The sequence below is a fragment of the Poecilia mexicana genome, unplaced genomic scaffold (genome assembly GCF_051168715.1).
Source record: "Poecilia mexicana isolate PSO_F unplaced genomic scaffold, ASM5116871v1 scaffold_5, whole genome shotgun sequence".
NCBI lineage: Eukaryota > Metazoa > Chordata > Actinopteri > Cyprinodontiformes > Poeciliidae > Poecilia > Poecilia mexicana.
The window spans coordinates 188,125-260,213 of record NW_028263374.1 but is presented as its reverse complement, the minus strand read 5'-3'; the positions used below and the strand labels follow the sequence as shown (position 1 = coordinate 260,213).

The 72,089-nt window shown below is 38.3% G+C and overlaps 1 protein-coding gene across 1 annotated transcript; it reads left to right on the top strand.

Moving 5' to 3' along the window:
• Positions 1-35,956: 35,956 nt before the first annotated feature.
• LOC106909145 (contactin-3-like) lies at positions 35,957-68,997 on the top strand. Its single transcript, XM_088005958.1, has 6 exons — positions 35,957-36,066; positions 38,992-39,167; positions 44,791-44,889; positions 51,592-51,795; positions 66,716-66,818; positions 68,742-68,997. The coding sequence occupies exons 1-6, from the start codon at positions 35,957-35,959 to the stop codon at positions 68,977-68,979; spliced, it is 930 nt and encodes a 309-aa protein (XP_087862084.1). The 3' UTR covers positions 68,980-68,997.
• Positions 68,998-72,089: the final 3,092 nt, after the last annotated feature.

Here is a 72,089-nt window from a genome sequence, read left to right as displayed (position 1 = left end):
ATACTTTGACTTACTGCAAATAAATGTTCACTAAATAGTGTGAAATTTGTGAAAAATGTCTGCAAGCATTAGGAGGTGCCTTTTGTTGAGCGCTTAACTTTAGCTTTCAACTGTTCTTGTTGTTAGATGGTCTTGAACTGATAATTAATGATAACACCTTTATTATGTTATGCCAATCAGTTGGCTGATTGGCATAATCAGCAATCTCACAGAAGCCAGCTCTGCGAGACTCATTAGACTCATCTCTTAGACACCTCAGCTAAGTAAACATTACAGATAACATAATAAAGCATAAGTGACATGTGCTGCTAGAGCAGGGTGTCAAACGTAAGGCCCGCGGGCTGGAACCGGCCCGCCGAACGATTTAGTCTGGGCCGGGGGCTAAATGCATTATCATTATTCATGAAAAAACATATACTTCATTTAATTAAAATCTGCAGTTCCTATACTGTCCACGAGGGGCGCTGTGTTTTATTCACAGCACACAACATGATGCAACACTGCAGCGGAACTAACAGCAGATGGCAGCACTGAGCTTCAGGTTCCGTAAACAAGTTCGAATCTATGCTTTACCAGCTTTTTATTTTGGCCCTGGCAACCTCATATTTCTCGTGCATGCTAACATACATACATGTTATGTATGCATGTTTTTCTATATGTATGCATTTTATGCATCAACAAATGTACTTAATCAAATGTCTGTTTAAAACAGCTGACATTTAAGATTTCAAATGTGTGAAGCCAGATAATTTGTTCAAATTGCTTCCCAGATGTTGAAAATTGATTTTAAATCTTTTCTTATTTTTTGTCTGTTGTATTTTGTGATGCAGGACAGTGTTTTTAAGTTCCAAAAACTGTGAATAAATATTTTGCAACATTGTGCAATCACTGAGATCAGTTCTTATGCATAATGCACCTAAATAAATGCTTAACTGAGTAAAAGTATTGTTGAAATTGCAGATACCTTTCTTAAAAACTGAGATTATTCATAATATATTTTGTAAAAGTGAAATTCGTTTAATATAAAAATCAACAACAAGTCCACTTTTATTGGTTCTATTTAATCTTGCAATGAGTTTACTTGTGTGGACCCCTGCAGATCAGATTAAACTGTATGCGGCCCCTAAACCAAAATGAGTTTGACACCCCTGTGCTAGAGGTTCTGCAGGTGTCTGTTAGAAGAGGAAGATGACTTGCACTACAGAAAATATGAAATCTTATCAAGTAATTTTGGTCTAATTTCCATAGTAAATATGATACACTTGTAATAAGACAAAACTAGCATCCAAGTAACTTTTCAGCAAGATATAGGAGCTTGTATTAAGTAAATAATTAGTTCCGCTGACAGATTATTTTACTTATGGGAAAAAATGTCTTGTTATAAGTGAAATAATCTGCCAGTTGAACTAGTACTTTTTCATCAATATAAGAAATTTATCAAAAACAAGCTGCTATCTCTTGCTGAAAAGTTATTTGTACATTTGCTTCATTTTCAAGAGAACTAAAACATTTGCACTGCAAACTAGGCTAAATAAACTTGGTAAGATTTAGTGTTTTTGCAATGTAAGCCATAAACATAAATTAAATGCATGTCTGTTAAGCGTTTTTCTTCTACGAAGTGTCTATGTAGCAGTCGCCCAAGCATTTATCTGTCACACAAAACAGTGAGTTTTACCTGATATGTTTTTCATATTAACAATTTACAACTTAATTGCAAGAAGCTAATGCTAAGTAATGTAGCAGAAATTACAGAAATTCACTTCAAATCAATTCAAGAATACTTTATTTGTCCTGAAGGGAAAATAAATGTTGTAACTCAAATTCTAAAGATTTCTTTAAAGAGCTGTTGTAGATACTGATGGCTGTGAGCAGGATCTCCTGTAGCAGTCTGTATTACAGCAGATCTGAAGTTTGCTCTGAAGACTCTTCTCATGTAGAAGATACTCAGGGTTGTCCATAATGTTTTTCATTTCAGGAAGAATTGTTCTTTGCAAGAAAAAGCAAAGAATAAATTTAAAAACAGGAAAAAAATATGACTCTTTTCAGTGTATTTTGCAAATTGCAATAGAAACCTTATTTTGCATTACATGAGTCACATGATCAACAACCAAATGTTAGTACTAGCAAAGAAAACTGAAGACAATGACGGAGTAGTTGGAGGATGATGTTTTTAATGACTAAACGCATAAAGAAACTTTTTCACGTGTGATTTTTATTACATTTCTTGTTTAATGGAAACAATTGCAAAATGTAGTTTTTTCTTTCACTCAGGTGAGCCATGCTTCCCAACTCACTCCCTGAAGACAGGAATTAGAAAGATTGTTTCTGAGACTCACAAGTCTTTGTTCAAGTCAACTCTGAACTTTTTGTTGCTGTGACTTAAATTATATTCAAATCTCCCTTACCGTCTTTGCAGATTTTATGAGTTACAAAAAGTCAAATGTAAAATCAGCAGGTTAACTACATATTATATATTGTGAAAGCAATATTGAACTTTTAAATATATTATTGAAAATGCTGATAAAAAATCTGTTGAAATTTAAGTGCATCTTTCAAACAAGAAAGAAATACTTCCTGGCTCTATTTTCAAGAGGTAGTGCCATTTAAAAACCTTAGTATTTGAGGTATGAAAATCTAGAAAGCTAATGCATTAGACATTTGCAACGTGTAGAACCTTATAAATAATTTCCAAACTGGCATTTTTATTGAATTTTGTCCAAATCCAGGCATTCCTAGTGATTGTCTAACTTAACAGCTTCACTCTTTTCTCTGTGAGTGCATGTTTGCATTATCTTTTAATGCCTGGTAATGGTGAGAGGGATTTACTGAGCTTGCTGCAAGATAAACAAACGTATACAAGCAACAACGCAACACGCAGCGGGAGGATGGCTTCCTGCTGGATTCTCTACACATCTTTGCAAAGAACACTTTTTTTTTTTAGAAAGAAAGAGACAGAGAGAGAGAGACAGAGTCAGAGAGAGAGACGTACTGTATACAGCACTCTGAAAAAGAATCCCAGATTGAATGATTGTTTTTCTGAAACATAACTTCTTAGTTCTGACATTGTGTGTTTTTCTAGCACTTTCTCCTTCAGGGTCAAAGAGACAGATTTTCTGGCTTGTACAAGTAAAATACTTTTCTTTTCTCTGCAGCCTATACAGAGGATGTCATATTTCAAGGGCCAAGATGGAGGATGGAGCCTGGTGACCTCATTTTGCCGATCAACTCCCGGGACCACCAGGCGACTATCGCCTGTGAGGCGGAGGGGAGCCCCCGGCCTCAGTACAGGTATGCCACCACTGCTGCTGCCTCTCCATCGCCACGGCTAACTCTCCACTGCTGCGTCATGCAGAGGGGAACTCAGTTTCCATTTTAATTGCTTCAATGCCTCCGGTTGCTTCTCTCTGTCTCCATTGGAAAATCAAAGACGACTCTAGAAGTTGCTTGTTAATGACTTCTTCAGAAAAAATATTTTCTGCTACAGAGAAAGAGATAAAGGATGAAGCTTGACAGGCTTCAAAGAAAGAATGGCTTAATTGACCGTCCATCTCTAATTGAAAAAAAAGAATGCTGATCTATTTGGGGCTTGTGATATGATTGCCACAGTCCACTGTGGTTGATGAATATACCCACAACTAAAGATGAACAAGGTTGACTTTGATTACGAAAAAAATTTAAACCACCACTTGCATTGAAGAGGGCTTGAGAAATCATTAGATGAAAACAGGAAATCCCTATGACTCATTTCCACCACAGATCCTTTGATATGACTCTGGCTCTTCTCTGGCAGTGCATCGTGAATGAAAATGGCAGCTGTCTGTGGGCTTTTTTTTTGTGGTGGATTGTGTTTTGGAGCTTGGTCAGCAGCATGTAGATGCACAGCAAGCAGAGTAGAGAGCCAGTAACCTTGTGAGTGACATTCGGTTAAATGCCTACATTTAATATAATGTGCCGGAGCTGAAAACATGGTGGAGGCGCTGCGGCGGGGGGCGGCCGCAGTGCCGGGGGGAGTGGGAGAGTATCATTATACCTGTTGTGCTACCTGAGCCTTCCCGGCGATAAAGGAAGCTGTCACTTGCTTTATTTCGCCTACAGCTTAATGACTGCTGAAGCTCACTTGTGTTGTTGCAGAGCTTTTTTTATTTTGATGGTTTACAGGGATCATTCAAAATTGTCAAATTGAGGTTCTGTTTAAAGTTTATAAGCAGTTTCTAATAGCTCATTTGAAAGCTTAATATTCAGAGTTCAGTCTTAAAGGCATAAAGGTAAAAATAGTCCAAAAACCTGCAAATGTAATTTATGTTCCCTTCCAGTTGAGGACACTGCTAACTAATTAGCTTTGCTAACCCCAGAAGCACCAATCACTAATGCTAGCGCTATGCCATCATGGTATTTAGCAGAAGCTGATGCTAAAAGGTAAAGATAATGGTAATTTTATGTATATAGCACATTTTCAGCAACAAGGCTATACAATATGCTTTACAGGAATTAAAAGGAAATACAAACAAAATAGCAAACCGAAGGAAAGAGCAAAAGAAGAAAAAGCTAATAATGTTGATCCAAAGTAAATAAACTAGATACTCCTATTTGGGGTTGGTAGATAAGCATAAGTATCCTCTGGTCTAATTTCTTTTCTGGGTTGGAAGAATAGGAGTCTAAAAAGTAGTTGCTAAGGTAGTTTTTCTGGGTTCCAAGTTCTAATCCCTGTTCTGTGTTGTTAAATAAGTGTAAGTAAGTAAGTAAGTAAGTAGCCTCTGGACTTCTGGGAAAGTATAAGTATTATATGTACTTTCTAAGTGTGCTCTAAATTTGTAAAAGCAATGACTATTCCTCAGTTTCTAAAATATAAGCTAAAGCACTAAATTCGTCCATACCAACCATGAGTCAAAAACAGAAAGTGAGGAGCCTCTCAAAACAATCCACATATGTGAATTCACACAGTGGTGCAGTTGGTAGCACCGTTGCCTTGCAGCAAGAAGGTTCTGGGTTTAATTGGGGTCTTTCTGCATGGAGTTTGCATGTCCTCCCTGTGCATGCATGGGTTCTCTCTGGGTACTCCAGCTTCCTCCCACAGTCCAAAAACATGACTGTCAGGTTAATTGGGTTCTCTAAATTGTCTCTAGGTGGGAGTGTGTGTGTGTGTGCATGGTTGTTAGTCCCGTCTGTCTCTGTGTTGCCCTGAGACAGATTGGCGACCTGTCCAGGGTGTACCCCACCTCTCGCCTGGAATGTTAGCGACCCTCCTGACCCCACTAGGGACAAGGGTGTATAGAAAATGTGAATTCTTTTAATGTATTTATTGAATTAACGCTCCTGGATAATTGTTCATAAGTGAACAAATTGCTCAATAAGATTTCTTGAAAGAAAATGGAGAAGAGGAAACAGAGCTGATGCATAAACAGTCTACTTTACATTAACATTAATTTAAATGTTGAACAACTTGAAATCTTAACAGTCAATAACATAAACTTAAACATAGATGTTGAACTTTATTCACCTGAAGGTCGAATAAACACCTAAGTAAAATGAATGTTTTAGAAGTTAAGATTACTTTAGGAAAATCTGTGTACACTAAACATTTTTGGAGTTAGCAAAAAAGCTAAACGCTAATTGATAACTTAGTTTTTCAATTAGCACAGTAGCAGACTAGCAGTCCAGCAGATTAGCAGCCATGTGCACACCACTCCTTTCCAAGGAGTTAGCAACTGTTCCTAAAAATTAAGAAAAGGAGATACTTGTAATCGGAATATTTAAAGCAACTGCAGTCCAAGCAGGATGAACAGTCCTGGTTCCGACTCAGTCAGCCCCAGCTTCTTGTTCTGAAGACATTTTTTGGATCTCTGTGTGTCTTTTTCAACACACGGCTGTATGCATAAATGTCCATTGAAGAGGATGTTCAGGGTTATTTGTAATTTTCTTGATTTCATGAAGAATCCTTCTGTCATGATGTGAGTAGGAGTGGACCCAATGACAGCAGGCAGTGAACATAGTAATGTGGATATTTTAATTTAATGAAGAAAACCAACTAACAAAAATCCAAAATCCAGGGGAACAGGGAAATTCAAATACAAGGAAACAGAAGACATGAGGATAACAAAGGTAGTTACTAACAATGTGGAGAGCATAGCAACAAGCAGGGTAACAAAACATACTGGAAAGCTGTGACTGAGATAGAGGAGCTTAAATACTGGGAGGTTGCAACTGGAACAATGGGCCTAATGAGATGAGATAACGGATTGCAGGTGTGAGTATTTGGCACAGCAGCTTAGCTGAGCGGTGGGGAGAAGGCGGCACAGGGAAGCTAAGGAGATATACTGGAGAAAACAGGGAGGAAACACCAGGGAGCTGAAAATATTTCTAAAACTAAAGATAATACTAAAGAAAACCTGATAAACTAGAAGAAAAAGACATGAAGGAAAAACTTAAATAGAAACAAGGCTGCTCTAACAACAAAAAGAACTAAGGAACATAGACCTAGAGTAACTAGAAGATCTAAACAAAGAAATAACCCAACTAGAATGGCTAAAGAAAGCTGGACATAGATTCAGACAACTAGACTAGCTAAAGCAAAAGTGACAAAATAAGAAAACTAGAAACATTGTGGGGGGAAGCTAGAAGGAATAAATACTTAACTGGAACTACTAAAGAAAGGTATACCTAAACTCAGACATGTACAAATAACTGAATCTGGGGTGATGAAATAAGAAATAAACATTACTAGAATCACTAAAGAAAGCTCGACATGGCAGTGTCGAGCCAGAACCTAACCTAGTTAGGTTCTGTTATTCAACAATAACAGAACCTAAGGTAAGTAAAAAATGAACCTAACTAGAAATACTATGAAAGATTGAAAATAAGGAAAGCAATAATAAGACAATACTAATAACACTAAATACCTCAAATAATCAAATCAAAAGGACCATGAAGGGCTAACCTAAAGAGAACATAATGATAAATAAGATCAAAACCAAACCCAAAAACCCAGAGTCCTGACAACTTCTTTGCACAGTAATCTCCAGATGTTCCACAGTCGTCCCCCAAACAGAACCAGCCTTCTTCAACAGGTTGCTTAACATTTTTAATGACTGAACAAGTCTTTTAAAATGAAAAATCAAGCTAGTGTCAGGTCACAGAAAAACAGAAAAATGGCTCCCAATGAGTGTATAACTCAATGTGTTTGGGTGTAAATTACAGAAAACTGGAGAACTTGTGATTTAAAAGCTCATGTCCGTCACCAATTTTCCATTTGTTTTTACTCGGCTTTGGTTTGTGGAGCTGCAGAAAAAACAACATAACTCAGATTGGCAGTCTTCTTCTAGGTCAGCAGCTCCGACGCTTGGAGTCACTGCCCTCAATTATGAATATGAATACAATGTGAGACCAGGTTTAAAAAGGACAAATTGATGTTAGAGTCGGCAAGCTCTCGTCACGTCAGATTGACATTTCTGGTAATGCTTTTAAAGACACTAGATTTTTTCAGCCTGTATTTTAACTTTAAGGAATGAGTCTTTCTTTTTTTGTCCTTATTTTGGTTGCATCACTTTTTTGACACTGATTGTCCTTGATGTGCTTTCCTTCAGGCAAGGAGAGGACTTCTTTTCCCTTCATCTTTTTTGCTCAAATGCAAAAATAGAAAGCACCAAACTTCCTGCAATTTATTTTACTGATGATTAAATTAAAAGTTCAAGATGTCCCAAACATACTGAAAGAAATGCCTTGAGGAAGTGGACAAACTGTGACTAGTAATAGAGTAGAAAGACTATTGAGATGAAAGCAAAAAGATTCAGCAGCTTCAAAAGCAGAACAACCAGATTCTACAACAGCTTCATTCCTCATGCCATAAGACTACTAAACTGCTATTAGTTTAATCTTTTATTATTATTATATTACATTAATACTTTTATTATAATTTATTTGTTTATTTATTATTGGAGCCTTGCAACAACATTTCTTGCAAAAGAAATAACAAGCGAGCTACGAGCTAATTTAAAAGTACAATTGAATGACAATAAACTTTGTCTATATCTTTGTCTAAAAAAGTAGAGAATAGATTGTACATTTAAATGTCATTTCCCTACATTTTATTATTGTTATTTTTCTTACAAGTATTGCTTAGCAAATACAATATATTATGAACTTTAAATGACAGAAAATATATGGCATATAGGGGCCAAATTTATTTAAACATGAATTTACAAAATTGAGAACTTGATATGCATTATTTTAAGCTATACTGAAATATATTTGAACTTTAATAAATGGCATTCTTGCTAGCCAGTGTAATACTTGAACCCCTTTCAGTTTGTGCTGGTTTTTACATTTCATTGCCAATATGTCAAAGCCTTTTGTGGAAAAATCTAAATGGGATTATGTCAAGCAAAGAAAAGTCCTTTATAAACTAACTTAAACCAATGAGTGTAACATTTTCCATTAGCTGGGAAACATTGCTTAGGTACCTTTTTCATATTAGATTAAGGACTTAATCTAAATTATGGTTAAAACTGTGAAGTAGAAATTTTACATTGTCATCAAATTCTCCCTAGTTTCACCTGAATAACAATAAGAAAATATTACAATATATATAATAATTTACTGTAATTCCAATTCAGTTTATTTAGCCAGTTCTAAAGTCATCTCCAGATGACTTTAGAACTGGAGATGAATCTCCAGATAAGTCATCTGGAGATTCTAAAGTCATCTCCAGATGACTTTAGAATTTAGAAGTTGGTCCAAGTTTGACATAAAGACTGACTTATCCCATTATGTGCTCATCTTTAAAAAAATTAAGTTGCTGCAGTGGACATACTAGTCATGTTTGCAAGTTGATTATAACTTCATTTTAGCACAAGTTCCGTTTTATAATATAAATTCACATAATTCCACCTTAGTATTGACCCTTCAGAACTATGTCACTAAATGATTCGAGGCGCCATGATGGATGTCGGAAGTGAGGGACGGGAGTGTTGAACAGAGCGACTGAAATTGTTTTTCCAAGTTGTTTTTGGAAGTTTGTTCATAGCTTCTACTTGTTCAAGTCGAGCTAATTTGTCTGTGAAGGTAACATACCTGGTTGGGTCTTAGACTGCTGTATTTACAAAAGCTGGAAACAGCTAGCTTACAAACCGACCCGTACCTCCTCCCTCCTGACGTGTTGATCAAATTACTGACTTTGCCTGAATTCACACCACATGATTTATATCACTGTCATAAATGACTTTTCCTTTTACACTGGAGCAGAATTAAAAATGTACAAAAGACGAGACGCTAACCAATTTTTTCCATACACGCGGCATTATCTCCATGGTTACTAATGCTTAGACGCGTACCATCTCCAAAAAGCAATATTTGCTGTCTTTCTAATCAGATTTACTAATACAGTTTATGAACGTTAATTTTCTTGCCTTTTAAAAAGTGTTAAAAAGTGTTAAAAAGGGCACCAAGTTTCAAAATAAAATGACAAATTTGGTTTCTCTCCTTGTCTGTTTGTGCAGCCGACTGTGCAGCATCCTGTGTTCACTTTTAAAGGGAAATCAACTAAAAAGAAGCGATTTTAGCCTACCAGATGTCTGTGTTTTGACAGGCTTTAAGGTTATGTTGACGTCCGTCATGGCAGAGTGGGCGGAGTTCTGGAGAGTGTGACATCACGTGCAAAGGGTTGATAAAATCTGTTTTAGTACAAATTCAGTTTTAACATGCCTTCTGTTTTCCCATAATTTCCGTTGCAGCACAATTTCAGTTTTAGCATAATTTGGCTTCACAATAATATCTATTTCAACACAACTTACCGTATTTTCTGCACTATAAGGCGCCCCGGATTATAAGGTGCACCTTCAATGAATGGCCTATTGTTACGGTCTGCACAGGACACACAACATAAGGAGTCCAGACCAAATTACATAAAACAAAAGGTTTTATTCAATCCGAGGCTGGACATAGAGATACTGGGGAATCTTTGCAAAATAAACAAAAGTGTGGGAGCATTCACGAACCAGCCAGCAGTTGACCGTCGGATTCGGGCCGCTCCCCTCACCCTGCCTCTCCGGATCACTCACCCTACAACCAAAAACCGGAAAACCTCGGCTTGGCTAACGATCCCCAGACCTAACAACACAAGAGGGAGGCTAGCAAACAAAAAATAACATCAATGGAGTGGGAGCGAGGCTTGGAGACACGCCACCAACCAGGAGCTCTTCCAAACTTCCTCGCTCCTCTGGTGGGTGGGGCTTGATCCTTTTAAACTCTCCCCAGCCAATCAACTGCAAGAAGAAAACAACAATTAAACAGGGATTCATTCACAACAGTGACAAGAGCCCGTGCCACCTCCACCACTAAATGCTGCATAGGAATTTCAATACACCATGCAGCATCAGTAGTAGGAACGGGACAAAGTGTCAGCCAAGATGTTATCTTTACCCTTTATGTGCTTTACTTCCAAACAGAAGGACTGAAGATAAAGGGCCGACCTCATCAGCTGCCGGTTGGTATTACGCATTTGCTGAATAAAGACAAGCGGGTTACGATCGGTGTAAACCACAATCGGGCCACTAGAGGAGCCCACATAGACCTTGAAGTGTTTCAAAGCCATAATCACCGCCAGTGCCTCCTTCTCTATCGTAGAGTACACCTTTTGGTGTCTATTAAATTTCTTTGAGAAATAGCACATGAGGTGTTCTATCCCATCTGAACTGTCCTGCAAAAGAACCGCACCAGCTCCTGTATCACTGGCGTCCACCGCCAGTTTAAAGGGCACCGTGTACACTGGTGCGGCAAGAACCGGTGCACTACTCAAGAGCGCTTTAACGCACTCAAACGCATGTTGGCACTCCAGTGACCAATTGAATGGAACCTTTGGACTCGTCAAGTCAGTGAGAGGAGAAGCGATGGCGGAAAAGTTCTTACAGAAACTCCTTTAATAGCCAGCCATTCCAAGAAAGCGCTGTAACTCACGTCGTGAGGAAGGAATGGGAAAAGATGAAATAGCCTCTATTTTTGAACCCACTGGTCTAACGTGTCCATTACCCACCATTTTAACCAAATAAACCACAGCAGCACAACCAAACTCACATTTTGCAAGATTAACCGTCAGGTGGGCCTCATTTAATTTAATTTCTGAAACACAGTTTTCACCTGTTCTAGATGTTCCTCCCAAGAGTCTGAATAAATGAGAATGTCATCTAAATAAGCTTCACACCCACAAAGTTGGTTAATGAAGACATGCTACGAGTGTGGAGGATGATAATAAGGACCAGCCACCAGAGAAAGAAGTTCCTATTTGACCAAAGAGAAAGAAGCAGATGAAATATTCCCCAAGAAAATTAGGTAAGTCGTTTTTGTGTTAATATTTTCACCATGTGAAGTGGGGTGGGACAGCCAGGTAAGTGGGGAATGGGGAGCAGGAATCAACATTCACCAGCTGAGTTAGGTTACGTTTTAGACAACTAAAACTGATGTTAAATTTATTTATTTATTAATAAGCTTCTTGCAAACAACCCTAAGTTAGAGTATCTGGTTAGAAATAATTTAGAATGCTCATTAAGTAAAAAGATGCAACTATATGCATTCGAATAACAGTGGCAGTCTGTCTGAACTTCTGCCAGACAAATATTTGATCAGAATAATTTTGTTCAGCTCCAGTTATTATTCCACTTGTATTAAGAAGTAATTGTATTGCACTTTATAACAACCAGTCATGTTAACTAGGCATTTGTCTGCCAGTCTACCATTCTGACAGTGTGCAGCAAGGGACATTTTTGAAATGGTATTTAAATAAATGCTGGAATATGATGACATTGTTTTTTGTTTTTGTTCTTTTTTTAAGTGATTGAGTCATCACCGACTGTGAGGATGTCCAGAAGAGATTCACCAAGTTTGAATTCATGAAAAAAGGCTTTCACCATGATTAACTATTGCAAGAACAGCTGTAATTTCTGAGCATTTCTGGACACCTTCAAAGAGCTGCTTCCAGGAAATGAAGACAAGAAGAAGATCTCCTGTTTTCAGAGAATTACAGGAAGACTATTACGAAGGAGATGGCTGACATAATCACAGCAACAAGTGTTACTGTTGAAAGGACCTATTTTCTTAAGTTAAAGAATAAGTAATTCTGTTTTAGTTTTTCAATCAGCATTTCAGAGTAACAATATACTGACCAGACGTTAAACCCTCTGTTATCTTAGAACAAGTTCTTTTGTTTTATTCCAATGTACAAAGGGTTTGTTCTACAGTTATGATGGTAGTTATAAGTAGTCCAGTGTGTTTCACTTCATTTGTGGTAAGACTTAATATCAATAACTCTGTTAGCGTTGCATTTGACACTGCAATACTAAATTACATCTTTAGAATTGTTGCTACTAGTTTTAATTTTCTTGAGGTAAAAGTTAATATTGACACTGTAATGACACTTAATGACTTTGTCATAACTGTTGTAACTTGTTTCACTTTACTTGAGGTAATAGTTAATATTCAGGACACTGTAATGACACTTAATGGCTTTGTCATAACTGTTACTTGTTTCACTTTACTTGAGGTAATAGTTAATATTAATGACAATGTAATGACACTTAATGACGTCTTCATAACTGTTACTTGTTTCACTTTACTTGAGGTAACAGTTAATATTAAGGACACTGTAATAACACTTAATGACTTTGTCATAACTGTTGTTACTTGTTTCACTTCACTTGAGGTAATAGTTAATATTAATGACAATGTAATGACACTTAATGACGTCTTCATAACTGTTACTTGTTTCACTTTACTTGAGGTAACAGTTAATATTAAGGACACTGTAATGACACTTAATGACTTTGTCATAACTGTTGTTACTTGTTTCACTTCACTTGAGGTAATAGTTAATATTAATGACAATGTAATGACACTTAATGACGTCTTCATAACTGTTACTTGTTTCACTTTACTTGAGGTAACAGTTAATATTAAGGACACTGTAATAACACTTAATGACATATGATGTAAAAAAAATTGTTAATGAGTATATTATGAAATCATTTGACCGTGTAATAAAGCTTAGTGAAATCTTTATTGCTTGTCCTACTTGTTTTGCTTTATTTCAGGGAGTGGAAAAATTAATCATTGTTTTGTTAAAGCTTTTGCTAGTGTAATAATTAAATCATTATGACTACTATTATGACAAATTTATGTTAGATAATGATTTCTTGGTTAATGACAAGTTGTCATAACGGAGACAATTTTGTCTAGGTTAATGACAAGTTGTCATAACAAAGACATTTTTGGCGAGGTTAATAACAAAGACATTTTTGGCGAGGTTAATGACAAGTTGTCATAACGAAGACATTTTGTCTAGAATAATGTCAAGCTGTCATAACGTAGACATTTTGAATAATGTCAACTTTGTATTAAAAGTGTCATTATTTACCGAATGACGCTTTATGAAAATAGTCATAACTATTCATGAAGACTTATTGATGTTCATGACAGGTGTTATGTCATGTTTATGACAGTGTCATGACAGTCTTATTCAACCCCCTTCAAATAAAGTGTTACTGGTTTTTGTGACACAAGCGGCTGCGGCACACATGGTCAGGAGTAGAAATTATGTAATCTGTGTCACTCACTTTACGTATAACCATGTACGGTCCGCTGTAGCGCGCCTACAGACTAGCACCTTCAACAGGCAAAAACACCAAGACTTTATCTCCCAGTTGAAATTGCCTGTTACTAGCCTTAATGTCAAACCAGCCCTTCATTTTGCTCTGAGCGGCTTGAAGATTTTCTAGCCAATTCACACGCCTGATGAAGATGAAAGCGAAACGCACTGACGTAGTCAAGAAGGTTCTGTGAATCACTGCCCATCCATTTTTCTTTTAACAATTTCAGTTGGCCACGAACAGAATGGGAAAAATCAAGATCTGCTGGGCTAAAGCCGAGTGATTCCTGCACCACCTGTCGTGCTGCAAAAAGCAGCAGATGGACTCCTTCATCCCAGTCTCTGTCAAACTCCAGGCAGTATGCATGGAGCATGCTTTTTAAGGTCTGATGAAACCACTCCAGCGCGCCCTGGCTCTCCGGGTGATAAGCGCTGGAACGGCAATGTGTGATGTCAAGCTGTTTCAAAACTTGCTTAAAGATGCGTGACATAAAGTTGGATCCTTGATCAGTCTGAATTACTCTTAGCAAACCAAACCAAAATTTCACCAAGGCAGACACAACCGACGGCGCAGTTATTTTGCGCAATGGTATACCTTCCAGAAACCGGGTTGATGCACACATCACCATTAGCAAAAACCTATGACCAGATTTGGTTCTTGGAAAGGGACCAACACAGTCCACCAAAACACGGTCAAAAGGTGCATCCACAGCAGGAATAGGATGTAAAGGATGAGGTGCAATTGTTTGATTACGTTTCCCGGAAATTTGGCACACCCCGCAAGTTTTACAATATTTCCTCACATCTTTTTTTAATCCCGGCCAAAAAAATTGCCGCAAAATGCGGTCATACGTTTTGGTCACCCCCATGTGACCAGCCATGGGATTGTCATGAGCAAGACTTAAAATGGCAAGATGAAATTTCTGTGATACCACAATTTGATTAACTGCCTGCCAGTCATCCTCTGCAGTGGCCTGTGATGGTGTCCATTTACGCACCAACAGGAACATCTACACAAAAATATCCCTCGTGGATTTTCTCAGTTTCTTCATTTGACACAACACGGTTGAACAAAGGGACAAGAGAGGAATCACGACTTTGTTCCAGAATAAGATTTTCCCTCGACATGTTGTCGTAAAGAGCCTCCTCCTGGTCCACATCATATGAAGGTGCCACAGGTGTAGAAGACACCGACGTACCTACAAGATCCAAGTTACCTTCCCCATTCAAAGGGTCATCTGATAAGGCGCTTTTCTCCAGGTCGATCACATCACCGATGTCCAGTTCCATGTTTTTCCGGGCCATAGCGCGAGTAACCGCACACACGGGGAACACCTTTGGATATTTTCTCTGCAACTCATCTGGGGCATCAGATATCACTTGAACTGTCGTGACTTCCGGATTAATCAAAATTCTACCACCAGCCAAAGTGTTTCCCAGAAGAAAATAAACCCCTTTTATTGGGAAAACTGGATTTGCAGCCACCACCACCTCACCAGAAACCAACTTCGAATTCAAACAGATGCAATGAAGAGGGATGCTTAAAAAATTAATTCCAAGACCTTGCACCAATTCGTGTGAATTTAAAAAGGTCTAATCATTTAACGGCAGAACACTATCAAGAATAATGGGTCTAGATTGTTACAGGTACTCTTTCTCCGCCCGCTATGGAGACACTCCCTATCATAAGGAAAGGTGCATAAATTCCCAACTCTATGTTCCCCGCCTCGCAGGAGACTAATACTGGGGGTGGCTTAGCTGCCGTGGCCGCTGTAGCTGACAAGGGTTTTTTGTTAAGCAAAAAACAGTTGGCCATAATATGACCACGGTTATTGCAATGAGCGCAAACTGGCCTCGTACCGACTCCACCCTCAAAGCGATGTTCCACCTTGACGTTGGGCTTTGCAGGAGACAGGGCACTACGCTGCGGCACATAGGGCTGCCTATCAAATACATTTTTATGAGTCAAAACATACCCATTTCATTGTGTCATAATTCAAACTGATGTCAGATGGAAGTGAAGCATAGACCTCTTGAGCTTTTCCCGTAAATACGCACTGCAATAATAATGGCCAAAATTGTTTTGGCCATTGTAATGATGTAGCCACTCTCTCAAATAGGACAAAATACATGTCAATCCCCAGACCTAACAACACAAGAGGGAGGTTAGCAAACAAAAAAATAACATCAATGGAGCGGGAGTGAGGCTCGGAGACACTCCACCAGGAGCTTTTCCAAACTTCCTCGCTCCTCTGGTGGATGGGGTTGATCCTTTTAAACTCTCCCCAGCCAATCAACTGCAAGAAGATAACAACAATTAAACAGGGATTCATTCACAACAGTGACAGGAGTCCGTCACACCTATTTTAAAACTTTTTTCATATATAAGGCGCACCGCATTATAAGGCGCATAGAATAGATGCTACAGTAGAGGCTGGAGTTACGTTATGCATCCACTAGATGGAGCTGCACTTAAGGGAATGTCAACAAAACAGTCCGACTCCGGTCAGTGAGGAGAGCCTTCCGCAACTGGGCCGGGGCGTGGCTGGATTGATGGTCACCCTTCTCTGTTCGCGCACAGCATGTTCGTGGAGAACGTGGTGCTAAATGACCTGCAGATGACCTGATTCTAGACGGTAGGTAGGTAGATAGGTCAGTCAAACTTTATTAATAGATTACAAACCAGCGTTCTGACAACTATCCCAGCATGAACCGCGCGCTTCTTCTTCTACGGGCGAAAATGAAATCGGCGGCTGCTTACCTTAGTTGCTAGACCTGTTGTGGCTCAATATTGGTCCATATATAAGGCGCACCAGATTATAAGGCGCAGTGTCGGCTTTTGAGGAAATTGAAGGTTTTTAGGTGCGCCTTATAGTGCAGAAAATACGGTATATTTCAGACTAACTTTCGTTTTAACACAAAATTTGCTTTAGCAAAACTTTCATTTTAGCATGTCTGTTTAAGCATAAATTCTATTTCAGTATAACTTCTGTTGCAGTATGAAATCTGTTTTAGCACAACTTCCATTATAGCATAGCTTACATTGTGACTTTTGTTGTAGTGTTGTAGCTTTTGCATTTTGTTGACCTTTCTGGATCTCTGTAAGTTAGTGGATCAGAATTAATTTTTACCATGAAAGATTTTTGTAAATTCATCACAGAGAATAATATAGTCCCTATTTAGATACATTTGTAAAATCTCTAAATCTTACAGTACAATTAACTGTAAATAACAGAATGAAAAATAAATTGATGCTTCTGATGCATCTACAAACTGTGAAACAAAACAATCCTTTTTGTCAATCTTTAATCTTTGTTTTCCAAAACACAAAAATTAACAGAATCTGTTAAATGTGTCTCCCAGTATAGACCTGGTTATTACCACTGAGGATATAAATATTTAAAATTGATTATTTTATTTCAAAAAAGGCTTGTGTAATTTCCTGAAGAGGAGAAAGAGTTCTGGGGGGACCATTTGAGTAGGACTAAATGCTGTATGAGTTGGGCCAGTATTTCCGCAGCAAATAAATCCACATCTAAGTATTTACAGCAGGAAGCAGCATGTTCAATCAATACAAAATAAAACAGAGTCCATATTGTAATACCTTTCAAAATGACCCACAAACCTTTAGACTTCCTCATATTTTTCATTTTACAGCTACAAAGCATTTTAGTGGGGTTTTATGTAATAGACCCACACAAAGTAGTGTGGAAGTGGATGGAAAAAAAATACATGTTTTCTAATTCTTGGGATGAGGATGATGTAGACTGAAACTGAATGCTTTCTCCCTTAACGACAGGATTATAGGATGCTGATGCAGAAATGTCCTGATGAACAAGAGCGAAACCCAGCACAGTTCATCTAAATAAATGTACAAATACCACAGATATGATAAAGTGGTCCTAATCACGGTTCTTTTGACTCGCTTGTTGGCTCCGTCCCACTGAACTTGTTCCGTCTCTCCCCCCACTCCTCATTCCTCTCCCACTCAGTGACAGTGCAAACGCGCTAACAGGGGAAAACCCTGACAGTTCTTCATTTGACAAATAGTCCGCTGCAGCGGTGGAGCACACCGTGGGGCTCTCAACGCTGCTTTATGAATACACCTGTCACTGTGTTTACTATGAATCTGCTGTAACACAGGATCAAGGGCAAGGCGGTGATTGGAAAGTGGGAATAAAAAAAGTGCTCTGCCTGGTGTCTGCCGTAGCGTAGTTAGACTTCATGACTCTACCATAGTTTAAACTTTAAAGGTTTCTGCTGAGGAACACAAACAGAAGGAGGGAAGAAGTGGTTTCAAATATGTTTGTGTGTTTGCTGGTGATTTCATTTTAGCACACAACCAAATAACATCTCCAAAGCAGTTTTCAAATGGAATTGATTTTTATATTCTGGATGGTAAATTGCCTTTTTACGCAACAAGAAAATCCGTAGGCTTGTTAAGATGAACTGTTGAAACCACATAGGTGCTGATTCAACTATATTCTGCATTTAGGAATTGTGAGAAGCAGATACACTCTCTCTCACTCTCTTGGCATTTACTAGGCATCCATCTTTTCTCTTATGTTTTAATTTCAGTAAAAGCATTCTTTTTCTGAAACAAAAACAATGTAATTATAGTTGGTAATATCCTGGCTGCTGTGTTCACTTGTGATGTTCATCTGCCAATATTTCACTAATTCCACAGGATTTATGAGATGATGCGCATTCCCAAACACGCACCCACGACAATGAAGAGCGGGTTTGGGAATTTCCATTGTGTTACACTTGGCTCGAAAGCAAAATGAACATCAATTTATGTGAACTCTGCAACGATAACCTACTAAATATAATTGTAGAGAGCGCCCTGGCCAGCAATTGAATTTCCATTAACAGCTCTAAAGCTCTGTGTGTGTGTGTGTGCATGTCCATGTGTGTATGGCTGAGGGTATGTGTGCATGTATATGTGTATGTTTACTGTCTCTGTGGGCATCTGGCTTGGAAAAAAACCAGGTGAGCCACTGCTACTGCTGCAGAACAATTCCTGCTCCATTTGATGAGGAGAACTCATGCAAAATTGATGGGAGCCTCCAGGTCACCAGGAGTTCATTCCCAGACCAGCCCACATGCATACAGGACATTTCAGCTGGACTGCGTTTACTCTAAGGCTGTGTGATTAATTACTTTTGCAAATTAGTTTTAACATTAGCTCCAAACAATTGATTACATAGTCAAATACATTATGCTTACTGTGACTGAAGACTTGAAAGTTTAAGCTCCTAACTAGCTTAAAGACTCCTTGCTACTAGGAGCACATAAATGCACTTGCAGCAAGTGAGATATATTTGGAAAAAAGGAAACACTGTTTTCTTACATTTATATGTTTAAATATGGTAAAACAAACAAAATGTAATTCCCATGTCACACTTTTTTGCCTTTCAGTTCAATTTTGTCACCAGGGCGTCAAAACATATTGCTCCTTTCTGTTGCTCTGCCCACATTCTGATCACCAGTTAAGCCATGTTGTCATGGAAGTTTTGGGGATATTTTGAAACTCGAAACTTATCCCAAAAAAGTTTCAAGTTTCACTTTTCAGCAAAGGGGCACTCTAAAGTAGAGCCCCTTTCAGCAAATGAGTACCATAACTCTCACAGTCAAAACCAATAGTGAAAACTTAAAATCTCCAATCTGCATGATTTATTGATTGTCATATTACGTTATCTGTAGAGAGCATACAAGGCTGTCCAATCAAATTCACTCAACAGCAGAACAACTGCCCTCTAGTTCTTCTGCCATCAACCACATGGGGCACCAATGCTCCCAAAACCAAAGCAACTGTGATGCAAATATTGCAGCATTGACCAAGTATTAACATTATTTTGTCTCATACTTCACTATGCAGACACTTGACTTACTTACACATATTACAATTGGCTTACTTTTTGATGTACTTGGCTAATAATTATCTGACCATGTGCGATTTCATTCCCATGTAGTCAGTTTTTTTTTTAATATCAATAAAATTAATAAAACAAGCCAGTGATTTATCAACAAAACTAACAGACCTCATTCTGTAGTAGCAGACCACTGTGAATTCCACATTCTTGATCCCAATACACACGCACTATTCAAAACAGGAGGAGATCCGTAAGCACTTCAGTGTTTACAGAACTTGATATTGCCACACATTACGACACAGCTTACTAGGGTTGTTGTAAACAAATATTTTAGTAATCGAATAATCTATCAATTATTCTTACGATTAATCGGGTAATCGGATTAAAAAAAAGATAAAATAAAACATTGGTAAATCTAACATAACAGCAGTATTACTATCGCATATCAATATGAGTCCAATGTTTCACATTTGAGCTTCCCTAAAAATTACTTTTATGTAATTTAGAACATTAACTTGTAACAATAATAGCTCACTTTCTAAGTCAGCCTGAAGAAAAGTTATACAAAAATCTGAAATTATATTCAATGTAATAATTAAAAGGTAGGCTCACGAATAGCCTGCCTATTTGTGAGCAGGCTATTATAAAAAAATGTCTATTCTCCAGCTTTTGGTTTATGTATTCATATTCAGTCAGTTTAATTGATGACCTCTCACCTTGCCCAGCCATTTATATCGTTTGTGTTCAGGATTTGACTCCTTTGTTTGTCACACACAGAAACACATCTACGAGGTATGTAACGTCACGATGCTCTTCGCCACCCATTTGTTTTGACCGGGATGATATGAAATTTATTTTCCGGTATTTTCAGTAAAGCTACGCAGCACAGCCGCCCATAGTGGTCGGTCTATCCGCTCACCTGTATAAATAATCCCGCTGTTCGCTCTGAACCAGCAGCTCCGGGGGGAGAAAAGCTGCCGTACGCCAAGCATAGCTCCTGTCATTTTAAGGATGTTTATTGGTCCCCCGAAAAATGACAAAAACCCGGACGTTATCATGAATCAGTAAAATCCTCCCAGGCCGAACTTGAAAATTAGACGTTATGCTGCTAAGACTTAGCTTTCACAACAACTCAGGCGGAAGTGAGAGCGTGGTGGAACGCAAACGACCTGGTCGGAACACAGTGCGTTAAATAATACAACATAATTTAACGAGGCTTCGAGGCAGATAAATTTTCCTCGAGGAATTTTAATAATCGAGGTACTCGAATCACTCAAGGAATCGCTTCAGCCCTACAGTTAATGTTAGTTTCTTTTTTAAAAAGTTATTAGCATGTATGATACGATGGAAAACAGAGCAACACCTGCTTAAAGGCTCTCCTATACTTTATTCGTAGTGTTGACATCATCTCTCAAAGTTGTGCAACAAAAAATTGTCATTGTTCGCAGGGAGGCATCCTCCCCTCTCGACATCAGGCCTGGGTCACACGGTTTCAGACAGAGCTCTGCACAATGTGTTTTGTTATTGGTCAGAAGTTTCTGGGTGTGGTTCGTGCCAAAATGTGCCATGTAGATACACTCCTGATCAAAATCTTAAGACCAGTCAAAAAATTGCAAGAATTTGCATTTTGCACTATTGGATCTTAAGAAGGTTCTAAGTACAGCTTCACAATGTTAAAAGAAGAAATCAGCGTAAGAGACAAAAACTTTTGAGCGGGGAATTAATTGAAAACTGCATTTACACTCAAACATGATTTTTTCAGCTGATCAAAAGTTTAAAACCATAGCTCAAAAAAACCCCAAAACCCCCCAAAACAGAAATCAAAGTGTCAAAAAAAGGATCCAGTTATGAGTAGCTCCACCATTCTTGTTGATGACTTCAAACAATCGTTTAGAGATGCTTGATGCCAGTGTTTCCAGGAGGCTAGTGGTTTTGTGTCTGGAACATTTTCACTGTTCCAGACAGTGAAAATGTTCCACTGTCTGGAACATTTTTGTAAACTTCCCTTGCCATCCATCCCCAAATGTTCTCAATTGGGTTTAGATCCGGGGAATATGCAGGATGGTCCAAAAGAGTGATGTTATTCTCTTGGAAGAACTCCTTTGTCAGGCAGGCATTGTGAACTGCAGCATTGTCCTGTTGAAAAACCCAAACATTACCACACAGACGAGGGCCCTCAGTCATGAGGGATGCCCGCTGCAACATCTCCACATAACCAGCTGCTGTTTGACGCCCCTGCACAACCTGAAGCTCCATTGTTCCATTGATGGAAAACGCACCCCAAATCATGATGGCGCCCCCACCACTGTGTCGTGTAGAAAACATCTCAGGTGGGATCTCCTTGTCATGCCAGTAACGATGGAAGCCATCAAGACCATCAAGGTTAAATTTTTTCTCATCAGGGAAGACAACTTTCTTCCACTTTTCAATGTCCCATGTTTGGTGTACCCTTGCAAAGTCCAAATGGGCAATTTTGTGGTGTTGAAGAAGACGTGGCCTTTGAAGACGTTTTTTGTTTCTGAAGCCCTTCTCTCGCAGATGCCCTCTGATGGTTATTGGGCTGCAGTCAGCACCAGTAATGGCCTTAATTTGGGTAGAGGATCGTCCCGTATCTTGACGGACAGCCAATTGAATCCTGCGGCTCAGAGCTGGTGAAATTTTTTTGGGTCTACGACTTGACTTTTTTGTTCCATAACCCTCAGGATCATTTAAAAAATGCAAAATGACTCTCTTACTGTGTCCAACCTCAGCAGCGATGGCACGTTGTGAGAGGCCTTGCTTATGCAGCTCAACAATCCTACCACGTTCAAAGTCAGTGAGCTTTTTTGCTTTTGCCATCAGGAGGTCTTGACAGTGTAAAGACTTGACAGAAAATGACATGGAATCCAGATTTTTGCACAGCTTTTGGCTTTTAAAGACTATGGTCTTAAACTTTTGATCAGCTGAAAAAATCATGTTTGAGTGTAAATGCAGTTTTCAGAAAATTCCCTGCTCAAAAGGTCTTGTCTCTTGCACTGATTTTTTCCTTTAACATTGTGAAGCTCTACTTAGAACCTTCTTAAGATCCAATAGTGCAAAATGCAAATTCTTGCAATTTTTTGACTGGTCTTAAGATTTTGATCAGGAGTGTATTTTGCTTCAACTGGTCCACTTCCACTATCTGTTTTTTTGTATCTGCAGGCGACATAATTTATTATCAGACATGTACATTACGTACATTTGTATGATTCTTCACAAAATTCCTACAAAGATTGTTAAATGGTGTTGAGAACGAGAATCTCAATCGATGAATCATAATTTGTATTGACACACGGAGCATAAAATCAGCCAAGAAAAGCATTCAGACTTTACTTATTTTATTAACTTTCAGCGCTGAAAGGAGACGCTTTACCATTACATCCAAGAAGAGTTTCTAAAAAAGTCTGTGCAGCGTCTGAGGAGAAAGAGGAGGGCAGCTGATTATATGGACGGAAGACACTCCCTGAAATCACACCATGTCTCTGTGGCCTGATAAGTTTCTGTTTCTCGTGAGAAATTGACCTTGGTGTCTAACAGAATCAAAAAATGTAACTCTTTACTATGGGCCCTTTGTCTAACAGCGTGTGACTCTTTCTCGGCCTTGGTAAAGCATCTCAACATTCCCTGTTGGGCTCTAAAAGAGCCCAAAAAGGAGAAGACAAACCCTAGAGTAGACACTGTCCCTTCCGGAAAACATCCCCCGAGGCTTTTACAGATCTTGACATACATATCATCATTTCAGTCATTGATGTTGTCTTTCATTCATGTCATTTCATCTCATTTCATTTCATTTCAATTTTGGGGGTAAAAACGGACAGGGCACCCCTATGCCTCTTAGGCGGTGGATCGAAACCACAATGTCCCTCTTACAATCTAATGAAGAACATGTAAGGAAATAAAATTGTTAAAGGATGTTAGAGTTAAAATTAGGAAAAGGAAATTCAACCATCCATGGCATGACTTTTTTTTTTTTGTTTTTTTGTAGAAGAAAATATTTTTGCAGTTTTGTCAGAGCTTCATCATCTGTAATTACACATCAATCATAAAGTCGGACCATTACATTTTCTGGAACCAAATATTATTATTACCTTTATGTTGCTTATTTATTTATTATTTCTTTTTGTTACCTCAGGTCAACGCCATGGCATAGAAGGGTAATGAACTATTAAAGAACAAAGTCTGAAATTTTTAAAAAGAATAAATGTGAAATTTTATGAAAATATAAAATGGGTGAAGTATTAGGAGGATCTAATTGTCATCTTTAAAGTAAAAAAGTATTAAACATATATTCACCAAGTTGTTAGAGTTAAATTGAATAGAATGTTAGGATGATATTTCAAACTTAATAAAATGCAAAAATGAATAAAGTGTTAGGTTAATATTTAAAATGAATAGAATGTAAAATGAATAAAAGGTAGATATTACTTAAAACTTAAAAAAGTAAAATTAGAAATGTTAAGGTACTATCCTTTAAAGTCAATGAAGCGATAATGAGTAATGAGTAAAACAATGTGTTAGTTTTAAAAACCAAACTTATTGAAATTTCACTGTAATATTTAAAGGTTAATGAACTACAGAAAGGATGCAATGTTAAACGAAATGAAATGGTAAGAAAAGCTTAAAAGTCAGTATTGAAAGGCACAGAACAATGAACACATTCATAAAACAGCAAACCAATGCAATAAATCAGGATCAAGGGCAGCACAGTCAAAATATACTGATATGAATTAATTGTGATGAGGAAACAAGTAAAACTGGTCTCTAAGGAAAATGCAATAGTAGTAATAAAATCTAATCATATCAGTCTCTCTATAGCGAGACCTATCTACGTCAAATCAGATGTAGAGCCGGCGCAGCTCGATAGGAAACCCCGACAGTGCCCAGGAGGCTTCAGTGGCGTTTCAGCTTTAACTCGGTCCACCAATCGTGGAAGGCGCCCACAGTCTCACACCCCGGCACACCCAGAAAGGATTGGACTTCATTCTGCAACAGAAAAAACACAACAAAAGGCGAAATCAATGGATTATATAAAGAACATTAAAGTGAATGAAAAAATTTTGTTTTGTCACTAGATACTAGTACTGCCCTTATACTATAGAAAGCTGGAGGTCCACGGTTGTCTTTCGGTTCTGGGATACCATCTGATAGGCAGGTGTGGTTCTATTGGTACCGCTGCCCTTCTCTGTGTTGGAAGTGATGCACTGAACAGCCGAGGACCTCAGGCAGGGAACAGCAGCATCCATAGGTGATGAGGAGAGCAAGGAAGGTTCTTTAAGATTCTGCATCATCTAATTAGTAAATATAATGTTATATATTTTTTATTTTAAGGCTTCTCCTTGAAGCTGAAGATCAAGTTAGTTCTTTTTGTGTTTTTCTCATACTAAGCCAATAGAGCATCAATATATCAGTAACATTTATTATTTCAGTTCTCCTCTTAATAATAGCAAAAGAAATGTTTAAATTAAGTAACACATTTCAACCTTCAAGAATAACATTGTTTGTTTTAGGTGTTGGCATATTCAGAGGATCAGACAAAATCAGAAACCAAACAAAAAATCATGTAAAAGATCAGATTATGAAATAAATGTGCAAAACTGCCCACAGTTCTGTTTTATCAAAGAAATATCATTTGAAATGTATATAATATTTATCCCTAATAGAAACTTTACCAGAAATCTTAAACCATATATAAATCTTTTTGCTTTTGTTATTTTAATTAACTTCAATCAAATAGTCCTCATTTAACAAGAAGTAACCCTCTACACTAAAGGCTTGTAAAATATCATCAATAGTGTGAAAAGTTTATGATACGTGTTGAATTAAGATCCCTTGTACTATTTTGCATTCATGTAAGAAAAGACAACCTTATTTTGTCTCAGACCAAAAACTGTAAATTATGATTATGAGAAATGTTTAGGCATTGGATCAACAATTACACATAGAACTAGATTCTTTTTTTATTCTGTCAATCCTTTTGACCCCCTTTAATCAGTTCCATAATTGCTAATTTGTAAATCCCAATTTAGACCAATTTTATGTGAATCCTCATATTTTCTTCCCATTTTAAGCATCATATAATGATTACCCTGTTTTTTTTTACAAGAATAAAGTTAACCCTGTCACTCCATATTTAACTGACTTATTTTATTCCCATCATGATTTTAAATCCCATAAGTTCAACAATTTTAACCTTTGAACAATTTGTTCTCTTGAAACCCTTCTATAAAATATTTGTTTAACTGAATTACACTCCTTTGTAGTGTTGATCATATTTATCAATGTTTTTGGCAGTTTTGGGGAGAAATTTGATACAACTAGATTTATTAAATGATATAATGTTCAGGTTAGACCTTTCTGCATGACTTGGTTAAACAAATTATTTTGAATTATAGCATGAGAGAAGCAGCAAACAATTTAAACTCTATTTTGTAGAAATCTGTTTGACACATGACATTGTTAATTTGAATGTATTCAATTCAGAATATTCAGTATTACTTTAGAAACTCATTCGAGTAATGAAAACATTTGTGAATTTTGATTTAACCTGTTTTATATTTTGCTGAAGCCCAAAACTGAACAATTTCTCAATATATTAGATTAACTCAGAATTTGCTTGAATAGAGTAATTCCATGCATCTCCCCCTGTTTCTGTATTGAGACACTGTTTAATGTTTCGGTACAGAAACTCTTAAGAAACCCACGAAAATCATTTAGCCCAAATTTTCTTTCATTGCTAATTATAACAGTTGGATGTAATTTAACCAGGGTGTTTACACCTCAGTGAAAGAAGTTAATAGTTGATCGAGAAAATGTGCAGTAAACCCTTAATTTTGTTGAGTAATTTTCCGAAGAGTAGATTTTTCTAAGATTTGAAATGGATTCCAAATAAACTTAAATCATAACTTGAAATAATAGTCCTTATATTTGTAGCCACTGTAATTTTAGCCAACTAGAACTTAAACTATCCTCTTTTGTATTTGAATTGTGGTCGGATGTGTTTTTGTAAATCAGGAAATTAACAATTTTACCGTACTTTTATCCTGTTTCAATTGTTATCCTGGTGGAGGAGAGAAACACATTAGCCAGATGTTGGACAATCAGAGTTATAATCATTCAGGCAAACAATATTTCTACAAACTGCAGAGAGTTCTAACACCCTGCTGCACCGTTAAACTTATTCTGGGGATCAAATAGCAGAGGTCAGAGTGCAAAGGCAGTAGATAATGAATTTGCTGTAAATAAACTTAAGGTGAGAAAAAATGGCATCACATAATTCGAAAATTCTAGAAAAACCATTAAGAGCTACAAGGTTTTGTTGGCAGCCATTTTGTCTCCAACCTGTAGACTGAGGGAAATCCCAGGACCAACCATGGCAACAAACAGGACCGCCTCTGAGTCTCAGTCCAACTTTACATGTGATGTTCCATTTGCCCCATCAGAATCTGTCCAGGGCAGCACTGAGTCCCGCTGTGCAGAAAAATCTGGACAAAGTATGTGGCCCCCCTTGTGTGGGAGAGACGGAGAGATACAGCAGATGAATCATTGTTTTCAAACCTCCGTCTCACGTCGGGCAGAAACTGTTGGTCTTTTCTGCCATAGGAGACCCTCAGAAATGACGCCTGGGTCTCGTCCTTTAACCAGGTGTTTCCTCAGAGATCACAGTCAAACATCCAATGCGAGTTCCTGTAAGCTGCAATCTGCCTTCAGGTGACAACAGGAAAAATCAATCCAACCTCACTGACCTCTGTAGAAGGTGTAAGAATCGTCCAGTAGGTCTTTGCTCTCAGACAGCAGTCCAGCAGAAGATGGCATAATTCATGTGTAGAAAGTGCAAATGTCCAAGTCAGCGTGGCTTAAGAACAGCGGAGGCCCCTACAAAAACCCGGCCCCTACAGTCCGTCAGACCACAGGAAGCAGAACTGCTAGAGTAAAACACAAAGTAAATTAAGAAAATAAAAGTGTATGCCACCTTTTGCTCACATAATTATAAATTAAATGTCTTTTCTGTAGCTTGTGATGTAGATGAAGAGTTGGCTCTTTATTTTGTTTCCCTTTTTTTGTTTCAGCCAGGCTCAGGGTCACTGGAGCTGCTCAGATAAGATCCACTGCCTCAGTCTCTGAGCTCCAAAGAGAAATAGAAATGTGTTAAGATGATTTACCCTCAGATGTTTCAGAATTACCCGATTATGGAATCAACTCCTCTCAAAAATTAAACTCTAAGAAATTATTAAATGTAAACAAAATGTAGTATTTCAGCTACATACACTTTTCAGAAATTGGTTATTCAAATACATATGTAAAATAATTAAGTTAATAGTGTCCAATTCTACACAAAAGCATTCTTGTGAAATTGCCACGCTTTAAGACAACTAGTTAAATTTCCTTAATAATTTAGGTCAAAAAGAAAACTGTAATCAAATATTCTTTATACCATTAATGAAAATATTACCATTATCCTGATATTTTCAAAACAGCTGAGTGTTGTATTTATGTATAGTTTTCTTTTTAGAATTTAAAAAGTTATTTGCATTTTATATGAATTTTTCCATGTCCCCTCAGGGGCTCTGTAGAATTTTATAGTACTTTTAACCAAAATTTTAACAATTACATCCAACTGTAACTTTATACAATTAAAATTAGAGGTGATGCAGGAAATTCATGAATATTTAAATAAACATGGCATAGATAATGATTGAAGCTATTCAGTTTTACATTACCAATTTTAATTTAGTAAGATCTTCTATATGACTCTGTATTTCAGTCATGCAGGAAGGCACTGTAAGAGCTCATTAAATAATCTCACAATATACCAATGTCAAATGAATAAATTCATAATTAACCATATCTATAAATCGACTAGGAATTAGAGTCTATTTCTTCTCCACCCCTGTTGATATAATTTTAAAATTTGAAAGCAATTTTGCATGTTACTATTCTCCAAAACTAAAATATTCCAGGGTGTGTCACAAGTTTTCCAAATCTTCTAATGTTTATAATTTATCATTTCCCCCTTTTGTTTTCTTATGCAAATAGAAAACAAACAAAATATTGTTCAGATTCTCTTTTTTTGTACATATGTCTAAAATGTCCAACTGAAACTGTACTGCAAAGGCCAAAAGTTTTATTATTTTAACGAGTTCAGATCAGAAGTTGGATTGCTTTCCTAAAAAGCAGTGTCATTGTTCTGTGTGAACCGACAAAAGAAAAATTGATCAATTTAGGCAGAGGAGCAAAAAATGTAGACAAAAATTATGCAGTACTGTAAGATGTCTTTGCGTTTCAAATCAAATGTTTTGTTGGACTTGGATTCATGTATCAATTCAATCAAAATTTAAGGCACACAAATGTTGTGAGCCAGTTGTTGTCCAATCAGTTTGTTTTTACATAATCAATTATTATCATATCCACTTTAAATGTTTCATCATGCAAAAATTTCTAGAATTTCAACACATTAGATGTCACTTTATTGTGTTTACAATTTTACCTGTTATGTAATTTCATTCATCCTTCATACAGTTAATTTTACCACATGTGAATTTAGTGAATTGTGCAGGATTAATTTAGTTTCAATAAGTTTTCCCTTACCATCATTTATTCCTTCCAGCCAATATTTTCCCAAAGGCTGTCTGTTTAACAGGTCGCCTCCTTTCTTCTGCACCAGGTATTCTAGCCCCCTTTTCTTGCTTTTCTCTTTTCCCCCTTATTTTGATATTCGTCAAATAAGTTATTAATGCTTCTATTTGCTCACCGAGCGCAATCCATGGCCCGATGCCCCACTTTGGATAGCATTTTTCCTTTTCAAGTTCACCCTCCATTTGTTTAGGTTCAAAATTTAGGTTCAAAAATCACCTCTTCTCTCTTTTCTCCTTTTTTTCTCTTTTTTTTTAGCAGTTTTGCTCGCACGGCGGCGAGGAAATCAAACACAGCAGACAAAGTCAAAAACCTCCCACAGATTATAATTTCCCAATCTTGACCATGGTTTTAAAACACATTGCAATAAACATAAAATAGTACATTTAAACACATAACGTCTGCTCAGCGGCAGAAGCTTACACACACAGCTTTCAGATACACAGAAATGGATCCACGCTTTTCAGCTCCTATTTTTGTCCTCTTTTTAACACTTATTACACTACAGAGGATCAGATCGCGATCAACCTTCATCTTATTCTCTTATCTTTTTTCCTATGGTGGACCCCTCTCAACACTTTTGTGTTTCTTGAGCAAGTCACAGATTGGCTAACGCGTTCTTTTTAGGGGGCAGAACTCCCCAAGGATAAAACCGACAAAACCTCGCCTTTACCTTCCCCGCGTCCGGGAAAAGCCGGGGACAGCGACCTCCCTCTGCAGTGCCAATCGACCTTTACACCTAATTCTTCGCACTTAAAAACTACCTTTTCTTCACACCTAAAAACTACTGTTTCTTTACACCTAAAAACTACTTTTTCTTCACTTATTCCTATGAACAGTTAAACATGTAGACAGGCCAGTGAAACACAATTTGAACAGAAATGTAAAAGGAATATGAAATTTATACAGACCTGAGAAACAGTACAGTGGTGTATATTAAGGAACAAGTGTCCTTACCTTTTATTTGGGCCCTACACCAGAGTACTGTTCCGGAAAGTCTGCGCCTAAACGGCCAGTCCAATCTCTGCTCATGTGTCAACACAAAACCATCCTCTGCTACCATCTATTGAGAACGAGAATCTCAATCGAGGAATCATAATTTGTATTGACACACGGAGCATAAAATCAGCCAAGAAAAGCATTCAGACTTTACTTATTTTATTAACTTTCAGCGCTGAAAGGAGACGCTTTACCATTACATCCAAGAAGAGTTTCTAAAAAAGTCTGTGCAGCGTCTGAGGAGAAAGAGGAGGGCAGCTGATTATATGGACGGAAGACACTCCCTGAAATCACACCATGTCTCTGTGGCCTGATAAGTTTCTGTTTCTCGTGAGAAATTGACCTTGGTGTCTAACAGAATCAAAAAATGTAACTCTTTACTATGGGCCCTTTGTCTAACAGCGTGTGACTCTTTCTCGGCCTTGGTAAAGCATCTCAACAATGGCTAAAAACTCATTGATGGGGTGGTGGTCTCCCCATGGCCTGGATTCATATGCTTAGGGTGTGACGTAGAAGCAGAAGGGGGGTCTTGAGGTGGGCTCTGCCGCTATGTTTAAACAATTTTCAATTGCTACTAAGAGACCCAAATTGGGCCTTTAAAACTTCCCCAACACTATTACACCAACGCTCCTAACCTGGTCTGTTGATAAAAGACAGAATGGATCCCTGCTTTCTTGTCCTTCAGTGAAATTTAAACCCTACCCTCATAATGTCATGGCTAAAATCAAAACCCATGAGGCTAGGCAACATTATTCTAATCTTTGGTCGTACAATTTTGTTCATCCCGTGCAAAATTGTAGCGTGAGTGTTCAGTTCTCTGACAGGTGTGGCATCTTGTGGTCTTCTGCAGCTGTATCACATTTTCTATAAGATTTGGCATATTTTGTTTCAAACTTGTTGCCTTTCTTTCATCTTGAAATCATTGCAATAGGTTAAACCATCTGGACAAAGCCTGCTGTTTTTATGTTGCAGTGTTCATGTTTACACTGGCATATTGAATAATGTATCCTTTATCCATGAGACATACTATGTGTTTATTGGGAGTCAGTCACTTTTGCTGATCTCAAGATCGTGTTTTTTTTCTACTGAAATTGATGATCACCTGATCATCTGTGGATGAAAGTTTTCTTTTGTCAGCAAGCATTGTCAGCTGGAGCTGCTTCACTGCAAAAACACTATATCTTACCAAGTTTTTTTTTCTTTTGTTTCTAGTGCAATTATATTAATACATTGAAAATAAGACAAAACTAACTTACAAGTAACTTTTCAGCAAGATAAAGAAGCTTGTGTTAAGTCAATTTCTTAACATTGATGAAAAGTACTAATTGCACTGGCATATTATTTCATTTATAGTAAGATGTTAAGATGTTTAGGGTAGGTACTTCCTCTCTCCAAAATAAATCATAAATCAGCAAAAGCTGAATGGCTTCCTTTAAGCGTCCTGAGAAACAATCACCTAATGATCCTGATTCATAAATCTCTACTCGGCTTGGCTCCAGCATCCTTAAACTTTCTTTTACATAGATCTGTTAATTCCCATTCTTTACATTTTAACAATATTTTTCTTTTGCATGTCCTACGTTTCCAAACTGAAAAAAGGAAGCAAGCTTTAGTGTGATGGCTCCTACAGCCTGGAATCAGCTCTGAAATAAAGATGTCAAAACTGGTTCCACTGGACTTATTTCAAGCGATTCTTAAAAACAGACGAGATTCTTTTAAACAGTGTCACTGTTTTTAAATTCTTTTCTACTGTTTTACACTTCTGCATATGTATTAATTAATTTTATTTTGTAACCAGGTTGCTGTGTGTTGCAGACTTCTACCCAGGTCCCTCTTGAAAATAAGATAAGATGTGTATCTCAACGGGGTTTACCTGATAAAATAAAAGAAATAAAATAAAAAATAAAATAATAATATTTCTCAAATATTGGTCAAAGATTTTAATATTTGTCGACAAACAAGGAGCAAAGAAGAGACACCTCTCCTTTACCATATAGGTGACTTACAATAATGTCTTCTAATAAAGACAAAGAGGGTAGATAAAGATTATTGTGTTGCTTTGATAAAATAAAACTGAACTTGAAGATAGTTATAGAAATATTTTGTAGGAATATCATGTTTGTTTTTAATTTCTTCAAGTTACATAAATACCTTCCCTGGAAAAAGATCAGACACTTTAGCTATATCCTTAGCAGTTTAAATCCTGCTCTACATGGATGAACATTACATCTGATAGTTGTTGCATTTCTCCCAAATAATCAAGTGTTTTTGCCAGATCATCATTGTATTTTTCAGAAATGGTTTTTTTTGTTTGCTTAATTAACCTTTTCCTGCCTGATGAGTACATGTACAAGTCCATAGCAATAGAGATCCAGTGGGACACAATAGTAACCCATGCTGGGGGCTGTCTGGCAGTAAAGTAAAACATTGCTGCCCTGATCTGGGTTGAAATAACATAATAGGTTTGATAATTGTTAACACCCTCTGTCATATGGCAGATATAAGAGAGGCAGTTTCATTCTCGGGCGTTTACCATTTAAGTGAAGTTGGAAAAAGTTATATTTAGCTCCTTAAAGAAGAAGGGGAGTGAGGAAATTGAAACTGATTGGAAAACATATAAGAATTTTGGCAATATTGTAATTTTTATAATATTGATGTGACCAATTAAGGAAATGGGTAGCATCTTTAACTATTAAACTTTTAAAGCTAACATACTTAGACACTTCCGACCTGGAATAGATTATTCATCTCTGATGCCATGTTGCATCACTATAAATCGGAATCTGAAAAGTTGTTGGCATTATTATCCCAGCTGATGGATCCTTGTAAGCCACACACAAAAAGGCAGGTGCTCTAGGACAAAAAAGTGAAAGAAAACAGAAGGTTAAAATAATAACAAATATTGTAAATGTGATAGGAGTTTATTTCTAATGCATTCCAGATGCAAAAATATTTTTTAAATCTCTCATTATTGAGGTTTCAATTCAGATAAAGATTTCACAAATCACAAACTAGGTTTGAAATATTCTGCCATTAGCGTAGATTAGAATAATCTACTCCAGATTTGAAGTGTCGATGTATGTTCGTTTTTAAAGTAGAACAAATGATTTCTTAACATTTATATGTTAAATATAATTTCCATGATTAGTTACTTATTTACAGTCATATGTCAAGTCATATGTTAAGTATAATTTACATGATTATTATTATTCACCGAATTCAACTTGATTGTACACAATTCCAAAAGGTGACATGAAAAATAATTAAATTCAAAGCTTTATGTATGATTTATTTTGGAGAGAGGAAGTCTTTTATTTTGAAGAATGCTTAACAGGATCTAGTTTTGTCTTTTGCCACTATCGAGCCTTCTGTTGATTTCGGTTGCTTGGTTACGAACAGCCTTTGCCGTTGTTCAGCAAGTGTACTATTAAAAAATATCTGAACAGAAACTGTTCAGCAAATACGTCTGAGCCTCCGTTATAATCTCCCTTTAGCCATTTCCCAAATCAGAAGCTAGAATCGGAAGCCAACTTGAGCTTCGATCCAGACAGTCAGGAACGCCGCTACAGCTAGAGGACCGGACTGACGTTTCCTTCTGTGCAGTCCCGTTCTGTTTAGGATCCTGCTCAGAGTACGCATGCTATTAATGGTTTTAACCACAGTGCAAAGCACTGTAGACCAAACACATGTAGACCAAACATGTGTTTGGTCTACATGTTGTAGACCAAACATGAAAGGAAACCTGACCAATTCATGTTAGCCACTGTACTAGCCTAGCATAATACCGCCACTTCCTGGACATAAAATTATCATGTTTTAACAAGATACATAGCACGTTTTAACAAGATAAATATCACGTTTTAACAAGATACATAACACGTTTTAACGAGATACGTATCACGTTTTAACGAGATAACTATCACGTTATAACGAGATGTATCACGTTTTAACGAGATACGTATCACGTTATAACGTGATAGCGCTCGAAATTTTTTTTTTCCTGCGTGATAGCAATGCGCTTCCGTAGCATTGACCCCCAGTGCAGAAGACTGTTGAGAAGAGCCTGTGCAAGAACCGGATCCAAACAGGGCAAAGCATTACCTGGGCAGAGCAGAGCCTCATCCAGCAGAATAGTTAGGGGAGGCTGTGGAAAAAAATCCCAACAAAGACTCTCTTTGCTGCAGCTCAGAGCTACAATCTAAGATGCCTGTGGCTAAGGATTAGCGATGCCTGGTGTGGAGGTGTAAAGATGCACGTCTCCCTTTATGTGGCAAATGTATTGAGCAGAGACTGTCTGCACATTTATGTTTCCCACTGGAATGAATCGACCCGCTGCTGGGATCTTAAAGAAGTGTGTCAGTTGGATAAAATAAACCATTATCAGTTTGTTTCTGAATATAGCATCCAAAGATGGAAAAGTGGAAGATGGCATATAGATCTCTGTTTTTAATTGATCAAAATAAAAAAAATAAGCTTATCTATGTTAAGTACTGGATATTTAAAGCATCATTTGGATGTGGAAACTCTTGTTTTAAAAGTCTGAAGACAATGTGACAAAAATATCTAACAGCAAAAAACCAGTGGTGGTTACCAACTAAAAAGTTAGCTCACCTTAAAGCAATAACCATAAACATTTGTTCCACTAACACTATGGAGAGCCATTTCTATGGAGAGCCAAGGTAGAGTTTAGCAAAAGCTAATGTTAAAGTCCATAATTCAACCACGTTGATAGCCACCATTAGTCATTGACGTGTGACAGCAAAATATATTGGATAGAAATTGTTACTGGCCCCCTACATGTACTTCTGGTGCTTTCACAAATAAACCCTTCACTCATGGTTTTAGTTTTATTCCTGCTTTTTGCTTGTTTTTGCCTAGTTGACCACAGAAAAGAACACAGGACATCAGTATATTTTAAACTGTTTACAGTGGAACAGTGATGCATTCTGGTTACAAAAAAAAAAAGATTAGTGCACTGGAGTAGCAACAGAATCGCTACACTAACATTATTCACTCACTTCAGCATGAATACACATCCAGCTACAGTCATTCACCAAAACTTCAACACAGACAGTAAACCTTATACTATTGAAAAGCTTACAAAAAGTAAAGTAACACTTCAGGTTTATCTGGAAATTTTAATTTATGGGCAGCTAAGCAGTTTCAAAGTTAGCAAAAATGCTAAAGCCCTAAACGCAAAATTAGCTCTGCTGTTAGTGCTTTAGTGAAAGTGCATCCACCACTGCTTAGATGTAACAGCAATCGCTCAGATTCTTCTGTCAAATGTGTGCTTTGTTTGCTACGTGGCTCATAAACTGCCAGATCCTACAAAGTTTCCATGAGCCTCAGGGATGCTTATTTGATTGTTGCTACGGTTGCCCCAGCATGCTATTTCAGGTGCACCACCATGTCATGTAAAAACTGACTGCAGGTTTTCTGTTTAGCCGTACTCTTTCCATTTTTTTGGGATGGGTTTGGTTACCATTACGCACTTGTGTAGATCAATCACATTAAATATGTTGAAGTTTGTGGTTGTAACATGACAATATACAAAAAGCGTTGAGGGGTATGAATACTTGTGCCAAAGCCTGGAACTGACCCAACACCACATGAAAGAGACGCATGTCCAATAAGTCTCAGCAGTTTGCTTTAAAGACTACATAAAACCTTTACAGAATATTTATAACAAGCTGTGATGCCATCCAAAAACAAGCTAAGGAAAAAATCACATTAAATTGTAGAGAACATCTTAAAAACCTAGCAAGAAATCATTTAACACATTGCCTGTAAAACAGATTGATGCAGTATGATGGTCTGGGCCAGCCTGGCCTCCTGTGACACTGCTGAGTTACAAGTGGTCATTGGCGATTTGGCAGATGACAGCGGTGTACAGATGAATTATGGAGAGTCCCAGAGGTCTGCTTCTCCTTTAAAGGAGGGCTCCTCACCGCGGCAACAAGCTCACTCAAGATGAGGGAAGATTTTACTCTCTCTGCTGGGATTCTTTTTACTAATTGGCATTTAGTAAATACTGATAAAAGGGAACCAATAAACAACTGAACTGAAATGAAATGGATTCCAAAATGTGTCAGGTGGGCGGCGTTCTCATTGTAGCAGCTAACTTTCCTCATGGTGTGTGATGTGCCCAGGCTGTCTGCTTTCATCTCCCATTAAATTCAATCACGCTGGGCTGTTCCAAAGCTAACTAGCTATGCATCCGCTATTTTTTTCCTCCTGCTCATATAATGAATAATCCCTTCTATTGCACTAACAGAGGGTGCAGTTCTCGGTGCAGGGGGGGGATACCCAGGGACGTCACAGACAAAAAAAGGACGAGCGTTCCGCTGTAAATGTTGATGTTTTCATATGTATTCTTGGAAAGCTGATGGTTATGAGAATCAGGGAGCTGTTTGAAAGTAACACTGTGACAAAATCAGTCAAATTAAGTGACTGTCAGCGACTGCTAGATGAATAATGCAAGCCACAAGATGAAAGACAGCTTTGTCTTTTGTAGTTTGCTAGACAGGAAACCAGGCGGATTGTGAGGCAAAGAAGAACTGGCTTTAAATCTGCATGATGCATCATTCTAACTGCCTGATAGTTTGCCTGGGAGGCTAAAAATTATATTGATTTTTTTCCCCCTTCTTATCATCGGAGTTTTGATTTCCCTGTCCCTTCACGAAGGGAGACTCGCACCTGGCATTCCAATAATGTTTGATTTCTCTCCGATTCTTTAAGGAGCGTGAGGTGTAACTTTTCATCTGCAGTAATGCTCAGAGGATAAAGCCCCACTACAACAAGCAGGTTCCATATAGGGAATTTTTTTGTGTGTGCAGTCTCCTCCTGTCAAAGTCGTAACAACAGATCACAGATTCCAGCAAATTACACATGAAGTGCTTTTTTATTGCGAAGCACAAACATTATTCAATGCTTTTGTCTCTCATTTCTGGCAGTGATTAATTGCTGTCACTTCTAGAATTTGGTGTGTGTGAGAGACTATCTTGTGACCTTTTCTAGGGGAAATGGTCTGTAGACAATTCAATGTGAAGGTGTCAGAGAGCAATACATCAGAAACACAAAGGCACAAACAGAAACTAATTAGAAAGCACTCAGAGAGCGCATAAATCTGCCAAGGCCGCATGGGTCCCTCGGATTTCTTCTGTTAATATCACAAAATATTTAGACGTTTCCATCACTGTTCAGATTCAAATCTGCCTTCTATTGCACATTCCGACAAAATTACACCCAGTGTAATCATTTTTCGAGTATGCATGGTGATTAAGTGGGAAATAACAATCCAGCTACTACCAGCAACACTGGTTATCAACTGTCTTCAAGATATAGCCTGCAACTCTTAGATGAATCATTCTGCCTATGCTATGTGCTCAAAATGTCTTGTTACAATGTTTTATTTTACACCTGTTTGTCACAATAATATGAAATATAACATTGAGACATAATTGCATGGTATATGCTAACAAAATGGTCACACAGCTGTATGTAGTGTGGGTTTAGTTTTCATTTCATTCAGTCATGCCATCAAAAAAATAATTGCTGCAATTGGTAACAAATAATTGACTTAGACCCATCCAAGTTATTTTGTTAAGGTTTTTAAATTGTCAGTTTCAACAAACCTAATAAATAAACTTGCAGATGTGAGGACAATTCTGCTAATGCACTAGCAGGGAAACTCATTTTTTGCCCATTCCTTTCCTTTTTGCTAATTTTGAAAACCATCAGCTAGCTTAGCTTTCCCTATATTAAAATGTCCTTATTGATTCCAAAGATCTCTGATTAACACTGATTTACTTGGCTGTTTTATAAACTTTCAGTTGAATAAAGTTTGACATTTTTGTTGAAGTTTTGGTTTTCACCTTTTAAGAATTCCTCAAGTAGTTAGATGGTCTTATTTTGAAGTGGGTGAAGACTGTGTACATGACAGTTCTTTTTCCTCTCCTCACATTCTCCAACCAAGATCTGGTGCAGCAAATGATGTCAATTCGGTACCCAGAAAGCAATGCTGTTCTACGTTAAACAGTTTAAACTCAACTATATTACCGAATCCTTGAGTGAAACGTTTGTTCCAAAGAATCCCTTCCTGAAGGTCAACTGTGCTCATAGCTGAGAAAGGGACCAACCTTACATGTCTGGTACACATGATACACCATGTATCAGTGGTGTGTCATTGATACATGATAGGCATTGACATGGCTTAAATTGGTGTTTTAGCGTGTTAGCATTAGCTTCTACAAATTAGTACAGTGGGTTAGCACCTTAGTGTTAGCAGAACTAATATTCATGATTAGTGCTTTGGCATAATTGATCTTCTAGTTAGAGGTACCTACCACTGTTAACTTGGATAAACTTAAATACTTGATACCAACTGAAGTAATCTATTTAAATTGGAACTGCATCTCTGTTTTATTGGTCAGAAAAAAAAAGTTCACTGTATCCTGATTATGAATGTTTCAGCTGCTGTTTCATTTGTTTGCTTAGTTTTAGGTACAAGAACTAATTTGGTTTAGGGACAGCAACTCAGTTGACCAAATCCAGAACAAACTTCTCTACTGGGACTAATTAAAACTGGGATAGAAGAAAAATTAGAGGCCAGACAAAAGTCACAATACCAAAGATGATTAGTTAGTTTATTTTTAAAATTTTCCCATACAGCTGGACAGTGGAATTTTATAAACTCAGACCAGTTGGATCCAACTGTGACATTTTCTGTCACCCTAACATGGCACAAAGGCAGTTTACACGTCCCTTCCTTGTAATTTGAAACCTGTACTCTTTATTACTCACCTTTTATCGCTGCCGCTGATTGTGTTTGCATTTTTCCAGATGGTCACTAAACGGAACGCTCATTGATCTGGGGAGCGACTACCGGCGTCACATGTCTGGGGGCAGCCTGATCATTAGGAACCTGGACAAGGACCAAGACAGCGGAATGTACCAGTGCACGGCTTTCAACACGCTGGGCTCCATCCTGAGCCGCAGAGCCAGCATCCATTTCGCATGTAAGTGCCGCTATGTTCGCTAACACTTTTTTTTCCTGGCATGACTCTGACATAGTTATGACAGTCTGGCATCTCTTTGTACCTGCAGTACGTCACCCTGACGTGTAATATGCTTTCGGCCCACAACTTTTTTCCCTTTTGTCCATTTTCATTCATTCTTCCGCTTTCTAATTTAGATTGCCTGGGAATAGATTTTCACAAGGGGACATGGTAATTCAGTGAAATGTCAGATGCAACAAACACAAAGGGTATCTTCTGACTTTCTCTGTACCCCATTGATTCTCATTAGTGGTTCAAACTCTGACAGCCTCCTCGCCTCATCCAAACAGACACATATCTTTGCCAAGTTGTACTCAAGCTCTTGTCATCTAGACTTTAAAGCAGTCAGGCACGGATAATGCTGAAAAAGTGTTTGTATCTTTGGACAATAATCACCAGATATGTCTTTGTGTATAATATCTGATTGTGAGCAAGTTGAACTCTGACAGGCTAGACTGCTGCTCTGGCAGAGGTAAGAAAAAGACAGGAATCCTGAGGCGTGATGCCGTGGAGTGGGGGTTCTACCTTCCAGACCAGCGCCTATAGAAGCATCGCCTGTTTCTTGATCAAGCCTGCTGACTATTGATCTTGTCCCAGGGATAGGGAGCCTTTCACTTCCTCTCGTGAGATGGACTGCTATTATCCCTACAGCTCAGTAATGAATCTCACTTGTGGGGGACCAGCTGAGGAGCAGAGCTGCTTGACATTTATTGTCTTGCCTAATGCATGGTGAGGGAGGCCTGAAAGATCAGGAAGGCTGATACTCTGTTTTCCCCGTGTAATGAGGCAACTGCCCTGAGATAGAAATGTCATTCCTCCTGTTCTGCCTGACCTTGCCCTCAAAATCCAGCTGCAGCTAAAGTGGGCAAGCCCAGATTATTTTTATAGCACGCTAGAAGAAGCTATTGCAAAATGGCAGATAAAGGTATCCCCTTCCTTAGAACAACAGCCAACAAATTGGTTAGGTCTGGGATTGTTCAGACTTTGTTAGGACTTTCTGTGAACTTTGCAAGAATAGAGATCAATTTTATTGTTTCTAGATTTAAAGTTAATTATTGTTTTAGAGAGCTTAATACATTGTTTTAGAGAGCTTAATACATTCCCTACTAGGGAATAGGGATGCACCTATCAAGCCTGCTGACTATTGATCAGCAGGCTTGATCAATAGTTCATTGTATTCTCATTTAAATAATTTTAAATAATTAGGAAGCCAAGCAAAGGGCAAGAATACAGGTTTAAGCAACAGTGATGAGACTTACCGTATTTTCCGCATTATAAGGCGCACCTAAAAACCTTCAATTTCCTCAAAAGCCGGTACTACGCCTTATAATCCGATGCGCCTTATACGGACCAATATTTAGCCACAACAGGTCTTTGTAATCTATTAATAAAGTTTGACTGACCTACCTACCTACCGACCGTCTAGAATCAGGTCGTCTGCAGGTCATTTAGCACCATGTTCTCCACGAACATGCTGTGTGTGAACGGAATAAGGTGACCATCGTCCGGCCACGCCCCGGCCCAGTCACGGAAGGCTCTCCTCGCTGACCGGAGTCGGACTGTTTTGTTGACATTCCCTTTAGTGCAGCTCCATCTAGTGGATGCATAACGTAACTCCAGCCTCTACTGTGGCGTCTATTCTATGCGCCTTATAATGCGGTGCGCCTTATATATGAAAAACGTTTTAAAATAGGTCATTCATTGAAGGTGCGCCTTATAATTCGGTGTGCCTTATAGTGCGGAAAATACGGTAATACTGTGCGAATTGTTTCTTTGGATTATTTGATTCTTTTCCCAGGGCGTAAGTATGTCAAATAAAAAAATAATGGTTTTTGGGTGTTTGGCCAGTGTTGTGCACACTGGCCAAACACCAGTGTGCACAACAGGATGTCAAAGCAACAAGCCCTGCCTACTTGAGAGCAGTTACAGGATGCATCTTGCATCCTGTAAGATGCATTGCATCCTGTAAGAAGGGATGCAATGCAGGTTTGTTATCATCTAAATTTAGGTTATCTCTAGTTAAGCTACTTGTCAGAGGCAGATTATTTAAAATAGAGTTTGATTTACAAAATATTTCAATTATATTTGAAAAAAATAAGTTGAAGCAGTTTTTCAAGTGCACCATTTTTAATTCTAGAAAACATATAAAAATGTATAATTACAGGATTGAGTTAGGCCAGTATCCATTGTGTGGTTATTGTACATATTTGATGTGCTGACTTTAGATTAGTCTGCTTGAACTTTGGATGCTCTTCTTTTAGAAAAATCTACAAAGAAATCTTAAATAAACACTTTTTCTGTAATGTCTGTCATGGAGTTTTAAGGAAGCAGTCTCTAGCTGTGTTTCCTTTGACCAAAAAAACATGCTAATTTTGAAAAAACTAAAAGGTTTTTGCTCTAGAATGAGATAGTTTTACAGCTGTTTTGAAATAGGTGTGCACCGCAAAACTGCAAGGGAAACACTTTTTTTTCACATCACATGAATAACACCAGTTTATATACAGCAGCAATGTGGTTATTTGAAGGCATTGTCCTCTTTAGACACCATCAGAGCTCTCACACCAACACATAGTTCATAAAAAGTTGAGTTTATCATTCCAAAGTGTTGAATACATACCTCCTCTGTAAAATCACAGATTACTTCCCCAAAATCCAACATATGTAACTGCTCTCAAGTAGGCAGGGCTTGTTGCTTTGACACCTGAAAAAAAACGCTAACGCTAACTTCTCCTGAAATATGTATTTTACGTGTTTACATCTGTCACATCCATAATTTTTAATGACTTATTGCATGAACAAACTTATTCACATGCGATTTTAATTTCATTTCTTATTTAATGGAAACATCAGAAATGCAAAATTGTTTTTTATTGACATTAGCAGGATATCAAAAAATCCTACACAGATTTGTAATGGAAATGCAGCTACTGTAAAAAATATTAAGATGTCTTTCGCATCTTATATTTGCCACTGCTAACATAAGGAAGTATTGGCTACAATCCTGGTGTATGCTGCCTGAAAGTAGACACTTTCCAAAAGGCTGCCAACATTTCCCAATCCAGGAAGTTCCACAGAAAACAGAAGTTGAAAGGTTCAAAGCTACGTTGCTCTAGATCAGGGGTCTCAAACTCTAGTCCTCGAGGGCCACTGTCCTGCAACTTATAGATGTGCCTCTGGTGCACCACACCTGAATAGAATAATTAGGTCATTAAGGCTCTGGAGAACTGATCTACAGAAGGAGGAGATAATTAAGCCATTTCATTCCAGTGTTTTGTACCTGTGGCACATCTAAAAACTGCAGGACAGCGGGCCTTGAGGACTGGAGTTTGAGACCCCTGCTCTGGATGGTTCAGCCATCCTGTGGTCTGCTGAAAATCTTTGCCGTCTCTCATTAGACCCTAATTAGACCCTAGATTCTTTAAAACAAGACTATTTGTGAAAAGTGTGAGGAAGATGAAGAATGGGAGTTTTCTTGCACTAACCATTGCTTGAATGGTTTGCAGCAAAGTGATCAAAGGAAGGAATACTTGTAAAACTGCTGCACATGGAAGACAAACGGTCTGTCTTGTTGAATGCAACAAGAATGAGCTATAAGAACAGGAGAGTAACTGCCTATCAAGTCACGTTCAGTTTTTTTTTTTTTTTTTTTTTGGTTTTGTTGTTACTTGGCACTGTTAGTCAAGCTGTTGACGTGTCAACTCATTACAATGAATAGATTTACAGTCCTTTAGGTACTGTGCAAAAAATTTCAGCTATGTGTGTTAACATGACATGCTATCTGCAGTGGCTTGTGGGTGGAAGGAGTATGGAGCAGCAGTAGAAACCTATGACTAAACTACTGAAAGAAAAACCTTATACCAAATGTGAAGCAGGACTGTTGAGGACTTGATTTGATTAGTTTGGCTTGGTATCCTGCTATGGGACCTGGGACTTTCCGGTCATGGACACCTGTTTTAAACTCCTAACAACGAACAAGGGCCATCAATTGGCCGCAAATGGACCTATAACTCTGAATTTCCCCTCTGACGGTATAAGGTTTTATTCGAGGTTCTAGTACATCCTAAGTTGATTGAATTTTCCAGATTCATTTATGTTGTATATTTTGTAGTTGAGTTGTCCTGCGGTGCCCCTGAATCAGCTTGGCATATCTGGCAGAATTCTGCCAGATATGATACATTATAACAGGGAATGTCTGTACACTGGCGTCCTTGTCCAGACCAATCATCCTGGCACCGCGATAGTCTCCCTCTGTAATCTCTAGGTCAGCTATTCTTATATGGCAGAGATTGATTCTGCTTATAAAGGAATCACTGCAGCTATAGTGAGTTTGGCCTCTAGCTTTCAGAATTACAGTGTGTGGTCAGCTGACACCCATGAAGCCCATTACTCTTCTGTTCAGAGTCTACACAACCACCCCGACCCCCAAACACTGAGCCTGGCATCATCTTTATCCCTTTTTTTGTTCAAATTTACACAATCTGGGCAAACAAGTTGACTTTTTCTCGTCTACTAGGCAATTAGAAGTTCTTTGATTCACCTCTGCCTGCTTTTAAAGGCATCGCTGTTCTGATGATCAACAGGCTAGAAGACCAGCTATGATTCCTCAGAATCAGAAGCATTGTTAGAGGAGAGAGAATCAGTATTTATTAAGGCTGCCTGCTGAGATCAGAGGGACGTTACCTCTGCTTTTGTTTTAAGTGCGTCGCCTCCTCCTGTTGCCTCTTGCGGCCCTGCCGTGACTTGGCTCCATTTGAGTCCGCCGAGGTCAGCGTAAAGCTGCTCATTAATCTTAGCAGCAACTCTGTCCCACTTCTCTCCATAATCTTTCCTTCTCCTAATTTCCCTTATCGGTCACACTGACTTTCTTTTTGTTTGTGTTTGGAAGGCTTACTCCAGGCAGTTAGCCAGGGGTTGGAGACAAGGAGCAGAACGGACTGCTGCAGCTTGCTCCTCATCCCCCCATCCGTCTTGAAGCCAGGGGTGGTTTATCATGCTAGGTTTTAGGTTGTTATTTTTTTTCATCCTATCCCTGCCAGCAAATGGTCATTCATTTGCAGGCGATAGATAGTGCTGAGAGTACTGATGGGGAAGCTAATGCTTTTAAGTGCAAGATTATACCACATTTAATAATGATGTTACTTATTGCTGCTGGCTCTGCAAACTGTCATTTGTCATGCATTCCCCTCTTGTGTTCTACCAGCGTTTTCCTTCCTCCTTGCTAATTTTATCCCATTTCAGTCTAATCTTTTCCCTGCAACCTAAATTGCCATGTTGCTGCAGTAAACATCAATGAGGCAGGTCCATCTATTTCATCAGCACCCCGACATCTTTGAAACCATCAGCTGCTGTCATGAGGCGCCTGCGGGGCAATCACAGATGGCCTGTTAAAGTCTCAATCTTCTCCTTTGTGTTTCCGGGAAAAACCTGCGTTGTGCCGTTTCTAAAGCCGACCTCATCAAAGAAACCAGGATGAACAAACTGTTAAAAGAAACACTGTGGCAAACGCGGTACTATATGCTACCGAGGCTTTTAGCTTTTGTTAAGCTGCTGACAAATTCATTTGTGATCTTTTCTGATTCATCAGATCTTGACAGCTTCAAAACGCAGTCGGTGAGGAGTGCAGTGAACGTCCGTGAGGGCCAAGGAGTGGTTCTTTTATGTGGAGCTCCCCCACATTCTGGAGGTAAGTGCTGCCACATCAAGCTGCTGTTGTTTGTGTACTTTTGTTTTGATTATAGAAATACCCAAAGGACTTTCCTTGTTTTACTTTGACATTTGAGGGGAAAAAAATCTGTTTTTATTTTATTGTGTGTGGGGCAGCAGGAGATTTTACCTTGTGTAGTAATTAAACAGTTTGACAGCATTTATGCAAATATTTTACATTGTATTCTTAAAGTTAGTATGAACCCCTTGCATGTTATTGTTTACAACCAGAAATTTTGCTCATGCCAGAGGACAGAAAGAACAAGTCTGTTAGCCAAATAAAACCTGGAGATGAATATATTCTTAATCTAGTGTTACATGCCACAGCAAAGGGAAATATAACGCAGAAAAACCATTGGAGAATAATTGAAAGCCACTTGTTTTCTTGCTGTCTGTGTTGGCTATGCCATGGCAGCTGACAGCAACGGTGCTATTTGTCTCAAGATTCACCATCAAAAAACACTCAAACATTTCCTACACAAATTTGTTGACTTTGTTGACTAGTTATTTCAACTATCACTATGGAAGTGCTCTCTATGATTACTTCATTTCGTCACACAAACATATATTATTGTCTAAATGCATCTCTCTAATGCATATTTTAGCTTTAATGAGATACAAGTCTCATTATGATCAGTTTTATGTCTCATTATAACAAGAAACTTTCTGGTTATTTCAAGATTTTACTCCTGAATTTATTTCCTTGCTTTGGCAGTTAGTTTGATAATTAAAATGGCAATAAAATATTGTTAAAGTCAATATTTAGGATGCTTTGATTTTATATCAGCACTGGGATCATACTGTATAATGTTTGCGTAAATGCCCTGGAATTGTTTAATTATTACACGACAAGATAACAAAAAAGTTTGTTATGATGAGATTCTCTCCTGAATTTATGTCTTAGCTCTGGCAGCTCAACGCTTCTGTATCAAACATAGAATAAGCAGCCAGTAAATATCATAATAGCTTTTAAATAAACATACTAATTCAGCATAACATTGTACGTTTTTGGATGTACATCATTTTTGGTACAACGCAAACATGAACATGTACCCATTCATTTATAAGGTAATCTGCTTTAGCAGCTAACCTTAACAGCAAAACACTAATACTTTTCACACCCTGTTTTATTTTTTATGAGCAGAAAAACTTCTAAAGGAGGGGAAAGTGTGGAAGACAATTTTTTTGCCAGCTGACCAGCAATGCATAGCAATAGGTGTGGGAGGGGCAGAGCTGTATTACTTTATGCTTCAGAGCAACGCTGGTCACTCGGGAACTTTCTCAGGCATCATTAAACAGACTTGTATACGTTTTGAAACCTTTGACTTTTTGGTACATCTTCTTATCAATAGCTTACAGTATTGCTAGAAGGATTCTGATTTTACAAAGGACTAAAACCAATCACAGCTTGTATGCTTTTTTAGTCTAATTAAAGAAGGATGTTTCTCAAATTAATCTCAAAGAAATTGTCTTATTTACTTCCTATGATTGTAAGGTGTGAATGTTGAAAAATGCTCTCCTGAAGCTGCAATAAACAGGCGGTTAGCTTACCATTCCACAGAGGGTGGAAAGCAGCAAACAGGTAGCCAGGTGTTGTGAAAATGTGATAAAACCGCATACAGACAAACAGCACCTCTAAAGTTAACTCATTAACACAGAGTATTGATCTGCTTATTAGCTAGAAAACTGCTTTGTTACAAAGGAATTACATTCTGGAAAGAAAAAACATGCTGCCCACAACTACAGCCTATCACTATCTAACTTAAGGTTTGCAGTAATGTTAATTGATGAGATTTGGGGCTACAAAGTTGGAATTAACTGTTTCTTCACTGTTTTCAGTGCCTTCCACACAAAGTTGTGCCTAACTGTAAAGTTAGAAAAAAGGATTTATGTTTCATAAAGATTTCCCATATGTTTGTATTCAGCCCTCTTTACTCTGATACAACTGAATAAAATCCCGTTTAATCCATTTGATTCATGAAACAGTCTTCTTAGTCAACTAACATCCTCTTGGAAACCAAAGTACATCTCACAGACTACTACTCAAACCATCGTCCACTGACTACCGCATAATGGCTACCATACCAACACATACCAAGACATTGTGGTCAACCTAAGCATGTAGGACAAGGACAGAATTAACTGAAAAATCAACTCTAGTAGCTTGGTAGAAAAACACCCACTGGTTCTATGGTTTGGTTTGTGCAGAAAGCCTGAACTATTGGCTATTGAGAAACCATCACATGCTGGAGGCATGGAAGGTGAAAACAATTGTAGCTATACTACAAAGTTTACTGGAAATTGCGAGTGCTGTAAAGAGAGAAATCACATCTTTGACAGGAATAAAATGTCTTAAGTGTTACCCTGCAACCTAGGATGGCTGAGAGTAATGTATTGATGATGATCTTCCCTCAACGTGTGATGCTGTGGAATGGGAAAGACGAGACACACACGTTGAGCTTCCTTCTCATTTAACCGGAAGATTTATTCTTCTTGTGTGCTCAATCTTTTCTATGCCACCAACGCGGCAGCGCCCCTAGCGGTTGTGTCCGGAATTGCATAGGACAATCTAAATGACACTACAGAACTTAGTACAATGAGAAATTAAAGATACAAAAATAAAAATTATGTTGGGGTGCCTATTTTCTTAATTATTGTTTTAATTTACTAAGAGCTCATTTTTCACCCCTCTACATAAGCATTCCTCTTGTTCCAGCATCAATTGCTCATTATTATAGGCCAACATGGACTGAACAGCTTTGTTCACTTTCTCCACTGTCATTGCTAACCAACAATTCTAAAACTGTGCAAAAAATCTATGTCATCGTTCACAACTTCTCCTTCTGTTTGCTGGTTGACCAGTATGAAATTCATCAGAAACTGTTGTCAATGGGAGAAATTCTAGATGGTGCACTGAAGGGAAATGAGAATTGCATAGAAAGGCAATGGACAAGCCACAACTGTAAAGGAGCCAAAGACATTAGATGTTCTATTAGTTGTTCATGTCAAAAATCTGGCATTTATTAAAGCAGTCATTAAAATAAAGACATTAATCTTGGATGGAAATCAGCAAATATTTGTAACAGAATTATGTGGCCAGATAAGACAATTAATCTTTTTGGGCCTTGTTGTGATGAGAGCATGATTGTTTTTCCAGTGAGAACTGTTGTTGCGCAACACCCTCTCCCCCTCCCTCCTTCTCTCTCTCTCTCTCTACTTCCCCTTTTGAGAGGAGGGAGATGTTGCTCGCCAACTCGCCGTCTAACGGGTCCGAGAAGCCTCTAACTCCTGAGTATTACTCCAGATGAGAATATAGAGGACTTTCTGTTTAAGCTGAAAGTTGACCTAATGACCTAATGTCTTGGTCACCTCTGCTCTCCTATCAGTTCCTCTTTTCCCCTGACCTTTCACCTACCATCTACCTCCAACACATCATCAGTGACCTTTAGTTACAGTTACACATTTTACACCATTTCAAGTTCAATGTCAAAATCACATTTATAACCTTTTAGTTTCTCTGATTTAGCATTCACTTATAATATAATAACCCTTACTTATTAGTTACTCTTATTATAATCACAATGTGAGTTATTACAGACATTTCTGAAAAAACCCCAAGAATAATCCATTATTCTAATTATTTGATACCATGTTACAGTTACTTGTTTCACCTGCAAGTACTTCCATAAGTATAAGAGTAAGTGTTAAATATTCTTATAATCAAACCAATATCAACCACTGGTTAAACCAATATTAATTATTGGTTTAATCATAAGTTATCATTATTAATTTAAGTATTTTACTCTGGGTTTTATCCAATTACTCAAAATGTTTAGATTTTATTCTTTAAACCTTTAATGCTCAAAATGAGCAATCTGAACTATTTTTAAACACATGCAGGCTGGAAACTTCCCCTTTCTTCAGGAAACCTGCTCTTCCTGTTCCATGATTCTCCCTCTGCCCGATTATGATTTTTTATGATTAAATAGAAAAAAGTAGAATTAAAGCAAAGTTTGCAGGACACAATAACAACACACACAACCAGATTAATTTCTTACAGTCTGACTCTACTGTTGGGTCTTGATGTCACCTGTGTACTCAATTTTAAAGGTAACTTTATTCATTGTTATTATTAAACTAAAATCTCCAGCATGGGGAAGTGGGATGAGCTCGACTTTTCTCGACAGAACAAAGAAGCTAGTCAAAGTTAATGGGAAGATTGATGGAACTAATTGGAGGACAATCATGGAAGAAAACTAAAGACTTGAGACTGGAGCAGAGCTACAGTTCCCAACAGGACTACAACCCTAAGCATAGACGAGCGCTGCAGGGGAAGTGTTTATGTAAGCAGAGTTCCACCAGGGTATTATAGGCCTGTGGGGCACCAGGCTTTACTTGCCCCCCACCAGGCTAAGTGTGTGACGGATTAAGCTAGGTTCATAGCAGACAAACTGAACTGGGCGTGAGGGAGTGCTCACCAATTGGGTTGTCCCTTCACCCATACCAATGTTGTGGTCAACCTAAGCTTGTAGGACAAGGACAGAATTAACTGAAAAAGCAAAGAAAGCTTGTTGACCTTCCAAGTTATGACCACAGAAACACGGTGGGCAGTTGAAGGACTGCCCTAATGCCAGTATCACACTGGGCTTAGCAGATTTTCTTGCAGGTAAACCTTTCAAAATCATATGCTACTTTATGTTGGTACATTGCATAGAATCAACATAAAATATCTCACATTTTTGTGAGTTTAACATGACAAAATGTAAATTAGGTCATGACCAATCATTTGCAAGACACTGCAAATGAGCACAGAACTCTTAGTTCTGTACATGGGGAAACATTTCAGAGAAGATACCGTCCATGTGACTGTATTCTACAATTGAGAGGCTACAAATAAAAGATTAAGTTGCACCCCTTTCTCCCCACAGCTCCCCATATCTACAGAAAACTGAGGACAGCCACAATGGCTGCTCCCTAGCTTGTCAACCTCTTGATACAATAGCTTGCACACTGGAACAACCAATTTCTCTCACAAGAGAACAGTTTGTCGCAGTGCTTTGTACAGCTGGTCTTTGGGATAATGGGTCAGAGTACTCTGTGTGAAATACAGTTTGACAGCTTCCCTCTCTGAAACGGGCTTATGCATGACAGAGTGCTGTAACTGTAGTTCTTTTGTGTTTTACCACATTCTCAAAAAGTGACTGAAAGTAAGGCAGTCTCCCTCTGTCACTTCTCTCTCTCTCCTCGTAATCCTTTTTTCCCTTTCCTCTCTTAAATTTGAAAGAGTCGACGTGCCTCTTAACCTTGCACTCCACTGAACTGTATTAAACACCTACAGCACAAGATGTTTCTTTGGCTTCTCTAATGAGAAGCTTGATTGATTCTGAATTGTGGGAAAAGCTTTCTCGTTTTGCCAGCCCATGCAATATTGCACCGCACCAGATGTGAAAAATGAAATGCAATAGAGAAGTAATTGCTATTGTACCGTTTCTGTAGTCTGACAGTTTTTTGTTTACTTACTTAAAAGAGCCTCTTTGCACTTTTTCTGCACAAAGGCATTCATGTTGTATTTCAGTCGTTGCTTGACGAAGAATTGCTGTGTGGCGTTCCATCGCCGCTCATTACAGCAGCCTGGTTCAGAAGGGGGTTATGCTGACTCTGAGCTATGTGGCTCTCCTGCTTGCCTAATCAGAACCAGCTTTGTATCGGCATCGCTGCGCTCAGTACGGACTCTTCAGCCGGTCAAAAGCCAAGTGTCTCCCCCTGCCTTCGGGTTGGTGTTGGACATGATGGACAGTTGTTACATTCACCTATTTGGCTCAGATACCGCCCCTGAAGTGAAAGATTGTGTGATGCACCTCCATTTATGGACAATGACAACATAATTGGGCTGCACAGTGGCACAGTTGGTAGAGCTGTTGCTTTGCAGCAAGAAGGTTCTGGGTTTGATTCCCAGCCCGGGATCTTTCTGCATGGAGTTTGTATGTTCTCCCTGTGCATGCGTGGGTTCTCTCCAGGTACTCTGGCTTCCTCCCACAGTCCAAAAACATGACTGTCAGGTTAATTGTCCCCAGATGTGAGTGTGTGTGCATGGTTGTTTGTCCTGTCTGTCTCTCTGTGTTGCCCTGAGACAGACTGGCGACCTGTCCAGGCTGTACCCTGCTTCTTGCCCGGAGCGTTCGCTGGAGATAGGCACCAGCAACCCTCCTGACCCCACTAAGGGACAAGGGTGTTAGAAAATGGATGGATGGATGGACAATGTAATTCTTCTGACAGGTCTTTCCTCTTTTTCAGTGGGGGCCCTGTCGCCTGTGAAAAGAAGTGATAGCATGTTCTTATACATGTATGTCAATCCATTGATCTCTCAATCCAATCCATTGTACATTCATGATGCCCTTAAACTGAGTTGCTTGGGGACCCGGAGAATGGAGGCCATGTGTCAGGGGAGGGCCACTGACGCGCTGTAATCCAGTTTATTTCGCTCTCTTTCCTCCATTCTCCTGCTATTTTTTTTTTTGCACTGATAGTTATTGCATTCTTGGTATCTCCTTCGAAGGAAACCTGAAAAAGGGGATGGAAATAATGTGATATTTTAACATAAGGCCAAAGAGGAGTTCTTTTGATTCAGGTATTCCATCTGTGTGGACAAACACTGAACTAAGCTGTTTTTGTCTGTGCTCAGAGCTGATATTTGCGTGGATCTTCAATGAATACCCGTACTCTGTCCAACAAGACAGCCGAAGATTCATCTCCCAAGAGACCGGGAGCCTGTATATAGCCAAAGTGGAGCCCTCTGATGTGGGCAACTACACTTGTGTGGTGAACAACACAGTCACAAAGCAGAAAGTTCTCAGCTCCCCAACACCACTGGTCCTCAGGAGTGATGGTAAAAACAATAACACATTTTCTCAGGATGCGTCTATTACTGTATTTTTTGGCATTAATTTGTCATAAATTTCACTATTGCTGCAATTTTCTTTTCCCTTATTTTTAACAAACAAGATATTAAAACTGTCAGTAAGCTGCTTTTCCATTGTGCAAATTGGAATTACAAAAATAAATCTGCTTAATGGAAACAAGTCAATTTTGGAGAAAGCTCAAGCTTTTTGATAAAACATTTTTGCACTGGCATGAGGTAGTTTTTTGGCTGTATCAAAATGAGTGTATTTCACAAATCTGCAATGGAAATACTCTTTTCACATTACACGAGTCATTTGATCAACAACCGGATGTTACTACTAGCAAAAAAGATGAAGAAGATGAAGCGGTAGGAGAATGATGGCTCAGCATATGTTTTGATGACTTATGAACAAACTTATTCATGTGTGATTTTAATTGCTTCTTATCTAATGGTAACACCGCAATTCCAAAATTGTCTTTTTTCGACATTAATGAAATATAAATAGAATTATGTCCACATTTATAAACGCAGCTATTGTTTTATTAAGGGGAAATTAAAATTAGACATCATAGTGATCAATGTAAACACCAGCCTCTAAGTGTCATGTTTGCAATGAGCAGTTAAATCCACAAAATCCAATAATTGTTTACATGGACATGGTAAATAGAAAAAAGATGTGCAGCACCAGTGATCTCCTCTGTGAAACACTTAGATGGAACAAAACATATAATAATTTCTGTTATAAAATTAAAGCAGTCTAAAATTCATTTAATTTGTATTTTCAAATTAAATGAATTTTACACTAACTGCTTCATGCTAAAACTCTAAGACATTTGTTTTTAGATTTCAGATTTTTTTTAGGACAGTAGAAATCCACTGTGGCTCTCTGACAATTATGATACTACTGTTTTACAGGAAAACAATTCCATCCCAGGCAAGATTTGTTTTTTGGAATGAAAGTTATCATCTCAAGTTAGCCTGTCAAGCTCAAGTTTTATCTTTCACTTGCACTCAGCATAGTGTTTGAATTGAATCTGATTAAAATACAGCTCCAAGTCAAAGTAAGATTTTTTTTCAGCACTTAGTGTGGTTGAACCTCACTTTTTTAACCATTTTCAGACAGAAATAAATCAAAATTTCTTTAGAGGATTTCTGTTGAAAATCTCTTAGTGTCTTCATTTTGTTTTCAATTCAGTTCAGTTACTAATCTGCAGATATTCTTCTACTGCAGATTAGTAACTGAACAGTTACATTGCTTTAAATTGTTTAAGCTTAAAAATGCTATTTCTCCTGTTTCTAAAATAATAAAGCTAATTATTAAGTATATAACTAATAATAAAACTAATAGTAATAACTAATAATAAATTTATTTATTATTAGATTAATTAATTTATTTATAAATAAATTACTAAATAAATCTATTAATCAAATGTATTGATTAATAAATGTATTAATCAATAATAATTCATTATTGATTATAATAATCAATAGTTATTGGGGCATGCCATTAGCAATGCATAAGGAGAGCAGTCAGTCACTGCCTCCATGCATTGCATGGCAGGCACCTATTGTTCTACACCCAATAGAATGTCTCTTTAATATAGTTGGGTACGGTGGCCGACAGGTGCAAATGCGCAGCAAAAGAGAAAACATGCAAACAAAAGAAAAGACACACCCCCGAATTAAATGCAGCAAACAAAAAAGAAAACACCCCCGAATTAAATGCAGCAAACAAAATAAAACACCCCCGAATTAAATGCAGCAAACAAAATAAAAAACCCCCGAATTAAATGCAGCAAACAAAAATAAAACACCCCCGAATTAGAAAACACCCCCGAATTAAATGCAGCAAACAAAAAAGAAAACACCCCCGAATTAAATGCAGCAAACAAAAATAAAACACCCCCGAATTAGAAAACACCCCCGAATGAAATGCAGCAAACAAAAAGTGTTGAAAACGGAAGTGCTCCAGACCACTCGGGGGAGTCTAAGAAAAAATAGCTGTGTCCGAATTCAGGCTCTGCATCCTTTAAAGCGGGTGTTCAGAAAAGCAGCAATGGCGACAAAATAATTTTTGCTGTATTACACTTAAAATTACACAAAATTATTTTTTACAATGTTTTTAGGCGAGAATGTAGATGTATAGATCTGAAATATCTGCTCGGTTCATTAATAAATCACCTACTTCCAATATTGCTCCGACGTTTTCGGAGATGTCTTCTCCCGCTGCATTAACAGCCAGCTTCACTCGCAAGCTGTCAGCTGGCCGGGCGCTTCATGTAGATATTAAGTTAGGTAGTAGTAAAATCTTTTGGTTAAGTAAAGTATTTAATTTATTCCTGAGCAAATGGGTTTGACTGATTAAAGTTAAGCCTTCAAACATAGTGTATTTAACTGTAATGTCTTACTACCTGAGATCTGGAGAGTATTTGAAAATGAATAATATCCCTTGTATACATTAAACATTTTAGAATCAGACAGATTTTCTTTTTACTATGGAACAACCTTTATTACAAAAGATGAAGAATAATACAGAAATAAAGAGTAAAAAACAACTGAGTCCGTTTTTTTTTTCCTTCGCTGCTCTGTGCTTCACGTTGTCACGGTTGCTAAGCAACATAACGCCGAGATGGAGGCTAGGCAGCTAGCCGGAGGCTTCAGCTTCTCTCTTCTGGTCGTCCATATTCGTGGCCTTCGAAGGACCCGTCTTCTGTAGATCGGGCTGTTTCTCACATAGACATAATAAAAGGACAGACGCCTAATGGACCGCTCTCGTCTTATCAATGCATACTTATATAAGTATACAAACATAAATAAATAATCATTAATACTGAATACATTAGGCTATGCATGATTATGCACACACACACACACACACACACACATATATATATATATATATATATATATATATATATATATATATATATATATATATATATATATATATATATATATATATATATATATATATATATATATATATATATATATATATATATATAATGTTTTCCAGCCTACGAGTTCTGGTTTAAGAGTGATTCAGCAGCTGAGATTGGGTACAAAATCCGATACGAGATTCATCCGTGCTGTGCAGTGAATCTGTCTCTCCCTTCTTCCTCACGTCGTAGGAAACCTTCAAAACAAAAACGGGACATTTTCGAGTTATCTTACGTTGACTGAGTTAAATAATTAAATAATAGCCATTGTCATCTGTGTAAACTTTGCTGGTGAATGTTATGATTTTTATAATATTGTTTCATTTCTATAGTAGGCTCTTGTATCAGATAATCTAAATCACATGTGTCAAACTCAAGGCCCGCGGGCCACATGTGGCCCGCCACGTCATTTTATGTGGCCCCTCCAGCGTTTTATAGGCCCATGATTGACTTAAAATAGGTTTTGAGCACGAATTGACTACAAACTACATCTCCCATAATGCATTCCGATTGTTACTAGCCAACATTACGGCTTCTCGCCACTAGAGGGCAGCAGAGTCGCCTCAAGCTGCTTATTGATTTTCCCAGCGAATAAAACTGAGACATCAACAAGCTAACATCAAAACGTCCAAGAAAGGAAACATCGATTTACAAGTAAGACTGTGAATGAAGATGTGTGTGAGTTGGTGTCAGGGCGGCAGGTTGCGCTAGACTTTTTTTGTTATCTATTATCTTGACTGACAACATAAAAAAAAATCGGCCATGTACTATTTTTATCTGTGAAATTACAATCATATTAACATCGGCTATTTAGCCGCATTTTATGCGGTTTTGTTAATATTCACCGTGAATCCAGATCCCATCACAAATTAAGCAGATAAATGCATCTACATTTTTCTCCGTAGTGATAAAAACCACTGACTGAGGCCCCAATAACTTTTAATAAATTAAACTAAGGGACTTCACTTAAATTAGCATCACTTCAACCCGCTGGGGTCTGAACAACTTCCTCCTGGTTCCCATCTGCAGAAAAATCTGCGCTAATTCATCAGTCAGTTGGATCTGTCTGATCCAAACAGATCAACTGAACTGTGTGAGTATTTTACCCTGCGCGGTCCGGTGTGAGCTTTTTCCGGAATTTTTTGTTTTATTTTTTATTTTTTGCGTGGTTTCGCTTCTCCGAAACGGACAGATGTTATGTCTGCAGCTCCTCCAGAACGCAGCTCTCCTGGGTAACGTGAACCAACAAGGCTCCATTTGTTAAATCTTCTGGATGAGTTACTTCGCAGCGGCGGAGCCACGTCCGCAGTGGTTGAGCAGCGAACTGCTATGTTACAGTCTAATTAACTTCTGCATCGTCATTTATTTCCCCAAGATAAACTGCAGGCTCCTCAAATGGATTAACACAGTGTTGCATTCTCTTCAGTGGCGCAACTACACATTATTCAGGTGGATGCGAAAACATAAATCGGCGCCCCCCAACCCCCACCCAGGGATGGAACGTCAGGGTGAAGTGTAAGAATCGCTACATGTACCTCGTTATGTATGTGCCAGAGGTGAAGGAGCGTGAGGCGCGCTGAAGTGTATGGGAAAACATAATCGGCGCGTCGCCCCCTCCAGACGGGGTTTTGGCGCCCCCTCTGGTGCTGTGCCCCTATGCGTTGCATACGCTGCATACCCACTTTTTGCGCCTCAGATTCTCTTTAGTTTTCTCTGGTCTGTAATGGAGACTTGAATTTAACGCACCATTTCAACCAAAGGTTTGTAATGCGCTTCCTAACCAGAAGCTCCAAAGCGTTATTTAACAATATGAGGTGTTTAATTTATTTTTAACATTGTATTTTCATACATTTTATGCTAGGGTTGCCCAAGTCTAGTTTTCCAGAGCTACCATCTGCAACTTTAGATGTGTTCCTTCTCTAACACACCTGGATCATTGACTCATTATAAGGCTCTACAGAACTGAGTTGCTGCTGATGAGGGAAGTCAACCTTTTGTCTGGGGTGTGTTTTAGCAGGGATACATCTAAAAGTTGCAGTCTGAAGGACTGCACCTGGGCACTCTTGATTTGTACCGTCAATGTGGCCCGTTGAGGGTGGCCAATATGCTGAAGTGGCCCTCGGTGAAATTGAGTTTGACACCCCTGATCTAAATGTTGGAGAATGACTGAAACATTTTAAGATTTACGGAATCTCGGTTAGTTGTCAGAGCGGGGGCTGAACACCAAGCACTATAGCTAGCATTAGCTGGTATTTCGCCAGTGGACATAAATACAGTATAGTAATATTCTAATCACAAAAATACACAGTAATATGTCCATCTTACTTGCGAAAAGTCTGTCGAGCCCTCACGTCAGTAGTCCGTCGATCCGATCAACAATATTCCGCAGTGCTGAAGGCATCTTCTGCTGTTTTGGTTGAGCAAAGCAAAGTGTATTTGCGCCGGAGCAGCCAATCGTGGGGGGGGGGTGTACTCTTTTATTATGTCTATGATTCGAAGGATCAGTTTTTCAGGGCCCTTGAAAGGATGCAGAGCCTGAATTCGGACACAGCTATTTTTTGTTAGACTCCCCCTAGTGGTCTGGAGCACTTCCGTTTTCAACACTTTTTGTTTGCTGCATTTCATTCGGGGATGTTTTCTAATTCGGGGGTGTTTTCTTTTTTGTTTGCTGCATTTCATTCGGGGGTGTTTTCTAATTCGGGGGTGTTTTCTTTTTTGTTTGCTGCATTTGATTCGGGGGTGTTTTCTTTTTTGTTTGCTGCATTTCATTCGGGGGTGTCTTCTTTTTTGTTTGCTGCATTTCATTCGGGGGTGTTTTCTTTTTTGTTTGCTGCATTTGATTCGGGGGTGTTTTCTAATTCCGGGGTGTTTTCTTTTTTGTTTGCTGCATTTGATTCGGGGGTGTTTTCTTTTTTGTTTGCTGCATTTAATTCGGGGGTGTTTTCTTTTTTGTTCGCTGCATTTAATTCGGGGGTGTTTTCTTTTTTGTTTGCTGCATTTAATTCGGGGGTGTGTCTTTTCTTTTGTTTGCATGTTTTCTCTTTTGCTGCGCATTTGCACCTGTCGGCCACCGTAGTTGGGGCATGCCATTAGCAATGCATAAGGAGAGCAGTCAGTCACTGCCTCCATGCATTGCATGGCAGGCACCTATTGTTCTACACCCAATAGAATGTCTCTTTATTATAGCTTATTTATTATTCTTCCATTACCGTTAATGCGGCTCGTACCGCTGCGTGCCCACCCACAAAAATGGTATCAAAACGTGCGGCTTGATCCCGGCATTGGAGCTATTATTTTTATTGGGGATCGGAGTTATGACGGCGATGTAAAAAGCGAAAAACGAGCGAAATTTCCAACTGCCGAACCTTAGAGTGTAACTGAAACCAACTGCCGCTTTTTTAGAGTGAGAAAAAGAGTGGATTTTTGACCCAAAAATAATTTTGAAATCGCTCTCATGGGTGCAAAAATTGGTCTATCGGTATGAAACTCAGTCATGACATTGATACGAATGCCTGCTCCGGTAAAATGTTTTCAAAATTTCCCTAGGGCTTATGGTTTTCGGTCTAGGTGCTTCAGAGCAAAGTTTTGGGACAGGATAACTGACGCTCCTCCCCAGTGTTTTACATACATTTCTGAAAAATCTCTGAGCTCAGCGCACACCATTTTTCTCTCATCACTGCAATTACTGTGAATGAGCTACAGATATGAATCGCGGTACTAAATGAGACGACAAATAGCCCTCTCATATGCTTCAAACGGTTTTTGGATCGGCCTTACGGATCCTGAACGGGAAGCAGTCGTTCGGACTGCTTTTTTCATTAAAACTGACTGGGTGTCTCATAAAGTTAGATAAAGTCTCTGACACACACACAGCAGATTAATCGCTATAGCAACAGAATCCAGAGGAAGGCACAGCTGCTGGTTTGGACTACAAATACTCTGTAGTTCTAAACATGGCGGAACACTTTAATACAGAGGGCAGAGCAGAAGGTCAGAACTACAACATGGCGGAACACTCAATTATTACAGAGGAGGCCTCAGCTGGCAGTTAGAACAACTTGCCGTTTTTGGTATTATACAGGTGGATTAACCAAACAACTGTTACACATTGGATTAGTGTGGTTATGAAAATTAAGACTCAGTTAAAACAGAGGCCTGAGCAGCATGTCAGAACTACAACATGGCGGAACACTCAATTATTACAGAGGAGGAGTTGGCTGGTATTATAAACTACTTGTGCTTTGAGCATCATATAACTGATTTAACCCGATCACTATTACACATGAAATTAGTGTGACCATTTCAAATGAAGCTTATTGAAAATTTTCAAAATAAAAGCCTTGACAATTTTTACATCATGTAATTGCTCTTTTTTGTGTTAGATAACTGGTTTAACCAAACCACTGTTACACATGGGATTAGTGTTGCCATTTCAAATGAAGCTTACTGAAAGTTTCAAAATAAAAGCCTGCATACTCCCCTCATATTCTTCTTCTTTTATGTTTTTTTTTTCTCAGGATAGTGAACTGCCTTGCGCAGCAAGGCAGTTCATTAACATCAGCACAAACATTAGCATTTCACTGCCACCCACTAGTGCACTTCCTTGCACACATTAGCATTTTACCTAAAATAAGCTTTTAGCCAATTTATTTACTTATTAGCCATGTTTAGAATACTGGTTGGACTGAGTCAATGGGTGACATCATGGTGGTGATACCCCACATTCTACTGATACCATTCATGCTATTATTAGCATTTTGGCTAATTTTACCGTATGCAACATACTGAATGGTACAAGTACAGCTTAGTCCACATGCTTCTGACTCTCCACACGTTATTGACTACATTGAAGCTTTCTTTAGCATTAATGCTAATTTTTTGCATCAGAACGCTTGATTAAAAACCGACGGGCACACTTTGGCATGCCCCTTAAAATTTCTGCGGAATTTTCTAGTTATTTATTTTTCTTCCGTCACCGTTAATGCGGCTCGTACCACTGCGAGAAACCCCACAAAAGTGGTATCAAAACGTGCGGCTCAATCCCGGGAAGGGAGCTATTATTTTTATTGGGGATCGGAGTTACGACAGCGACGTAAAAAGCGAAAAACGAGCGAAATTTCCAACTGCCGAAACGCAGAGTGTAACTGACACCAACTGCCGCTTTTTTAGAGTGAGAAACAGGGTGGAATTTTGACCCCAAAATAATTTTGAAATCGCTCTCATTGGTGCAAAAATTGGTCTATCGGTATGAAACTCGGTCATGACATTGATACGTATGCCTGCTCCGGTAAAATGTTTTCAAAATTTCCCTAGAGCTTACGGTTTTCGGTCCAGGTGCTTCGGAGCAAAGTTTTGGGACAGGACTAACTGACGCTCCTCCCCAGTGTTTTACATACATATCTGAAAAAGTTATGAGCTCAGCGCACACCATTTTTCTCTCATCACTGCAATTACTGTGAATGAGCTACAGATATGAATCGCGGTACTAAATGAGATGACAAATAGCCCTCTCATATGCTTCAAACGGTTTTTGGATCGGCCTTACGGATCCTGAACGGGAAGCAGTCGTTCGGACTGCTTTTTTCATTAAAACTGACTGGGTGTCTCATAAAGATAGATAAGCCTGACACACACAGGGCAGTTTCATCACTATAGCAACAGAATACAGTGGAAGGCACAGCTGCTGGTTTGGACTACAAAGACTCTGTAGTTCTAAATATGGCGGAACACTTTAATACAGAGGGCAGAGCAGGAGGTGAGAACTACAACATGGCGGAACACTCAATTATTACAGAGGAGGCCTCAGCTGGCAGTTAGAACTACTTCCTGTTTTGGGCTTTATACAGGTGGATTAACCAAACCACTGTTACACATTGGATTAGTGTGGTTATGAAAATTAAGTTTACTGAAAGTTTCAAAATAAAACTCTGCAAATCCCCCTCACGAAAGTGCACCGCCATGGGCGGTGCAAAAATGAAAATCTTTTTTTTTATGTTTTTTTTCTCAGGATAGTGAACTGCCTTGCGCAGCAAGGCAGTTCATTAACATTAGCATTTCATGGGTGTCTCAAAGATTGAAATCCTTCCCCAGCTTTCTGTCTCACACCCACAGCAGTTGGCCTAGGGCCAATCGCTAGAGCAACAGAATCCAGAGAAAGGAACTGCCATAACTGTAGTTCTATCTATGGCCAAGACTCAGTTAAAACAGAGGCCTGAGCAGCATGTCAGAACTACAACATGGCGGAACACTCAATTATTACAGAGGAGGAGTTGGCTGGTATTATAAACTACTTGTGCTTTGAGCATCATATAACTGATTTAACCCAATCACTATTACACATGAAATTAGTGTGACCATTTCAAATGAAGCTTATTGAAAATTTTCAAAATAAAAGCCTTGACAATTTTTACATCATGTAATTGTTCTTTATTGTGTTAGATAACTGTTTTAACCAAACCACTGTTACACATGGGATTAGTGTTGCCATTTCAAATGAAGCTTACTGAAAGTTTCAAAATAAAAGCCTGCATACTCCCCTCACACGTCAGTGCACTGCCGCAGGCGGTGCAAAAATATTCTTCTTCTTTTATGTTTTCAGCAAGGCAGTTCATTAACATCAGCACAAACATTAGCATTTCACTGCCACCCACTAGTGCACTTCCTTGCACGCATTAGCATTTTACCTAAAATAAGCTTTTAGCCAATTTATTTACTTATTAGCCATGTTTAGAATACTGGTTGGACTGAGTCAATGGGTGACATCATGGTGGTGATACCCCACATTCTACTGATACCATTCATGCTATTATTAGCATTTTGGCTAATTTTACCGTATGCAACATACTGAATGGTACAAGTACAGCTTAGTCCACATGCTTCTGACTCTCCACAGGTTATTGACTACATTGAAGCTTTCTTTAGCATTAATGCTAATTTTTTGCATCAGAACGCTTGATTAAAAACCGACGGGCACACTTTGGCATGCCCCTTAAAATTTCTGTGGAATTTTCTAGTTGATTATTATTATTATAACTATGATTTCAATAGTGAAATCACTATAATTATTTCATTATTTTGATTTCATACATAGACATAAGCAAAAATGTCTATGTCTATATTTTACTAGTAGGTTTTTAATTTCTAACTTCAAAAAAAAGTATTTTTGCCATTCTACTCTAGCTTGACAAGCTAATGTTAGCTAGTTGATTACTTGGGACAGAGGTTCCCAAATTGCCATTGCAGGAGGGTGGGGGGAGGCGCGAGGGAAGCCGTCTGGATGAAAAAAAACAAAACAAAAACGAAAAAAAAAAACATGAAACTGTATGCGCTGGGATTTTACCTTAGAATGGCCAACTCTCTGTTATTCCTCTGTCAATTTGATGCAGTAGGGGCTTCTGCACTTCCCATATCTGTGTCCTTTTATCAGCAGTTAAAACTGTTTAATCCGTTGTTAACATGTGGTAACCTGTTTTTCTGAGCCACCTTTAAACGCAACATGAGCGCCACGACCAGAGACATAATATAAGAGAGTAGACCCCGCATTGGCTGCTCCGGCGCAGGAAATACGGCGGCCATCTTGGAGCAGTCGTCCCTCCTACTTTGCTCAACCAAAACAGCATAAGATGCCTCAGCACTGAGGGACTAATGATGTGAGGGCTCGACAGACAACATTTCACAAGTAAGATGGACATATTATTGTGTATATTTTGTGATTAGAATATTACTTTACTGTATTTATGTCCACATGTGAGATACCAGCTAATGCTAGCTATAGTGGTTGGTGTAATGGGCTCTTTGCACCTACGGCATTGACGTCACATCTCCAGGAGATAATGCGGCTCACTTGTTTCCGCTTTGAGTTACCATGACTGGTAGAAAAGACTAAGTCGTATTTCAGATGCAAAAAACGCAATACTATGAACATTGCTGTCTTCCTAATATAATGGGCTTTTAAGTTTTCATTAATTTCCAAGCGATCCTGAATTAAGAAGATGGTGGCTTGTAAATATTTGTCACTACCTGTTAAAGCTAACGCTGCACAACACAAAGTTTGCACCCTTCACTTCACTCCGGATCGGGATATGGATGGTAAATAAAGGAGCTGTCCCTGAGTTATTTCCATGGAATCACTTCTGTATTCAGCATGAAAGAGCGAGTTTATGGGAACGAGAGAGCAGACCAGAGCCAGACAGCCGAGCAACTGATCCGCCTATACACGCTGCTATAAACACCGTCCTATTTGAGCTCTTCACAAGAAACTTGCAAAGGTAATAAAATGAAATAACACGGAGACATTAAGCAACACGGTCATATTTTTCTAAAAGCAGCAACTTTGAACCTGAACAGCTGAACCAGAACTCTGACACCAGAGCTGCGCTACTGTTAAATATGAGGCTGCTTCGTCGTGCTTCGGAAGTAAAAAGCCCGAACCGTACCCTCCCCCGTTAGTTTGTGACACTAACGACAATAAACACACATAATATACTTGAAAATAAGAAAAACATTGTCCGTTAGAATGTTTAGATACTTAAATAGCACATTTTTACAAGAACAATGTCTGAGAATATTGTCTACTAGCATAAGCTAACGTTAATGTTAGCCACAAAGTTTAAGTAAAACTCACCTTGGTATCAGTGAATGTATAACGAGGCGTACATCTTAAAACCTTTCTCCATCTGACTTGTTGGGGCTTCGGATCGATGTACAAACCTTGGCCAAGCCCTGCAAGCACCTAGTGTAAAAGGTCATTTTCAATAGATCGGAAACAATCGAGCCGCTTTACCCCAAACGCGGAAGTTCAGGTGCAAAGAGCCCATACCGGGTTCAGCCCCGCTATGAAGGTTAACTGAGATTCCGTAAATCTAAATAAATTAATTATTCTCTAACATTGGCTTAGATTATCTGACACAAGAGCCTACATTAAACAATGTAACATATTATAAAACTTATATTATGTGTTATAACATTCACCAGCAAAGTTTACACAGGTGGTAAAGACTATTATTTATATGTAATTCTTTCACTCTGTCAAAAGTAAGATACATCCCAAATCTTCCGTTTTTGTTTTGAAGGTTTCCTAAAGACACGATGTAAGGAAGAAGTAGGAAATATCTTTAAAGAGAGATGGATTCACTGCAGCACGGATGAATCTCGCATTGGATTTTGGACTCAATCTCAGCTGCTAAATCACTCTGAAGCTAGAAATCCTCGGCTGAAAAACATCCATCCATCCATCCATTTTCCGTCACCCTTGTCGGGAGGGGTGCTGGTGCCTATCTCCAGCTCATGTTCCGGGCGAGAGGCGGGGTACACCCTGGACAGGTCGCCAGTCTGTCGCAGGGCAACACAGAGACACACAGGACAAACAACCATGCACACACACACTCACACCTAGGGGCAATTTGGAAAGGCCAATTAACCTGACAGTCATGTTTTTGGACTGTGGGAGGAAACCGGAGAACCCGGAGAAAACCCACGCATGCACAGGGAGAACATGCAAACTCCACGCAGAAAGACCGGGGCCGGGAATCGAACCCAGAACCTTCTTGCTGCAAGGCGACAGCTCTACCAACTGCGCCACTGTGCAGCCGCTGAAAAACATATATATATATATATATATATATAAACGTGTCCAATATATATTATTCAGTATTAATCATTATTTATTTGTGTCATTATTAATCATTATTTATTTGTGTTTGTATAGTAATATAAATATGTATTGATATTACTAAATAATTTATTAAATAAATTATGAACGGCTGTGTGCTTTGTAATATGCTCATCATACATTAATATAAGAATATTCCATTCCTATTCTATTGTTATAGCCACTAAGCATATTTAAATATGCTGAACTATATATTAAAAACATACTTAAAAAATACAATTGTTTATAAATGTAGCTTTGATAGATGTTTGAATATGGTTTCCAGTAACAAAAAAGCGTGTTATGATCGATTAAATGCGCTGATACGTCATTGTGCCTGCTAAACACATAACGCTGAGTGGAGTGGTGGACCGCTCCAAGATGGCCGCCCTAAATCTCGTCAGCGACAATAGGCGAGAGCGGTCCATGAGGCGTCTATCCTTATATTATGTCTATGGCTACGACGCTCGCGCTGGGTTTACACCTGTACGGCAGCGACGGAGACCTGCTGCTGCTGTGCAGAGGTGTGTGTTAGAATCATGGCAGCAAACCAGCAAAACGCAAATAACTTTGCACAGTTTTTTTCCCCCAAACTAACAGACTGTTGAGTAAAGCTGATGGATTCAGGTAAAGTTAGCTAAAAGATGACTAGCTAGCTAATATCAATACAGCACCTTCAGCTTGTTAACAAGTAGCTTGTAGGCTACTAGTGTTGTCTATGTTCAGCTACGATTCATTTTGCCCCCAATAAAAGTTTATTCCCCACCTTGTTCGTCTGGAGCCGGGGCTGAGTATAAGACTGCCCCAACCCCCAACCCTTCACTGACAAACAGTGTTCAAACCAGACAACCAGACAGTTATTTGTAAGCCATTGGGAGGGGGGAGGGGGGCAGAAATAGTTTGGAGACCACTGGGGGCCCAGGAGAAAAAGTTTGGGAACCACTGACTATCTGCAGGTTAGCAAGTGTGTTTAGCTACTTAGTATGCTACTCGTAGCTAGCCAGCTGTTGTCTTAAATAATTATTCTTTAAGAGTGAAAGATAACGGTCCTTTATTTTCAACATCATGTTTCTTGTTGTTTTTACTGACTTGAATTAAGTCAAAACAGCCATATTACTTACTTTTAGAGCTGTAACAGTCTTTGTTTAGCCACCTAACAGGAAGTGTGCTCTCCAGTTTCTCTGATGTTAAAAGAGCTTTTAGCTGCTTCAATAGTATCATGGATTTATTATTATTATTTTTATTTTTTGCTGTTTTAAAACAGTAGTTATTAAAATGTTGCTATGACACTAATCACCCAAAATAATCTGGGAAATGGTCTCAGATCATAAAAGATCTGAGACCAGATCATAAAAGATCTGAGACCATTTACAAACATGCTGTGCTTGTAGCTAACAAGACAAAGCAAATTTTAAATTCTATTCAAACTGGCTTCTACAATGAGACCCTGCCTCATTGGAAACATGTCATGGAGTTAGTAACTGAGTTAATTTTTCTTTTAAATCATTGCTTTGATGCATAGCAGACTATTAAGGAACTAGTAACCAGATCTGTAGAAGGAAGTTCAGAATATATTTCTGCAACATAGCACAGTAAAATAATATAGAAGGGCAAATAAATAACACAAGTGTAAAAAGAGTGAAAAAAAAATCTGTATGGCTAATGTTTATCTTCCACCACCTGCAGCATGCATTCTTTGATGACCTAGATAATGAAAAATCTATGCCTGCATCTCAGAGGATTATCCACATGTGCACCACTCCAACCAAACTGCTGAACTGACTGGTAACCACGTAGTTTTCATACGTTATTGCTGTTAAATCACAACAGATTATTACTTATTATTAGCTTTGAGGCCTCCATAAAACAATACCCTCATTTTTCACTATCCATTCTGCTTTTTAACATGAAGGGACACAGGACACCAAAGCTGCTCTTGCTCCAGGGCACCGGGTCTGAAGCTGGTAATAGCAAAGGGTGCGCTGCTATATTTGCAACAGAAGCGTGTGGCCTATCCCACTGAAATGAATATAAATAAAGTCCTAAATTAAGTTGCTTTCATAAATCTCTGCAAGTAATCTCCACCAAGCTAATCTTTTCAATGATGTGTTCTCTGAATCTTTTATGACTCGCCTCTTATTTTTTCTCTCCTTTATAAGACCTTCAACGATCACTTTGTTAAATGACCATAAAGGCTTTTTGTGCTAGCTGTCCCACTCTATCAGTCCTCTGTCTCTGATCCAGACACACAGGGCAATGTCTGCAGTTTGTCAGTGCTATAAAAAGCTCATTGTCTGTTGTGCTCTCTGTTTTGTAGGTGTAATGGGTGAGTATGAGCCCAAAATAGAAGTTCATTTTCCAGATTCAGTTCCAGCTGCAAAAGAATCCGTGGTCAAATTGGAATGTTTTGCTCTGGGAAAGTAAGTCCAGCTTTCTTTAGTGTGTTAAATTAACAGTAGATTGATTTCCAACATAAATTAGAGCTATTTAAGCAAACAATAGTACAGGTGCTGGTCATAAAATTAGAATATTGTGATAAAGTTCATTATTTTCCATAATGTCATGATAAAAATTAAATTGTCATATATTTTAGATTCATTGCACACCAACTGAAATATTTCAGGTCTTTTATTGTTTTAATTTTGATGATTTTGGCAAACAGCTCATGAAAACCCAAAATCCCTGTCTCAAAAAATTAGAATATTATGAAAAGGTTCTCTGAACGAGCAATAAAAATAATCATCTGAATCAACAAAGTAACTCTAAACACCTGAAAAAGATTCCTGAGGCCTTTAAAAACTCCCAGCCTGGTTCATTACTCAAAACCGCAATCATGGGTCAGATTGCTGACCTGACTGCTGTCCAGAAGGCCATCACTGACATCCTCAAGCAAGAGGGTGAGAAACAGAAAGAAATTTCTGAATGAATCGGCTGTTTGCAGAGTGTTATATCAAGGCACCTCAGTGGGAAGTCAGTAGGAAGGAAAAAGTGTGGCAGAAAACGCTACACAACGAGAAGAGGTGACCGGACCCTGAGGAAGATTGTGGAGAAGGGCCGATTCCAGACCAAATTAAATTTTCATCTCCATAAAACTTTTCAGCAGATGGAAGCATGAAGTGCTCCAAAATCTTGTGATAGCTGCTGCATTGATCCTGCCCTTGATAAAACCCAGTGGACCAACACCAGCAGCTGACATGGCACCCAGACCATCACTGACTGTGGGTACTTGACACTGGACTTCTGGCATTTTGGCATTTCCTTCTCCCCAGTCTTCCTCCAGAGTCTGGCACTTTGGTTTCCGAATGACATGCAAAGTTTGCTTTCATCCGAAAAAAGTACTTTGGACCACTGAACAACAGTGGTCCAAAGTGCTGCTTCTCTGTAGCCCAGGTCAGGCGCTTCTGCCGCTGTTTCTGGTTCAAAAGTGGCTTGACCTTTGACCTGGGGAATGCGGCACCTGTAGCCCATTTCCTGCACACGCCTGTGCACAGTGGCTCTGGATGTTTCTACTCCAGACTCAGTCCACTGCTTCCCCCAAGGTCTGGAATCGGCCCTTCTCCACAATCTTCCTCAGGGTCCGGTCACCTCTTCTCGTTGTGCAGCGTTTTCTGCCACACTTTTTCCTTCCTACTGACTTCCCACTGAGGTGCCTTGATATAACACTCTGCAAACAGCCGATTCGTTCAGAAATTTCTTTCCGTTTCTCACCCTCTTGCTTGAGGATGTCAGTGATGGCCTTCTGGACAGCAGTCAGGTCAGCAGTCTGACCCATGATTGCGGTTTTGAGTAATGAACCAGGCTGGGAGTTTTTAAAGGCCTCAGGAATCTTTTTCAGGTGTTTAGAGTTACTTTGTTGATTCAGATGATTATTTGTATTGCTCGTTCAGAGAACCTTTTCATAATATTCTAATTTTTTGAGACAGGGATTTTGGGTTTTCAAGAGCTGTTTGCCAAAATCATCAAAATTAAAACAATAAAAGACCTGAAATATTTCAGTTGGTGTGCAATGAATCTAAAATATATGACAATTTAATTTTTATCATGACATTATGGAAAATAATGAACTTTATCACAATATTCTAATTTTATGACCAGCACCTGTATGTACTCTTTATCTGATTTGCCTAAATATATGTGAACAACTGCCAGCCTAAAAATAAAATTATGTATAAATCAAAGTTCTCTACAGAGGATGAAAAATCTGAGTATGCACACTTTGAAAAATAAATAAATCACAAAACTTTGGTCTTATCTACTTTTCTGCTTTGAATCACACTTTGATCACAGAGACAGAGCTAAAAGCCTGGCAACTTTTGTTCCTTTTTTCTTTCTTTTTTTTGCAGCCCTGTCCCAGAAATAAGCTGGAGGAGAACAAGTGGTGTCCCTTTCCCCAGCAAAGTTAAAATGAAGAATTCGAATGCTGTCCTTGAAATCCCTAATTTTCAGCAGGAAGATGCGGGGATGTATGAATGTATCGCAGAGAACCGGAGAGGCAAAAACGCTGCTCGAGGTCGGATTTCTTACCATGGTAAGACAGAAGTCAAAAAAATATTCTTCAAAGCAGTCCTTTTGTTTCTCTAAATGTGGCAATTTTTTTTAAATTTCATATGTAATTTGGCTGAATTTATTTAAATCAGAATACATTTGAATAATAATTAGGTTAGTTTTTGAATATAATACAAAACTTACTTTTTGAAGTTGGACTGTAAGTTATCAAAGTGATCTCTGACATATGAAACATGTACATCAATCCTGGGTGTAATTACATTTTAAATTATAACACTTGTCTTCAAACAGTTTTGAAGCATTTGAACCACCTCACCTGGCGCTTTGTAATCTTCTCATCGTAAATTCATTAAATTAAATAAATAATTAGAAAAACCTTTGGAATGTCTCCATCCATTCTTGTGAACCCAAAATCTTTCAATATGTCTTCAGACCTGAACGTAGACTTACACCCCTTTAAGTCATCAAAAGTAAATTCATTTTAATTAATAACATCATATGATAATATTTGATGTATTTATGAATGTATAATCATATAATTTTCTAAAATATCTGAATTCTCTATATTTTAAGGATATGTAGTTTGTGTATAATTCAGTTTAGGCTTGACTAGTCTGTAGCTTATATTACAGTTTTTTATTCTTATAAATTCTAAGGTGGTTCTATAGCTAAAGAAGCTCTGAAAACGCTCAAGTTTTGTGTTTTCACAAAAAAAATGGTTTAAACAATTTCTAACTATTTTAAAAAATGACTTTTCAATGGCGGCTGCACAGTGGCGCAGTTGGTAGAGCCGTTGCCTTGCAGCAAGAAGTTTCTGGGTTCGATTCCTGGCCCAGGGTCTTTCTGCATGGAGTTTGCATGTTCTCCCTGTGCATGGTGGGTTCTCCCTGGGTACTCTGGCTTCCTCCCACAGTCCAAAAACATGACTGTCAGGTTAATTGTCCCCAGGTGTGAGTGTGTGTGCATGGTTGTTTGTCTCTGTGTTGCACTGCAACAGACTGGTGACCTGTCCAGGCTGTACCCTGCCTCTTGCCCGCAACATTAGCTGGAGATAGACCCCACTAAGGCACAATGGTGTTAGAAAATGGATTGATGGACTTTACAATGTAGACTTAGTTTTGTTAGTGGGTGATTCTCTGAATTTGTTGCCTTTTGGGGCCTATGGTTACTAAAAAATATACCACAAAAATTGTGTTTTTGAACACTGCAGGACTCTTTGAACCTTCAAGAAAATATGTCTCCCCACTTTATGCATGAAATCCCAAACATTAACACAAATTTCTTTGCTGCTTAGGTTGCTTTAAATTCAACCCCGTAACGGGACAATTTCATTCCTCTGAGAATAACTCAATAACATAGTTAAACTAACTCTTCCAGTTCCTTTGAGATCACCTGTCCCTTGATTAAAATAACTAATTGTAAGTATATTTTATTTGTTTCTGAATCATAATAATTAGACTGATAAGAAGAATTAGGCAACTTGATGCCTAATTCTCATAAATAAATTCTCATAAATCATGAAAATACACTTAAAAATAAAAATTTAAATCAGGCTTTTCTATGTTTTTGAATCATTCTTTAACCTGTCATTCACAGGTTGTCATTCACAATGACAGGGGTGTCAAACTCCAGTCCTCAAGGGCCGCTGTCCTGCAGTGTTTAGATGTGCCACAGGTAAAAAACAGTGGAATGAAATGGCTTAATTACCTCCTCCCTGTGTAGATCGGTTCTCCTGAGCCTTGCTAATGACCTAATTATTCTTTTCAGGTGTGGTGCAGCAGAGGCACATCTAAAAGTTGCAGGACAGCGGCCCTGGAGGACTGGAGTTTGACACCCCTGTCACGAGAGGACCCAAATTTGGGTCCTCTCGTAATATTTGCTGTTATAAAAAAAATAACAATGTATCGCGTTATGGGGTTGAACCCATTGTAAAAGTTGACCAGACTGTAACAGAGTTGAACACACTTAACAGTCCATCGTTCAACCCCGTAACAAAACCACCGTTTCTGTAACATTACGGGGTTGAAAATTTTCACTAAAAGTTGCCATAAGTTCACATCAGCTAGTGTATGGAACAACATATGAAATGATGAAAACAAGAAATTAATGTGTTTCAAAGACCATTCGGTAACACTTTACTTGAAGGGAGTTGAATAAGACTGACATGACACTGTCATAAACACCTGTCAGGAACATGAATAAGCCTTCATGAATATCTATGACCGTTGTCATAAAGTGTCATTCGGTAAATTATGACACTTTTAATACAAAGTTGACATTATTCAAAATGTCTTTGTTATGACAACTTGACATTAACCAAGAAATCATTACTGATATAAATTTGTTATAAAAGTATTACTGATTGCACTTTAAAAACTAGGTAACTTTATGTTATTAAAGGTAAAGTTTAAACAGTTTATATATAATTAATGTATTTTTCTCATATTTATTTTATTTAGGTTAAAGTATACCTAAAATGTTTATAATGGTACAAATAACTTGCAGTTACTGGCTATTTTTATTTGTTTTATATTCTTTGAAAAATTAACATTGGTCAGTGGGGACATGCTCATTTGGCTAACCTCTACACTTCAACAACCCATAAAATTTTTCAAAACATGATTTTTAAAATAGATTTGCATGTCATATTACCAAGACACATGGATATTTACATTTCTTGATTTTCTCAAAAGAAATTTGTTTGCATTAAATGAAAATCTTTTAGATAAACCTGTGGGACACAAAATGCACAGAATTCAGAGAATCACCCAGTGGCTAACAGTTAGCTACACTGTAAGCCCTAACAAGTTCACAGAACTCAAAAATCATTTTGTACCAGATTACACAAAAATATTTTAGTAATGTTTTTAAATGTTTTAAGTTTACATAAAATAAAAATTACAGGTGCAGTTGCCTTAAATTATCTCAACATTGTCTTATAAATATTGATATTTCTCAACTTATGATTAGGGAATATTTAACTTAAAATTTTCAATATATTCAACTCATATAATGCTGGAAATACACCAACATTTTTCAATATTCCTCAACTCATAATCTGGGGACATGCACTCAAAATTAACCCTATACTGAAATAGTGAAGTGACACCACAGTGACAATTGAACAACTTTTATTCATTTTTTGTTATTCAATACAATGTGCTTTTTAAGAGAAACAAATCAAT

Coding starts and splice junctions, on each gene's coding strand:
- LOC106909145 (XM_088005958.1), top strand. CDS start 35,957: ATGATGGTCTGGGCCAGCCTGGCCTCCTGTGACACTGCTGAGTTACAA. Junction 39,168..44,790: donor AGCCAGCATCCATTTCGCAT/GTAAGTGCCGCT, acceptor CTGATTCATCAG/ATCTTGACAGCTTCAAAACG. Junction 66,819..68,741: donor GAATGTTTTGCTCTGGGAAA/GTAAGTCCAGCT, acceptor TTTTTTTTGCAG/CCCTGTCCCAGAAATAAGCT.